Source organism: Azolla caroliniana, unplaced genomic scaffold (assembly GCF_043228905.1).
Source record: "Azolla caroliniana isolate FFs.n. ecotype wild unplaced genomic scaffold, voAzoCaro1.0.p SCAF_10, whole genome shotgun sequence".
In the NCBI taxonomy this organism is placed as follows: domain Eukaryota; kingdom Viridiplantae; phylum Streptophyta; class Polypodiopsida; order Salviniales; family Salviniaceae; genus Azolla; species Azolla caroliniana.
Genome location: NW_028230445.1, coordinates 17,346,924 through 17,417,710, shown reverse-complemented (window position 1 = coordinate 17,417,710; position 70,787 = coordinate 17,346,924). Strand labels below are relative to the sequence as shown.

The 70,787-nt window shown below is 38.3% G+C and overlaps 6 protein-coding genes and 1 long non-coding RNA gene across 10 annotated transcripts; 5 read left to right on the top strand and 2 right to left on the bottom strand.

Moving 5' to 3' along the window:
• Nucleotides 1-1,292: 1,292 nt before the first annotated feature.
• Nucleotides 1,293-8,875, bottom strand: LOC147859271 (kinesin-like protein KIN-5D). Its single transcript, XM_087325563.1, has 23 exons — nucleotides 8,681-8,875; nucleotides 7,571-7,700; nucleotides 7,334-7,492; nucleotides 6,685-7,022; nucleotides 5,876-6,014; nucleotides 5,668-5,765; nucleotides 5,428-5,584; nucleotides 5,251-5,320; nucleotides 5,097-5,173; nucleotides 4,916-4,969; nucleotides 4,737-4,817; nucleotides 4,539-4,650; nucleotides 4,372-4,458; nucleotides 4,087-4,262; nucleotides 3,559-3,720; nucleotides 3,359-3,466; nucleotides 3,109-3,267; nucleotides 2,949-3,032; nucleotides 2,648-2,853; nucleotides 2,451-2,552; nucleotides 2,254-2,363; nucleotides 2,020-2,171; nucleotides 1,293-1,927 (listed from the first exon to the last, which is right to left on the bottom strand). Exons 1-23 carry the CDS (start codon nucleotides 8,803-8,805, stop codon nucleotides 1,619-1,621), a joined length of 3,195 nt encoding a protein of 1,064 aa, XP_087181689.1. The 5' UTR covers nucleotides 8,806-8,875; the 3' UTR covers nucleotides 1,293-1,618.
• A 23,484-nt stretch (nucleotides 8,876-32,359) lies between these two features.
• LOC147859270 (uncharacterized) lies at nucleotides 32,360-38,768 on the top strand. Its single transcript, XM_087326300.1, has 15 exons — nucleotides 32,360-32,460; nucleotides 32,689-32,809; nucleotides 32,977-33,041; nucleotides 33,427-33,517; nucleotides 34,102-34,241; nucleotides 34,494-34,600; nucleotides 35,099-35,170; nucleotides 35,274-35,414; nucleotides 35,946-36,141; nucleotides 36,244-36,344; nucleotides 36,423-36,993; nucleotides 37,454-37,661; nucleotides 38,041-38,220; nucleotides 38,344-38,449; nucleotides 38,549-38,768. Exons 1-15 carry the CDS (start codon nucleotides 32,364-32,366, stop codon nucleotides 38,699-38,701), a joined length of 2,349 nt encoding a protein of 782 aa, XP_087182426.1. The 5' UTR covers nucleotides 32,360-32,363; the 3' UTR covers nucleotides 38,702-38,768.
• A 525-nt stretch (nucleotides 38,769-39,293) lies between these two features.
• LOC147859269 (uncharacterized) lies at nucleotides 39,294-40,305 on the top strand. Its single transcript, XM_087326093.1, has 3 exons — nucleotides 39,294-39,447; nucleotides 39,546-39,941; nucleotides 40,162-40,305. Exons 1-3 carry the CDS (start codon nucleotides 39,307-39,309, stop codon nucleotides 40,165-40,167), a joined length of 543 nt encoding a protein of 180 aa, XP_087182219.1. The 5' UTR covers nucleotides 39,294-39,306; the 3' UTR covers nucleotides 40,168-40,305.
• A 7,406-nt stretch (nucleotides 40,306-47,711) lies between these two features.
• LOC147859268 (uncharacterized) lies at nucleotides 47,712-51,407 on the top strand. Of its 3 annotated transcripts, XR_015530406.1 has the most exons (7): nucleotides 47,713-48,287; nucleotides 49,562-49,681; nucleotides 49,813-50,064; nucleotides 50,183-50,290; nucleotides 50,540-50,698; nucleotides 50,771-50,937; nucleotides 51,095-51,407. XR_015530406.1 is itself a non-coding variant. In XM_087326559.1 (6 exons), exons 1-6 carry the CDS (start codon nucleotides 47,739-47,741, stop codon nucleotides 50,870-50,872), a joined length of 1,290 nt encoding a protein of 429 aa, XP_087182685.1. In that variant the 5' UTR covers nucleotides 47,713-47,738; the 3' UTR covers nucleotides 50,873-51,407. The 3 variants fall into 3 exon arrangements, 2 of the variants coding, with proteins under 2 accessions (XP_087182686.1, XP_087182685.1); XM_087326559.1 differs by having other exon boundaries at nucleotides 50,771-51,407; XM_087326560.1 differs by lacking the exons at nucleotides 50,771-50,937; nucleotides 51,095-51,407 and having other exon boundaries at nucleotides 47,712-48,287; nucleotides 50,183-50,258; nucleotides 50,540-50,667.
• A 3,083-nt stretch (nucleotides 51,408-54,490) lies between these two features.
• Nucleotides 54,491-58,960, top strand: LOC147859267 (uncharacterized). 2 transcript variants are annotated; one of them, XM_087325540.1, is made up of 8 exons: nucleotides 54,491-54,706; nucleotides 56,874-56,954; nucleotides 57,090-57,178; nucleotides 57,259-57,333; nucleotides 57,414-57,475; nucleotides 57,555-57,647; nucleotides 57,722-57,901; nucleotides 58,597-58,960. In XM_087325540.1, exons 1-8 carry the CDS (start codon nucleotides 54,575-54,577, stop codon nucleotides 58,662-58,664), a joined length of 780 nt encoding a protein of 259 aa, XP_087181666.1. In that variant the 5' UTR covers nucleotides 54,491-54,574; the 3' UTR covers nucleotides 58,665-58,960. The 2 variants fall into 2 exon arrangements, with proteins under 2 accessions (XP_087181666.1, XP_087181665.1); XM_087325539.1 differs by having other exon boundaries at nucleotides 54,492-54,706; nucleotides 57,552-57,647.
• Nucleotides 58,961-60,967: 2,007 nt separating this feature from the next.
• THX (thioredoxin X) lies at nucleotides 60,968-63,743 on the top strand. The gene is made up of 2 exons (XM_087325541.1): nucleotides 60,968-61,357; nucleotides 63,445-63,743. The coding sequence occupies exons 1-2, from the start codon at nucleotides 60,983-60,985 to the stop codon at nucleotides 63,640-63,642; spliced, it is 573 nt and encodes a 190-aa protein (XP_087181667.1). The 5' UTR covers nucleotides 60,968-60,982; the 3' UTR covers nucleotides 63,643-63,743.
• Nucleotides 63,744-68,031: 4,288 nt separating this feature from the next.
• LOC147859265 (uncharacterized) lies at nucleotides 68,032-69,028 on the bottom strand. The gene is made up of 2 exons (XR_015530404.1): nucleotides 68,870-69,028; nucleotides 68,032-68,250 (listed from the first exon to the last, which is right to left on the bottom strand). It is a non-coding gene; the product is annotated as an uncharacterized LOC147859265 (long non-coding RNA).
• Nucleotides 69,029-70,787: the final 1,759 nt, after the last annotated feature.

The following is a 70,787-nucleotide window of genomic DNA, read 5'->3' as shown; positions in this document are numbered from 1 at the left end:
GCTTCTTCTCTCTTTATGCTTCTTCTTCGTTATTCAGCTGGTTCTACATCTGGTCTTCCTCTCACTTCTTTACCTTCTGCAGCTGTTTCTTCTTCCGCCGGAGAAAAAGAACGTTACGAGCATTAGGAAGGAAGAAGAAGAAGAAGAAGCTCTGGCGATGGCAGCAGCAGGTCTGAGTAGCATTATCCAAACAGATAATAGTTTGGCATAATTTCAGATATAGCCCCCCAAATAAAACACACATATAGGATCCCTAACGAGGAAAGAAAATCATTCCCCTTTTGGGCGATTTCCATTTTTTCATGTTTGTTGGTGTGGATATTTCCAATTAGTAGTGACACTACAATTAGTACACATTCTAGGGTTTGTTCTTTTTCCACTGTTCTTGAGAATCCCATTCACTTCTAATTTCCCTAGATAAAACTAGAAGGAGATTTTTACCCAACTTCACGAGCCAATTCTTCTCCGAGACAAATATGAATCCAAACACAACTTTTGTCGAAAAGCCAAAATGCTTAACCCTATCACCCATGATGTAAATCCATTTCATGCAATCAATTTGTCGAAACACTTGCCCTCAATTGCATCTTCATACATGTGATTCACTAAGACTCTAGCCATGTCGTCATGCAGCATGAGTACAACCTATGTTCCAACAAAACCCAAAATGCCTAACCTATTACCCAAGATGTAAATCCATTACATGCAATCAATTTATTGAAACACTTGCCCTCAATTGCATCCTCATACATGTGATTCACTAAGACTCTAGCCATGCCGTCACACAGCATGAGTACAATCTATGTTCCAGCAAAACCTTGGCTCATGTACAAAAACAGATTGCCCTAAGGCATCCATCCAAGGGCATGTTTCCGAAATTTTTCTTATGAATTTACTCTCTTACAATTATTATTCTCTTAAAACAATGGGAGATATTTGACATCTGCCTTGAGAACCTTTCAGATCTTAAAGAAAATGTTTTTGTTCGTATCTCCGATTTGTTAAACCCTAAACCCTTCAGCAATGAATGTTTTGTGTATTTTCCATGGATTTCCACTTCACATTGATTTTTGCCACAAATAGTATATGTATTCCCATGATGAATATTGAACAGTAGAGCTTCTATTCTATGATGTTTCAAGAGATCATCATCAAATCAAATCAGCAAATTTCGTTAATTCAATATGAATCAGCAGTAGAGACATTGACACAACATAACACTCTCCATATGACACAAACACCGGCAGGAAAGATTATATAACGAGGACAGTCAATCTACATCACAAAGTATATGCAAAAGCAAGTAAGCTGTTTTTTAATAAGATCCTCACAGGCAGTGAGTGAGCAATGTAATGTCGATCACAATTCAAGCAACAGTAACAATAAGGCAGAGTATATACAGGGATATAGTTCATTGAAATGAAAACCAATCAGTTCCGATCTCTGTCTGTCTCTGTCTCTCTCTCTCCATATGCAATTGGCTTATGGTTCCTGCCTGCTTACATACAAAGAAAGTAAGCAGGAACTTGAGAAGTTCAGATGTCTTTCTATGAACTCATGAAGCCAATAACAAGATAATAATGTTTCCGCCTGTAAATAACAAGGCATGTTGTATAGATCAGTTTACATTTGCAAGAGGTAATCGAGTATCTTTGAGCAATGAGGAATCGGGAGGGATAGGGATTTTGGAGTCCTTCACAGTCCGTTGTGTGCCCTGTGAGACACGCTTCTCAATATCATTGTTTTCTGGACAACTGAATTCCTCTTCTTCGCTGTTACAAGATTCTTCTAGAGATGAGGTTTTGGCTGTACCCCTGAATTCCTCTAATAGCTTCTCAATTTCAGGTGCTCGTAGAGCTTTGATTGATTCTTCACTAGCTACATCTACTGTTCTCTTTGTCGGTGTCAATCCTGTTGGCTCATCTTCCTGAAATACATACATATGGGAGGAATATATGAATTAACCGTTGTATACAATTTCTGTAAATAGACATCCCTGACCACAACAAGGTTACATACCATATACTCTTTCTTCAGACATGAGTCTGCCTCAGATTGTATACCATTTGTTCCATTGCTATGAGAAACTTCAAGTTCCATGAGGGTTTCTCCTTGTGAGGTAAGTGTTGTTTGCATACTTGTGGTTGCTTCCATATCAACATCAACACAATCTAACCAAAACACCAAGATGAGGAACAGACGAAAACTGTGTATGATGCACCAAGAAATTAGAAACATTTAGTGATATCATACCATCTATTGATTTTAGAAGAGCAATGTTGCCATCTTGAAGCTGAGATTCCATTGAAGTGTTCATCTCTTCGAGGTTTGTGAGTAAAAGACCATTACCATAAACTCCTTCCCTGCAAACAATGAAGAGGATTTCTCACTTTCATAAACCTTTAATAAAAGACGCCACTTAAATCCCACCAAAATAAAACATTTTATACTTGACAACTAGATCGACAGCAAGATGATTGTTCCTCTCTAGAAGTTGAAGAGATTCTTGGGCCTTTTTCCATCCTCCTGTGGCTTCTGCTGTTTGTTTAACACTAAAATCAAATTGACATGAAAAAGATCAGCAGTTAAATCAGATTTCATTATATCTTGATATACAAAACGAAAAACTATATTGGAAACAATGTACCAGTGCCCAGCAATTTCTTTTAAGCAGGTTTCATTAGAATTTAAGTTATCACAGACTTGGTGGAAGTGATTTTCTGCTTCCTTCATGTAGTTCAGCCATTGACTTTGGGACTCTGATCTTGCCTCACAGATTTTTAGAACGTCTTGTTCAATATTATTAGAATTCCTTGCAACCAAGTTCCTAAGGATACTTATCCTTGAGTTGACCTGTAAAATCAGCATGTATAGGTCTACATTATGCTTGCTCTTATTGCATAGAAAGCAATAGACACTTTTTTGCAAATTGGCAAAATAGCACTCACAATTTCAGATTTTCGTGCTGATGCAGCAACTAACATCTCTGAGATCTTCTCCATAAGTTTACTTTCCTCTTGCTTTGCTACTTCCTGAAACAAGCACTTATTGTCATTCATTGAGCCAAGTAATGAGAAAATAAAGACAATATATGTACTAGGGGATCACCTCATAAACTCTTTCAAGATCAACAAGAGTTTTCTGTACATTTTCATGACTCTCTACAACAGACCCTTTGATGCTTAAGGTGTGTTCTTCTTCAAGTTCATAGAACGCTTCTAACTTCTTTGATATTTCCTTTGCAGCATCTAGATTCTGCAGTGCTTTCTGTAAACATTTTATAACAATAGGGTGATAAGTGATAACATTTGGTGGAGCTTTAAACTATTACTATGCAAAAGCAGAAAGAAGTGAATACCTCTTGCTGCTGGGAAACAAAAGAAACTATAACTTCTTGTTGTCTCAGCAATGCGTTTGAAGTATCATTGAATAACATTTCAGCTTCATAAATAGACGATGTGAGGAGCTGTTTGCAATGAACATGGACATGGACATGGACATGATTAAAAAGATTTTTAAAGGATGCAAAGCTAAATCACAGGACCAGAGTATTTGTACCTCTTGCAGGGAACTACTATGAGCAGAAATAGCTGAGTTTACTTTCTCAAATGTCAATGTGGATTCTTTCTCATGTGACTGTGCTAAACCATTAATCTGCCTCAATCCAGATAGAAAGATTTCTTTCACCCTATCTGTATTCTGACGAAGAACTTCTGTTACCTGGAATAGTACAGTAATCACAAGTGCTTAGAACAGGAATTATCCGAAATTATTCTTCATCTATGTAAATCAAATTAATTACTTTTACACATTTTGGATCTATATAGCATTTGCATACTGAACATGACATATTTCTTATTAGAACCTAATAATGCTTTGTTTATAGTCAATTATAATTTGACATTTATATCATTTATAATTTGACCTAAACTCTCAGAAACTAATTAATTTCTAGCATTTCATGTATTTTGTTAACATGAATAACATTTCAGAAAATAAACTAAACTAGACTGACATTTCAATCCTTTGCCCATAATTGATCATCAAATTAGTGTGTGATTAAGTACCCAGAGATAGTCCCAATACCTCATTCTTGCTATCTGTGAAGCATTTAATATGGTCTTGCATCTGTTGGATCTGTTTTTGCTGATGGCCAACAGAGGATACAACAGATCCATGTAGTGCCTTCAATTGTACACCCAGGTCACCATGAAATGACTGCAAAGTTTTCTGATTGTTGACTTCTACTTTACTCTTTCGTTCTACACATCACAAGGCAATACACAATCACACTTTTGAACATTTACTTTAGTCACACTGATCATGTTTGAAGAATAATATATTAAACAATTTGTTTCATAAAATGCTGACCAATTTTTGAATGAAGCCCTGTTATCTCTGCAATACAAGCCTCCAGCTGAGAACGAAGGTTTTCAGCTTGTTTAACAAGACCATCCTCTGAAACATAAAGACATAAGATTTAGCCATTAATAGACACGATTACACATTCAGGGAGAAATAATGAGAAAGCCATATACCTGACTGTTGAAATTTCGATATAATAAAATCTCGTTCTTTAATAGAGTATTGAGCTTGACTAATTTCCTTTTTGGCTTCATCCAGTGCCTCCTCAGTAAAACGCAGTCTTTTCTGTAGGAGTATGGATTCTACTGTTCAGGATTTCCTTTTTTGTATATTATGATATGCATTCTTCAAGTGCTTTTCAGCAAAATTACCTGGCTTCTTTCAAGTTTCTCATTCAAATCTTCACAATGGCTACGTTCTGAATCCAGTTCCTCTTGAATGGTATCCAGCCTCTGTATATTAGAAACACCTCAAGTTATGAATAAGTATTTAAATACACATGTTTATATCACAGGATTGACAGACAAAAAACACTCAAAAAAATACTTGCCTTGTTCTTGACTTCAATGTCAAACTCTATTTGTTCGATCCTCTCTGACATTGCCTATAATGGTGATGTAAAAATGTTGAATTTAGAAAGGTGATTTAACTTATAACTTGGTCAAACTATAAATGGTATGCAAGTATCTCGACAGATTTCAATCAAGAAAAGAGAATGGGATCAGGACTACCTTCTTTTCAGCTTCCTCTTGTAGAAAGCGCTCCCTAGGAAGATATACTCCGTTCTTTTCGCGAGCAGCATTAACCTCTATTAGAGTTAATGTTATCAGTAACATCTAAACATTTTAATTCTTAATAGCTGCTAAGAACTTGCAAGAGGAGTACCTGCTTTTAATTTCTCCATCTCACTGTAAAGATCTTTAATTAATGCAGATTTCATCATCTTTTGATTTACCTAAACAAAATGAAAATTGACTTTAACACCTTATATAATCATTGTAAATGAAACGATTCAATGCTAGCCTGGAAATATGATGGGCATATGGTGAACAACTATTACACCTCTGGCTTATTTTTAATGTTCTTTGCTCGGTGTGCATAATCGAGAGTACTCAGAGTTTCTTCCAAGCAATGGACAGATGGTGAAACAGTTGCAATTATACATGTCTTAGTTTTTCCACCCAAGGAATCCCTTAAAAGCCTTGTAAGCTTGCTATCTCTGCTTATATCAAGAAGGTAAGTGAATAAATTTTCATTCTCAAGTCTCTAGATTAATAGATATAGAAATATATGAGAACCCACCTGTAAGGTATATGCCCTAGGTGCTCAACAAGTGCTGTAATCACACGGCCTAAGGTCAACAAACTTTTGTTTATTTCACCTGCCTCCCTTGCTCTCCCCTGAATATAACAAAGTTTTATGGGGGAAAATCAAAAGCATAACAAAAAAGCTGTGCAACATGCAATAAAACTGAAATTGTAAACTGAAAACTAATTAAAAGAGAACATACATCTCTGGCACCTGAACGAGAGATGTTTTCTGAACCAGCCAAATCTACTAAGTTCAACTTGCCACATTTCATTAGTTCCTCACCCTCTGGGGTAGCCTCCTTGATATGGATAGTGATTGAGAATATGGAATGCGAACGACTTCATTTTCTCAAACAAAAACAGAGATTGGAAGTTAGGCATCACAGTCTTGATCTAATGCAAACGTATTCTTCACATATGACAACAAATTACTACTTTAGCATCTCCATCCGGCCGTAGGTTTTTATTATTGCCACAAGGCCCTCAGACAAACGTAAAAGAAGAGACAAAGGAGATGAATCAAACACATAATTGCCCAAATGAAACATACAATAGAGAAGGCGATAAACTGACCATACAGCTGAACAAAGATCACAAATATTGCTCTGTTAGGAGTTGACACAGGGCATTTTGGAAAATAACAAGGACTTGGGGTAATTTCAGAAACACCCCATAGCAGATACAATCGAGAAGAAGCGGGTGAATTGACCATATATAGTTGCTCAAAGATCATATATGATTGCTCTGTCACCAGTTGACAAAGAGCATTCAGGAAATAACAAAAGAATGACATTTTTGAAAACCCCCTCTAGAATGAGGGGAAAAGGTGATGGCATAATTTCTCCGAAAGCACATACAATTAAAACAAAAAGTGAGTGAATGATCAGACCACGTATGCCAGCCTCTGATAAAGGGCATTAGCAGACAAAAACAATATAGGGTCATGTGGGGAGATAAACCAAGTCTCAAGAAGCATTTTTCACAGATGATTCCCACAACTTAATTCTACCTGCTCTGCTTGTTCAACAATGTCTCCGCAGTTCGGCGTTTAGCAGACCCTCGTTCGAGAAGATTGTAAATTTCATTGGCACTGTAAACCACCTCTTCTTCTAACCCTCGCACAAGTACACCTCCTTTCCCATCCTCCATAAGAGCCAAAGGTTTTTTTTGTTTATCATCTAGAGGGCGTGAGATGTCCTCAGGAGCCAACAAATCTGTAATTTCTTCATTGTATAGTTCAAGAAATGTAACTTTCATGCTGTATTCAGCATTCTGGTTTTCCAATGTATCCACGATTTGTTGTACAGCACGAGGTATAACACCGGCATCAACTGGCATGCCTCTATCCTACAAGACAAACATGAGCATAGTTGTTAGGCGTGTGTAGAAAAAATATCTATTTTTATATTTCATAGATGAGCACAGTTGTTAAGACAATGTAGAACGACATTCATTCTCATTCATTAAAGGACATAGAGAACCACAACAGTCCAGAAAGTACAAGACATTTCTTATGCATCATACGGACAGATATGAGTGTAGTTTACATTGCATATTTGAACATAATGTCAAGGCAGCAGAGCATAGATTACCTTAGTTACAAAGATAGTACAGATCTTCATTCTCAAGTATTACACAAAAAGCATACACATGTATACCTTTGTTTTCCTTCCATTTCCTTCCATGGTAAATGTTTTCCCAGTCCCTGTTTGACCGTAGGCAAAGATTGTGCAATTGAAGCCTTCCAGTACTTCATTGACAATGGGGATTATCGCTTGATCGTAAAGGTCTTGCTGCTGTGTTTGAGGACCAAACACCTGAAGCAATGGATGTGAGCATGAGAAACGAAAAAGGTAAAAGAGAAAAGAAACAATGGATGAGGGACAGGCATATACCTTGTCGAAAGTGAATGTTCGATCAATTTGCTTTGATGCAATGTTCAAGTTAACTGTGACTTCTCTCCGCAGGTCATTGCAGGAGATAACTTGAGGTGCACAAGTTCTGACCTCCTCCTCGTTGAGTGGCCTGTTGATGAGAAGAAAATGTAAAGAGAAGAAATGCAGAAAATTCTCTTGTAGAAAACAGTGGATTGAAGTGCAAACAGAGAACATGGAACACGAACTTGTAAATCAATTCAGGAAACAAGAAAACAGAGATATGTGTGATCAGATAACCAAGCAAGGAGAGACATTGGGTGCTTTATTATTCGTAGAACAAGAAACAAACAACAGAATGAATAGAGGAAGGTTATTTTATCTTTCACAAACAGAAATTTTAGATATATACAAATTTCACTATTAGCAAAAAAAAAGAAACAGAGAAGAAAATGAGCAAAAATGATGTTGTTTACCTTCAGCAGAGTAGAAAGTAGAACAGAAAAAAGGTTATTCATCATCCGCACAGAAGAAATCAAAGGTTACAACTTTAAGTGATGAAGAGAATTTATAAAAGAAAGAGGAACATATACTCTCAATTCACAAGGATTAGAGAACAGAATGAACAGGGAGAAGGTTTTCTACATTCGGCAAAGAATAAACATAGCGCAGAACCAAATAGATCGTAAGTAATTTCATCTTCAGCAAAGAAGTAACGGTGAACAGAACCAAACAGAAAGTAAGACATTTTAAGAAGATGAAACTCAGAGGACGATGAAAAAGAAAATCTGGTCCTTTGCCTTCATCCAACAACAGACAACGAATAGAAAGTCGGGCATTTAACCTTCACCGTGCGGAGAACAGTAAAACAGAAAATCCGGTTTTTAACCTTCAGAGAATAAGAAACGAAGAAGAGAAACAATGTTACTTCAGTTTTAGATAGCAAGAAAAAAAAGTAGAGCAACGAAGGCCGTAACTTAACCTTTAGAGGCTAACAAAGAAGTTCATGGATTAACCTTCAGGGAAAAAACACAGGGAATACAAAGAAGGATCTAGCTAAAGTTTCAGAGAAAACGAATCAGAGAAGGCAAACATAAAAAGGAGAGAAGTTCCATCTTTCATTTTCTTTACCTGCAGCGAACAAGAACCTGCACATTGACGCCTTTCTCTTTGTCTCTAAAGTCGGGGGTGGATCGAGGTCCCAGTGAAGAGGCAGGACTGGTAGGGAAGAGAACGACCTGAGATGGAGGAGCCATGGCGATGGCGAGGAAAACAGGATTCGGAGAGGAAGCACCTGGAAGATAGCTGTACCACAGGAAACTTGTGATTTGGCGAGACGGAGGATGGATCTCTGAGACTCTAACTCCCTATCTCTGATCTTCGGTGTGCCGTAGCTATGTCATAAGATGCAGATCGCAATGACTTCCCTGTCTCGACCGGTGCTTCTGCCGAGCCTGTACGTTCTCTGTCTCCTAGATCGAAGGCGCTTTCCCGATCTGTGGCGTCTATGATCTGTAGCGTCTCTAGGCTGTAGCTCCCACAGCGTCTATGGCTTCTCTGTGAGAGCTCGTGTTCTATGGATCTGAGGCCCTCCCTCTCTTCTGAGTGTGGCGTCGGCCGCAACTTCAGAGGATGGATGGAATGATCTCTGTGTGTGTCTGTGTCTGTGTCTGTGTGTTCAGGCTGCCCTAGCTATGGCTTCTTTCTGCAGAGTCTGCACAGAGAGAGAGAGAGAGAGAGAGAGAGAGAGAGAGAGAGGGTTGGGGGGGGAGAGGCTTCAAATTTTGAGACCGTTTGATTTTTGCTCGCATTCCCGCGCGCGTCACACGTTTCTTTTTTTGGAGAGTTTTGCTTTCTGCTTTCTGCTTTCTGCTTTCTGCTTTCCACCTCTGCTTTCTGCTTTCGCCTTTCCACCTCGATAGTTTCTGTTGGGTATCCTCTCTCTTTTTTTCCCTCTTATCTTTGGTAGAAGCACACACACACAATTATACATAATTGTGTGCTTTTTGCAGAATTTTGCTTTCCGCTTTCTGCTTTCCGCCTCGATAGTTCCTGTTGTCCGTCTCCTTTTTTTTCTCTTCTTATCCTCTCTCCACTCTCTCTTTTCTTTTTCTCTCGTGAAAATTAATTATGTGCTTTTGGAAAACTTTGCTTTCCGCTTTCTTCTTTAGTCTCCTCTACCTATCTATCTATCTTATTGCCTATCTAGGGAGAGCGACGTCCTGTAATGCCATTAGAAAACTTGAATATGCATTTGAGGAAATGATCCCCACATGCTCTAACATCCACAAATTCCACATAAGAATACCTTTCAACTTCTTCATATAGGCTTTCACCCCATGTTTACTATCAAACATGAAAGCATTATGCATTTTCCAATTGTGTTGTAGCCCCAGTAACGTAAAGATTGGAACAATATCTCCATTTCGTCATTTGAACCATTTTGAAGATACTGCGAAAAATTCATAGTTGAGGTCTCAAATAACAATGGGTGAAAACTTCTCAAACGTTCAACTTCCAAATGGTACACATTATAGGACATTTAATGAACCTATGTGTACTATCCTCCAATGGAATGGTGCAAAAGAAACAAGTGTTGTACCCTCGTCCTCGTCTCTTTAAGGTTGAACCTACTGGGAGCCCACCAATCATGACTCTTCATATGAATACCTTTGCATGAAATGGCAAATGGGAATACCAGCCATGTTGTAATATTTTCCACCACCTTGCATTCAACTTACATACATTCCATACATTTTTTGCTTTAGGTGATAGCCAAGATACTAATGTCATTGCATGAGGATACAATATATTTGTAGTGGGTTGTAACAAACGTGTATCGTCTTGTAACCGTCAATCCACCCAAGGTGCAACATTTGTTTTCAATGGCAAATCTCTCTCTCTCTCTCTCTCTCTCTCTCTCTCTCTCTCTCTCTCTCTTGGTGTGAACGGATTTTTTCGATAGCACTATTGGTGTGAAGCAAGGATGCCCACTCGCACCAACTCTATTTGGTTTATGCATTGATGAATTGGAAAAAATGGTTGCTGAGTTTATAAAGGAAGAATGTGTTGAAGAAGTTGTAATTGGGAATGATGTCATTATGCTTTTGCCATGGATATGGATGATGTAGTGCATTTTGCAAATACTTTAGGATATGCGCAAAAGCTTATGAAGGCATTGGAAAAAATTGTATGCATACGAGATTAAGTGTTAATGGCTCTAAAACAAAGATCATGCTTGTGAAGAGCCAAAAAAGAGATAAGCCATGCATTGTGTACAATAATGAGCCACTCGAATGTGTGGAAAGCTTCAAATATATTGGCCTTGAAGTTCTTTCAAATCATATATGGAATGAATGTGCTAGACGCCGCTTCGAGGCAGAAAAGTGAGCATATTACGCATTTGAGAACACATGCAATCATGGAGATATTAAGTGTTGGGTTCTCAAGAAATACCTTTTCGACACTTTGGTGACACCCTATGCTTCTCTACGGGGTGGAAGTATGGGGTGGTAGCATCCCTAAATCTACTTGGAAAGAGTTTGAAAATGTCCAAAAACATTTTCTTACAAAGTTTCTACAAGTTAAGAAACAAATGCCATACATCCTCCTCCTCCTTGAGACGAGATCACTTCCCATTGAGAGCTTGGCCATGGAAAGGGTTGTTGTATACGTGCTTAAGGTTCGAAAAGTACCTCGCATCGACTTCCAATTCTTAGAATCACATGGGAAACAAGCAAAAAGATCCAAAAGACGCATAAAAGACAAAATTTGTGTTCCGATTGGATGTAAAATATGAAAAAGTGGTTCGGTAGATGGGATGTGACACATTTGCTTCATGATGCATCACTAGATTCCGTTGTAAATGAGGCCTTTTTGCAATGCCAATGTATCATGACATGGGAAAAATGTGGAGGTCACGCTTCATACATTATACTATACATGTTGCGCCTAACTACAAAACCATATTCTTCGTGGAATGGGGAAACTGTACACATCAATACATGTTAGAGCCCATTCTGTTTGCTTTTATGTGACTTAGCTCACATGCATTGCGATGTGAGACAAGACGTTGGGGCACAAGTGATGAGAGTGGTCGACTATGCACACTTTGCCCTAAACAAGTTCGAGAGTCAGTGTATCACACTTTGATACAATGCTCTGCCTTTGATCATATTTGACCATGCATTCCACACATCTTCGACCAAGCCCAATCCTTGCACGAATTTCTCGCACAACCACGATATGCACTCTCGATTACATCATTCATTGGTAAAGTTCTTAAACATCAAGAGTCATTACTCACTTCCACACATCATGTGAAATGTAATTTTTTGGGTCAGTCATATTTGACCTCCGAAAATGATAATATAATCTCTCTCTCTCTCTCTCTCTCTCTCTCGTAAAAGCACACATTTATATTATAATTGTATTGAAAATCCACTTGTTACAACTTCCTAGTCTCTTCTACCTACTACATATGTAAGGACAAGGATGTCCTGTAAAGTCTTTAGAAAACATGAATATGCACTTGAGGAAATGATCCCCACATGCTCTTATGTCTAGAAATTCCACAAAAGAATGTTGTTCAATTTCTTCATATAGGGTTTCATCCCATGTCCAATATCGAACATGCTTGTATCATTATTGAGGCCTCAAATAACAATGGGTTAAAACTTGCTAGATATCCAATAAGTACTTCAAAATGATATGCACTATAGGACATTTAATGAACCTATGTGTATTGTCCTCCAACCGAATGGTGCAAAAGAAGCACGTACTTGACCCTAGTCTTAGTCTTTTTAAGGATGAACCTAATGGAAGTCCACCAATCACAACTCTCCATACGAATACCTTTGCATGAAATGGCAAATGAGAATGCCAATCAGATTGCAAAATTTGTCATCACCTTGCGTTTGACATACAAGCATTCCACGCATTTTATGTTTTAGGTGATATCCATGATAATGATGTAATTGAATGATGATACAATATATTTTGTGGTGACCTATAACAAGCATGTACCATCCTTTAACCACCAATCCACCCAAGGCGCACAATTTGTTTTCATTGACAAATATTCATGCAATTATGCTATATCTTGTAATTTCTCCCAAATAAATCTATAAATTAGAGGAATACATAACCATCATTTGGCATCTTCAAATTCTGACAACCTTTGAAATTCATTATTAACGACATCTCCTAAATCTACAACTCCCAATCAAAATAAATGATTGAATTGAAATATCAACTTCTCTTTTGTATATCAATGTAACAATCAAGAAGAAACGAACAATTCATTTTGTAATGAATTACAAAGTTCTTGATCGCTTGATGTATAACTCCCCTTTGAGATAATCATTGTGGAAAGGGTTGTCGAGCAAACCGTTGAGGTTCAAAAAAATGCCTCACCATCAACTTCTCATTATTGCATGGAAGCAAATAAAAACACTTAAATGACATAAAATAAAGAAGCAAAAACTTAAGTTTTGTAGGTATGGATATATGATTAAATTGGTTTCAAAGATGTAGGGATGGTATCTTCATTAGCTTCATGATGGCCTGATAAATTCCTTGATGAATGAAGTTTTTTTGCAATGTCAATATATTATTGGTTGGGAGGATGTGGATGCTCACATTGCACACATTACATCAATATGCTACACAAAACTACAAATACATGCCCTGGAATCGACGGCCTCACCCCGCACTTTTTCACATGCCTTTGGGACACTATTAAAGAATACCTCCTCCAGGCATATGAGGAGATCATCACCTCTGGAAGCATGTTAGAGGAATTTGGACAGGGGATGATACATCTCATTCCTAAAAGTGGTGGGAATGCCAACGACGTTAGCAAGTGGCGGCGCATAACTCTTCTAAATATTGTCTATAAGTTGCTCGAAAAAATCGTGGCATGCCATTTAACACCACTTCTCCCTCAACTCATTCATCCATCCTAGACAACCTCTTCTCATTCTAGGAAGCAATAGCCCTTGCCAAGTGTACCAACAAAAAGGTAGCAGTGGTGCTACTAGATTTTGAGAAAGCATATGACAGGGTATGCTAGAACTTTCTAGAAAGTGTGATGGGGAAACTCGGCTTTGAAGAGACATGGGTCAAAGGCATTGCAAGACTTTATAAGAATGGCAGTGTCAAACCACACGACGAGTCACAAGGAGTGGTTCTCTTTGTTGGAGAAACCAGATCAACCAGGAGTAGTCGAAACCGGAGACGACACTCCTCACCCAATTGTGCATGTCGGAGAAGTCCCTTTGAGCCACGTTGGATAGAAGGGGAAGTTGATGAACATGTTACACGTTCTGACAATCACGAAGAACCTGGTGTCGGTCGGACAGATCGTCAACCAGGGGATGGAGGTGCGGTTTACACACCTTGGGTGCTTCATTGAGGATTAGGGCGAAGTTATTGCGCAAGGGCGTAGAGACGGGAGGATGTTTATCCTCAACACCAATGACGTCGGCACCACTCTATTCGCAAAAGGACAGAAGGTCGAGTTGGACATCGACTTGTGACACAAGCGGATAGGCCACGTCAATTACCGGAGGCTTCAAGACCTGCAAACAAAACAAGTTGTTTTCGGTTTACCGAAGTTTAGCGTCCGGAGAGCCCAAGTATGTGAAGCATGCCAACTTGGGAAACAACACCGGCTTCCATTCCCCACCGAATGAAACCGGAGCCGTAACAAGCTCGACCTTATCCATTCGGATGTCTGGGGACCGACACAGAATGCTAGTCTTGGCGGGAGTCGATATTTCGTCTCCCTCATTGACGACTATACACGGCACACATGGATCTACCTCATTGACTGGAAGAGTGAAGTCTTCAAATGTTTCCGGAGCCTCTAGAAGATGGTGGAACGGGAATTGGAGAGGAAGATCAAATGCCTGCGGTCGGATGGCGGAAAAGAATATTTTTCTTGCCAATTCAACAACTATCTGCAGCAAAAAGGAATTCGGCACGAGTACAACTGCAGATACACACCGCAACAGAACGGTGTCGCCGAAAGGAAGAATCGGTCGCTTATTGATGCGGCAAGGGCAATGCTGGAGGAGAAGAGCATGCCCAAATTCTATTGGGCGAAGGCGGTCCAGACGGCCGTCTACATTCAAAACCAGATCGGTGACAAGGTGTCAGCTCACGAGCTGTATTTCGGGCGCAAGCCAAACTTAAGACACCTTAGGATATTCGGTAGCATTGCATATATGCATGTGCCGGATGAGAAGCGAAGGAAGCTGGATGCAAAATTAGAAAAATGCATCCTCGTCGACTATACTCAAGAGCAAAAGGGTTATAAGTGTTATAACCCCTGAACAAAGCAGGTCCGAGTTAGACGAGATGTCGAGTTCGATGAATCGGCATCATGGTATTCCTTACCGACTCTGACTTCCGATCTCGTCCCGATGCCGGAGGATGAGGCTAGTGAGCCAGAACCGGCCCAGGTAGAGGATGATGAAGCGTGGACTCAAGTTGAGAGTCCAGAATCGTTTCGGTTGAGCGGACCGAACGAGAGACTGAGTCAATCTGACCAGTCCGATGAGGAACCGACGAGTAGTGGAGACTCTGCCGTGCTCTCCCCGCGCAAGGAACCGAGGAGACGGCTCACACGCAAAGAGAAAGGGAAAAAAAAGATGCCAGAATCCGAAACCGGCAATGATGAGTCGGATCGGTGTGCATCCGACTCCGGCAAGGAGAAAGGCGAATATTCGGCAACGAAGTGTGGACCGGCCAAGAAGGGCCTCAATACGGGCAACGGTGAATTACGTCGGTCCACCCGCCAGAAGGATCCCGTCAAGCGGTACGGGTACAATGGGTACATGGCGCATCACTATGCGTACATGACTAAGGTGGCGGAAGTGCGTGAGCCGGAGAGCTACGCAGAAGCGGCAAAGGACGCAAATTGGCGTGCCGCTATGGAGGAAGAAATGCAGGCACTGGATGCCAACGAGACATGGGACCTGGTTGACCCTCCCTGTCACTGCAAACCGATCGGATGCAAGTGGGTGTACAAGGTAAAGTACAACATCGACAGTTCAGTCAACCGGTACAAGGCCCGATTAGTGGCAAAGGGGTACGCGTAGACCCATGGAATTGATTACGACGAGACCTTCGTGTGGTGCTGGCAGTTGCTGCGGCAAGGGGGTGGCATCTCTCACTAGATGGATGTGAAGAATGCCTTCCTTCAAGGAGATCTTGAAGAACAGGTCTATATGATCCAACCCCCTGGTTTCCAATCAGAGATGAACAAGTCGGCGGTATGTAGACTAAAGAAGTCACTTTACGGCTTGAAGCAAGCCCCCCGAGCTTGGAATGCGAAAATCACACACCGGTTGTGTAAGATGGGATTCGCGGCCTCCAAGTCAGACTCTTCATTGTTCATTCGGAAAGGCTCAGACGGTCCGGTATGTTGATGATTTAGTCATCACCGGACCGGGCCTTTCTGAAATCGACCGCGTCAAGTCCCAGTTGTCGGACACATTTGAGATGAAGGACCTGGGGGACCTTCATTACTTCCTCGGGATCGAGATGATCCACACCCCCGATGACATATTGCACTCACAACGACATTACGCGTTGAATATGTTGTACAAGTTCGGCATGACAGAATGTCGACCTGTCTCCACACCCTTGGACCGGAACCAGAAGCTCCGTCCCAACTCCGGACCGGCCTGCAATGAGAAACGGTTCTGACAAATCGTTGGAAGCCTTATATATTTGACCATCACCCGACCCGACATCAGCTATCCGATCGGAGTGATAAGCCAATTCATGCAAAAACCAACTGTGGAGCACCTTCAGTGCGCACAACGAATATTGCGATATATAAGCAGCACGAAGAACTGGGGACTGTTATACCGGCGAAGTATAATTGAAGAGTTGGTCGGCTACACGGATGCCGACTGGGTCGGTGATGCGTCAGATCGCCGATTGACTTCCGGATTTATGTTTTCTCTTGGGAGCGTCGACTATTGCGTGGAGCAGCAAAAAGCAGCCATCAGTGGCTCTGTCTAGCACTGAGGCTGAGTACCGGGGCGCGACTGTGGCTACCTGCGAAGCCATTTGGCTTCGGCGACTGTTGCGAGACTTGCGGATCGAGGTACCGACCCCGATCCCTATTTATTGTGATAACATCAACAACATGCATGTTACGGGCATGACCATTTAATATCCCGTGGTGAGAATTTACCGTTGTATTCTATACACGTGGATAAGTGTGAGGGTTAAACGAGAGTGTAAAGAAGGGGAAGATTACTTTTAATCCTCGGGATTGAGACAACCCATTAGGTCAAGTGTGAACTTGCCTAGGGGCCTTGAGTATCGCTATAAATAAGAGGCCTAACTACCCTCATTTGGTCATCTTTTGACTACATCGAGACTCTACTCTTGTGGTGGGTCAACTCTTGTAACGAGCGCGCCAACACCAAGTACGACTCGACGCCACGACGGTGGTATGGGACGCCAATCAAGGCTCGAGTCCGTCTCGATCCCTTCGCTCGGGGGTGGTCGGGTGGATCATCACCCTTCTTTCTCTTTCTCCTTTCTATCTATCATTAGTTTATCCTTATCTTAAGCTTACTTTAGTACCTAGATCTCTAATATTTGGTTTCAGAGCTATGTACTAATGTTTCTTTGTTTGTCTTTTGTCTTTTGATTGATGGTGATTGATCGATGTTCGGTTGGCCTTGATCCAGACAACGATCAACAAAGAACTTCGGTAACTCTTTCCGTAATTTTTTTAATTTTTTTTTCTATTCTCTCTTCTCCCATCTAATCATGTGTTTAGTTTATATGTCTTTTTTTTTCATTAAGTCAATGATGTTGTAGTGGTCTTTAATTGATTATCTAAAACGTTTACATATGTGCACGAGGTCAATACCTCGTTTGACATATAAATAATATGTGATGAGTGTCGTATGCGGACGAGGTTAATACCTCAATTACATATTACGTTCACGAACATATGTTACGTTTGCGTACGAGTTTAATACCTTGATTTGTTGTAAAGGATATGCGTTTGGTCTCGTATGCGTAAGAGGTCAATACCTCAATTGCGTATTACAATAATCTCTTATTTCTGGATGTTTCGTGTGCGTAGAGGTATATACCTCGATTACATATCTCGATCACATCATTTGTGGCTATTTAATATAACGATATGTTTAATATAGGCATATGTGGTCACGTATATACGTATTTGATTGTATATATGTGATAAGTAAACATATGTGTATATTCGTTATTACGTGATTATATCGAAAGTTGTCCTTGTCGGGAAAAGGATGTTGGTGGCCGTCCTCACATTTTTGTGAGAATGGCGTTGTCACCATCCCTTTTTCAACAATTTTTTATTGTTGACAACCTCGTTGATGACCTCGATTTCGTTACGTAAAGAAACGCCTATAGCCATAATGATGTTGAGTACGTAGGGCTTGACCCACTTCAAGTGAGGTCGCTCCAATGACACACGTATCCAACATCCCTCCCTCGTTACATGGATACGATGCCACCATGAGCTCATTCTTACGAAAGGCATTCGTAATGACGTGACCATGTGATGGGCCACGTGGGCCTACTACGAAACGAGGGCTAATTTGTCTTGACCATTAGGTTGCACTTTGGCGTATGCCATCGTAATTACGAGACTTGAGGTAAGGTAACGTACCAACATAGTTTTGGTAAATGAGGGCGAAATAAGGACCCTTGACATATATGTTCTTTTAAAAAAAAAACATATATGATCAAATGCCTCGCATATCTCTTATACGCATCAAACATTAAGCATTCGAGAAGAGCAACTTACTTGGTTGGCTCAAGTGTTTAATGTATTTGTTCTCGAGGTCTCGAGTTCAAATATGACCAAGACCATAGAACATCCTTGATACATATGACTATAACACATGTTTAGACTAAGGTCTAAGTGCACCTCGGGGTCCTCATAATAGGACTTAAAGAGCCGAAACCACATATGTGGGCAAAGAAACATAATTTATTGTTAACATTTTTTTCGTGTATAAACTACTCATGACGTGAACATACATGGTTGAGCCTCGGGGAGCCGCCATGAAAAAATCGATATAGAGATTAGGGAAAGACATTAAATTGTCACCCCCATGGTTTTTAAAACACCTTTGTGTTACCATAATAACCTGATCTTGAACCTCATCTCATATGTCTAGAGGGGTATTGATGTGAGATCATGATATCGATTAATGTTTGCCCATGATATGTTTACATCACGACATGATGTTATGACTATCTCTCTGACCTTATCCTATTTCTTTTCCAGAAATAATCTTTAATGGCTCAAATTAACGACCCGATGTCATCCGCTCAAGCGGAAGGAACTCAAGGGAATCCTCCTGGACAAATGTCCATTGAGATGTATTTGGCACAAATAACCCAATACCTTAGTTTCACCTTTCAACAGATGACCGAACTTTGGCAATCTCGGAGTGCTCTTGAGGCACTTGTCATTAGTCTACAACGTGAGACTAATAGTCCTGATGAGCGACAAGGTGAACCATCATTTGTCGTTAAGCCATTTACGGGAGATAAAAAGGAAAGAACCGAAGAAGCAATATGCACATGGCTGGGACGATGGGAGTCTCATTTTGAGCTCTATCCCACGCCAGATAGTACGAAGATTGCATATGTCGGCCGAGAACTCGGGGGTAAGGCCGCCGCCTGGTGGCGTGGGCTCCGTACTATGGGGAAATTGCTCGATACTTGGACAGATTTTGTCACGGGTTTTAAGGGCCAATTTCTGCAACCTCCCTCTCGAACCGAGGCAACACAAGCTTTAATGAACCTCTCTAGCAGGAAATTTTCCTCGCTAGAAGACTATGTTCACCATGCTAGAACCCAAATCCAAAAATCGGGTCTAGAAGGGGACAATTGGTTGATAGCTTGTTTTGTCAATGGCATCCCCAATTAGGACCATCACTGGATAGTGCACGATAAGGATCCAAAATCCTTCGAAGAGGCCGTTGAAATAGTTCTTCGCTTTCAACGCACTTCGAAGAAGGACCGCAACAAACCCAATGAAGCGCCTGGGACTAAGCAGTCGCAATTTGTTGGGAAACGCAAGACACCCAACGAATTCATGGATCACAATGGTAAGCGACAACATCCTTTTTGCGTTTCCCGCAAAAAGAAGGTTCATACAAAAGATCAATGTCGAAAGCTCCAACGGAAAGAGCACGACAACAAAGCACCAAATCATTTAAGTAATTGTCAATGTTCTTTCCCTCACTATGTATTGGGTCCCAATGATTTACTACGTGCAAACGGGTATATCAATGGATCTCCCGTACAATTTTTATTTGATTCAGGAAGCTCACACAATTTTATGAATGATCGTTTGGTTCAGATATGGGGAATCCAACCCACAATAAGTGATCACACCTACACGGTGCACTTGGCTGATGGAAGAGTACAATACATCAACGAGGCGATTCATTCATTAGGAATTTCTATTGATACTTATATAGAGGAAGTAGACTTCCATGTAATGAATCTTTGTACCACCGATGTAATACTGGGTTATCCCTGGTTTTATAATAAAAACTCTTCTTTATCTATTGATTGGGTTCATCATTCAATTACATTTGTACTGAACGATTGTACTCATTTTATTCAATGTGTAAAAAAACAATCCCTCTCGATTGTTTCCTCGTGTCCATCAATATCTGAGTTGTCTTGTTCTACTCTATTTTATTGTGTACTTGATCCGGACATTCACGTTTATAATATCGATAATGTCTCGATTCAATTAACATTTTTTGAACAACAACAACTTGATGAAATCTTAAATGATTTTCGTGATGTTTTTCCGAGTGAACCACCAGATGGCTTACCTCCTAAACGTAATATAGACCATCGTATAGATATTGTACCTGGTGTTGCACCAATAAGTATACCTCCTTATCGCTTAAATTGATCCGAAGAGGATGAGGTATCTAAGCAACTCAAGGACTATTTACGAATGGGTTATATACGTTATAGTAAATCTCCATGGGGTGCACCAGTTCTCTTGGTTAAAAAGAAAGAAGGCACGTGGCGTATGTGTATTAATTACTGACGCTTGAATAAAGTGACGATCAAGAATTCATATCCATTGCCCCGGGCTGACGATCTAATTGACCGTCTCCAGGGAGCTCGGTATTTTACGAAACTTGATCTCTGTACTAGCTACCATCAAATACGAATAAGTGAGGACGATGTTCCTAAAACGACATTTCGTACGCGTTATGGCCATTACGAGTTTTTGGTTATGCCTTTTGGTTTGACCAATGCTCCGGCTACTTTTCAACAAGAAATGAATGACATTTTCCGAGAACAACTTGGAAAATTTGTCGTTATTTTCTTGGATGATATTTTAGTTTATAGCTGTACATTAAAAGAACATGCTAGACATGTCTGCTTTGTTTTACAAACATTGCGTGACAAACAATTTTATGTGAAGATCTCAAAATGTGAGTTCTTCAAGAAATCAATTACTTATCTAGGACATCTCATAACCGAACGAGGAGTTAAAATTGATCCTTCTCGCATTGAGAAAATCAAGCTTTGGCCCACTCTTCAGAATATTCGAGAAGTTCGATCATTCCTTGGTTTTGTCGGGTTTTTGCGAAAGTCTCTTCGTAATTACTCCCAATTGACGACACCGTTTACTGATCTTTTAAAAGGTCAAACGTGTAAGTCTACAAAACCTATTGTGTGGAATGCTACACTAGACCTCGCCTTTAAGGAACTCAAGGACCTGGTTTGCAAGGCTCCTTCACTTCTTTTACCTGATCCTTCAAAACCTTTTTAGGTTGAAATTGATGCAAGCGATTATGTTATAGGTGCAGTCTTGTATCAAGATGGTAAACCAATAGCATTCGAGAGTAAGAAACTTGATTCTGCTCAATGTCGGTATACCGTTCAAGAAAAGGAATTATTTGCAGTTATACATGCGCTCAAAACATGGCGCCATTATCTTTATGGAAATTGCTTTGTGGTAACTACGGACCACGAGTCCTTGAAATATTTTTGTGACCAACAAGACCTGAAAGGTCGTAAGGCACGATGGGCTGATCTCATCCAGGACTTTGATTTTTCCATACGATATCGTAAAGGTTCCATGAACACTGTTTCTGATGCACTAAGTCGTATCCGTGAAGTTAACATGCTTAGCTTCACTGAAATAACATCATATCTTTATGATCACCTTCGAGGAAAGTATCCTGATGACAGTTATTTTGCAAAATACTGGGCAAGAGTTGAGTCTAGAACAGACACCACCACATCCTCGAAGGAATACTTCCACATTGCTAACGGTTTGCTCTACTGTAATGGGAAGGTTTGTGTTCCAGATTTACCTGAGGTCAAAAAGAGGATTCTTTTTGAATGCCATGATGCACCCTCAGCAGGGAACCCTTGAATACATCGTACACTTGTTGTCATCTCCACTCAATTTTATTGGCCTAAGATGCGTCCTGACATACATAGTTATGTGACTAAATGTCACCAGTGTCAGGTTAACAAAGTCGAGCGACTTAAAGCCACAAGACTTTTACATCCCTTGGACATTCCCAATAATAAGTGGGAAAGTATATCCATGGATTTTATTGTTAGCCTTCCTCGCACCCAAAAAGGTCATGATGCCATTTGGGTTGTCGTTGATCGACTAACTAAAATGGCCAAATTTATTGCTACTAAAACCACAGTAACAGCTCCTGAATTGGCTTACCAATTCGTTGACGAATTATTTCATTTTTATGGGTTACCGATGGATATCGTGAGTGATCGAGATCCAAAGTTTATTAGTGACTTCTGGACGCAAGTCTTTAAGAAGTTAGAAACTACGTTGAGCATGAGCTCCACGGATCATCCTCAATCCGATGGATAGACAGAACGAGTAAATCAAATTATTGAGGACATGCTTCGAGCATACGTTGGTGCAAAACCAACAAAATGGGAACGTTATCTCCAAATTTTTGAGTTTGCTTATAACAACTCCAAGCATACGTCGACGAGATATAGTCCTTTTATGTTGATGTATGGTTTCCAACCACGAGCCCCGATTGATGTTAATATACATCATGATGAGTTGCGAAGTACGCAAAACTTTCTTCGGGATATGCAAGATATGTTGCATATTGCACGAGATAATATAAAAACAGCTCAAGATAGAGCATGTTTTTATGCCGACCATCATAGGCAACCTCGTGTATTCAACCCTGGACAGAAGGTATTTTTACGTGTACCTCACAATTCTAAGACATTGTCTACGGGTAAGTGCGCTAAGTTAGCCCCACGGTTTTGTGGACCTTTTACAGTCCTCAAACGCATTGGGTCATCAGCCTATCGTCTCGCTCTTCCCGATGGTGTTGGAATTCATCCAGTCTTCCATGTGAGTCGTCTAAAAGAACTTCTAGGTTTTGGCGACAACACAGTTACAACTGAAACTCTGGTTACTTCTGAAGAATTATCCTCTAAACCACATGTACCAGAAAGAATTCTCGATGTTAAAACAAAAAAATTACGTACTAAACAAATCCGAGAATTAAAAATAAAATGGATGGATAAATCAATAAAAGATGTCACACGAGAACGCGAAAATACTCTCAGAACTAATTTCCCTAACTTTCCATTGCAAGAGTGCAATGTTTTAAAGAGGGGGAGTATTTTACGGGCATGACCATTTAATATCCCGTGGTGAGAATTTACCGTAGTATTCTATACACGTGGATAAGTGTGAGGGTTAAACGAGAGTGTAAAGAAGGGGAAGATTACTTTTAATCCTCGGGATTGAGACAACCCATTAGGTCAAGTGTGAACTTGCCTGGGGGGCCTTGAGTATCGCTATAAATAAGAGGCCTAGCTACCCCCATTTGATCATCTTTTGACTACATCGAGACTCTACTCTTGTGGTGGGTCAACTATTGTAGCGAGCGCGCCAGCACCAGGTACGACTCGACGCTACGACGGTGGTATGGGACGCTGATCGAGCCTTGAGTCCGCCTCGATCCCTTCACTCGGGGGTGGTCAGCACCCTTCTTTCTCTTTCTCCTTTCTATCTATCATTAGTTTATCCTTATCTTAAGCTTACTTTAGTACCTAGCTCTCTAATAATGCAGCTCGCCAAGAACCCTGTGTTCCATGCTTGCACGAAGCACATAGAAGTGCATTATCATTTTGTGCGTGAGCGGGTCCTGAGCGGTGAAGTTGAACTTCGGTATGTTCACATGGATCGGCAAGTTGCCGACATCTTCACCAAGCCGCTCCGATATGACAAGTTGCAGCACTTTACCGACATGCTTGGTGTTCAACATCTCGACGTGCCGCACTTGAGGGGGAGAAGCAAGGGCAAAGACATTACCGAAACGGGCAAAGGCAAAGAAACTATTGAACCCGTCGGTAAGAGAAGAATTGGAAGAAGGGGAGACAAGAAGAAGAAAGAAGCTGAGCCGACGAAGGAAGTCGACATATCCGAACAAGTCGGAGCAAGCGGCTATGGTGGCAGAGTCAAGAAGGACCAAGCCAACCGGAAGGAAGAAGAAGTGTGCACTCAGGAAGAGAAGTGCATGATGTGCGGAGGTCATCACGGTGGTAATGACCATGATGCGGAGTCGAATGAAGAATTTGATTTCGGTGAACCGGCTGAAGAAGCCGAGGGAAGCACGGAGAAGGCCAAGACCCGGACATGGTCTGATGTGGTGAAAGGCCTAATGTCGGAAGTCGAATCGGAGGATACCGATTCGGACAAGAGAGTGAACGAGTCGGAGACAGCCGATTCGCATCAAGAGTTGGATCCGGATGAGTCGAATCAACCAAAGGCCAAGGAGACACGGACGCAGTGGAAGTCAATGCCATCGCGGAGGAACCGACGGATCGGCAAACGCCGGAGTCATAGAAGCGAAGGAGCTGAGATGGGCTTGATGAGCAGACATGTCGACCGAGAAGGTCAAGGTGCGCAGAACCAGAGGGGTCGCGGCAAACGGAACCGGGCCGGATGAGGAGCGCGAGCAAAGCGGAGCGACGCCAGGAGAAGCTGGTTGAAAGAACCGGTCGCCACAGAGAATGACACTACAACCCGACCTCGAGTTGAGCTTGAGGGGGAGTGTTGAGCGGCAAGCTCAACTGGAGCCGAATCGGCTGAAAAGCCTGAGCCGGTAAGTGAGATAGATCGGTATGCCGGTGTGCAACCTAGTCGGCAAGCTACAGAGTCAGTGAGCAGAGAGCCGGTTAGCCGGATGCAACAGTAACCGGAAGCCTAGTAATAAGTTAGATTACTAGGTAGTTATAGTCTCGGAGTTAGTGTCAGATGCTCGTGTGAGCATTGAAGTACACAATACTTCTATTAGTCCGCGTAGGACTTGTATAAATAGTGCTACTTAGCACAGAGTATGTACAGAGTGTTTACTATTATTTTGAATATAACTTTTACGTTCTGCTCTCTCTGTCTCCCCCCGCGTACTCTCTGCATATTTTCTGTTTTCTTTGCTTCTCTAATGCTTCCGCAAGCAATCGTTTGCATTTCTCAACTCGCGACATCTCAATCTATGTGGTCTTCCCATACCTCATTATCACCAAAGCATCCTGGATATAGAATTTGCAGATGACACAATGGTCTACTTGCAAGGGGACTTGGAAAACCTCCAAAAGCTAGAAAGTGGGCTAGTCGTATTTTGCAAGAGATCCAATGTCATGATCAATTGGCACAAATCTTGCGCAATATGGCTCTCTCAGGAAACACATCCGGCATGGCACCCACATCCAGCTTTCAAATGGATCAATCAAGGAGCAAGCACCAAATATTTGGGTTTCCAAATTGGTTTCAACATATCATCGAAGACTATGATTGCACCCATTATCCATTCCATTCAACAAAAGTTGATACATTGGAGCTCAAAAGAACTATCGCTATCGAGTCACATCATAGTGGCAAATCAGGTACTACTCACAACAACATGGTACAGTCTATCATGCTAGACAATCTCCAAGGAAGTATACATTAGATTCAACGACTGGTCCACAACTACATTTGGTCTGGTAAGGAAGACCATGTAGCTCGCGGCAAGGTGGTGTGACCTATACTCACAGCGCCTAAGTCGAGAGGGGGATTGGGTCTTATTGATCCCCTTTCACAATCGAAAGCCTTACTTGCCAATTTTGTGGTGCGAGGACTCCAACCAAGAAATGACCGTTGGAAAATGCTAATGCAGTTATGTTTCGCTTACTTTAGGCCACGAAAAGGGGTCAATTGGGGCCCCCAAACGGGATGGATTCTAAACATGGATCTCAAACCTAGTTTCTCCCGCCAATTGGAGGATAGTTTCAGTGCATCCATGTGGAAGGCATGGTGTGACATTCGTCGAGGGCTCAAGTGTGATCAACCGAGATCCGAACCTGCTTGGCTCAGTCAACATATCCTATGGAACCCATGTATCAAGGATGAATCTAATCAACTACTAGGATCACATAAGGGGTTGTCATGGGGATACATTGCAGAAGGTCCAGGAAAAGTATAGAATGTTGGCGATGGTTTATGTCACTACCACTACAAGATCAGCCCAACATACTCCATGGAATCAGGGGCGGATGGACTATGAGATCGGAAATCATTAACGCTCTACTGATTAGGGAATCTGCTACTCAAAGGATGACAATGGAGAAATGGATAGACCACGAGGAGGAGGGATCTTTGATCCCGAGAGGTAGGGAACCACCAGATAGGCTCAAAGGCTTTGAATTGCGAGACACTTAGACACCAACACATAATAACACAATTTGAGTACTCGCGTATATTGGTCATAAATGGATTGTAGATCCTGATCCGATCAAAGTACAACCCGATTGGCACATATATACTCATGAAAACACATGGCTACGTAAGGTCAGTTGGGACCCTTTGTAATGGACATGGCGTGATCCCTACGCGGGGCAATGAAGCAAACCCATCATTTTCTTCCAATTCACAACTAGATTGGGTCGCCACATTCTAGCTACTCAAACCACCCAAGAGTTGACTACTGCGAAAGGTCTAGCACACATTTCAAGTTACTCCCACAATAATCACCAAGTTTTGGCAGAAAATCTGGAAACAACAACACATGAGGCGAATTACCACGTTTCAATGGCTATTAATACATAAGTTCCTACCGGTGGGAGCATGGTAACGTGGGAACCTTAACTCTCCTAATTGTGTAGAGTGCCCACATGCAGTAGAATCAACACAGCACGCTCTGTGGGACTGCTGAACGTCCCATCGAATATGGCAGGGGGTTGGCCGCTTGTTGCAATTATGCCAGGTGCAAGGCTCAATCAAGTGGGGAAATATATGTTGGTTATCATGGCAGACCGTAGTTGGCAGATACGAGCATCAAGAAGAGGGGATGACTTTGGTGATAAAAGCACAAGAGGTCTTTTTCTCCTCCAGCGGCAATGTCCACTCCACTCCTCTTAATGACAAATCTCAAGAGGTGTTGGAATTGGTCAACCCAATAACTCTATGGATTCTATGGAAACAACGACGTAGGCGAGTCTTCTCCAACCAAACCGGACATCCAACAAGGTTACTACAAGAGATATGGAGTGAAATTGTAAAGAGCCAATATGATGGCCTCAAGCGCGGCTCTGATGGAGTTGAAAGACAATGAATAGCCTTCATCCAACAATGGTCGTCCTCTCCCTTTCTTGAGTGAGTGGGCATCCACATAAGATGGAACTATCGCGTCCCTATAGGGATTTGTACATATCTCATTTGTAAATTTATATAACTAATGGAAGGAGGTTTTTTTTGGGAAAAAAAACTCTACAAATACATATTCAAGTATGCACAAGAAAACCACACTTGCACATATATATTAGAGCCCATATGTTTGTTCACCATTGCTTCCAAATGAATGTTATAGGCATAACCCTATGGACTAAGTTTATATAATATAGGTAATTTTAATGGGCTAAGGGTAGGATAGTTGAGAAATAAGTTATCATACAAACTAGAAAGGCCCATAAGACCTATGACATGTGGGAACATATGGTGAACACCAACCCTTACATGTAATCTATATAAAGGGAACTAGCTACACTCTTCATTGTGAAATTTTGAGATCCATACTCCGATAGTGAAGCTAACCTCCCTTCATCATAATCAAGGTATAACACAAAGGTAATATTTGGTGATATGGGATATCAATGGTATTTCATATTTGTCTCATGCCCTTTGCTCGGGGGTGGTCGATGTGGATAAATACCCTTAATCCATTGATCTCCATAATCCATTATTCTTTTGCTCATCATTATTAAGGTCCATAATAATGACCCCACCTTCTCTAATGTCACTATTATCGTGTTAGCTCATAACTTTGACAGGTCTTAATGATCATGCCTTGAATTCAAATTAAGAGTCTATTATGTTGTTAAACTCTAATCTCTTTATTATTTTGTTAGCTCATAACTTTGACATGTCTTAATGATCATGTTTTGAATTCAAATTAAGAGTCGATTATGTTGTTAAACTCTAATCTCTCTATTATCGTGTTAGCTCATAACTTTGTCAGGTCTTAATGATCATGCCTTGAATTCAAATTAAGAGTATATGTAAATGTAAGGTTTTAATGTTGAGTCATTAGTTAGATATGATGACATACATATAATGAAATAACAACTATCCATCACATTTGAGCTTCGTTACTCCATACAAACCAATCTTTACACACGTTTCTCTCTTAGTCATAATTTGCATTTGCAATTGCTATGTACATCAAGGATCACATGGGTAGGTTATATTTAACACATTATATGTTTCATTGTAGTCCCACAAGTCATATATATTTTTTCTTGGAAAATATCCTTTCATTAATTATAAACAATCATTATAAGAACGTTGACCTACTGTCAAGCTACCCTTAGTATGTTGCACTCTTCCTTGGGTTCCCAACCCTAAAGGATAAATAATATCAGCACTCCACCACTCCATAACCTAGTTATGTGATTGGTGGTGTGAACAACCATACTGATGGTGCTAAGCACCACATGGGTCTTGCATTTCGTAGTGTGAGAAAAGGGGCCTTCTTCCAATAGGCGATAAATTTGAGGTGTTCAACATTGCAACATTTGTCTCACCTTTAATTTCATCACACCGCCCTTTCAAGGTATGCACCATATGCATCTAGAGATTCCGTACACTTTCCACTAGATGAATAGTAGTATTATCAAACCCCTTAGAACATCTAGCAGTCCAAATAAACCACTTTGTGGTGGTGCATAACAACTCCCATACCTCTTGCATTGCCTTTAACATATAAGGAGCTTCCATATGACTTCGTTGCACCATCATTATCCTTCTTCTTTGAATTCTAATAATCGTATCATTTGGACACCCCTCGTATGGCCACATCATTTGTTCTACCGTAGCCCATACTACCATGCCCCACAAGTCATATTTTATCGAGGACAACGATAAGAAATGTTACACATATATCTATATCTCAAAGTAAACATACTTAGGATGTAGCCTCTCTTTCTATTAATCAGCAAATGCGCAATGCATAAAACCTTGTATTGCCACCAGGATTTCCTTTCGTGGATCAATCTACTTAGTATTATCCAACCTCGACACTTGACTTACATATGGTTCAACAATTACTTGCTCTTAACAATGATGCAATGTTTGCACTTATATTGTTCGTTTTTTATGCCCACAAGCTTCCTCCTTCTTTTTTAAGTGCATTGACCTATAGTTTTGGCGTGGCAAGTTGTCTATTGTAATGTTGATGCAAGAGTCTAGTTGCTTTCTTCTCATTCTATAGGTGTTGGTTTTGATTCTCTTATTTTCATAAAGTTGCATTGGAAGAATTAACATTCACCTCAACCATTTGAGTTTCATTCTTCTTATAAACCTTGAGTTGGTTGGTGGAGAGAGTAATTCAAACCCAAAAGGCTCAAACAAACACGAGTATAATACAATGATTAGCAATGATATGCTCTTAAGGATTTAGTAGCAATGATTTATGCCAACCAACTCAATGTCTATAAGAAGAATGACACTCATGCAACATTATTTGGTTATGCATATAGCAATGATGGACATATGTTGTTGTAATGTTGGCTTCGTGGCGATGGGAAAACTCATCTCACTAATCCTTTGTGTTGCTTCTACATGCATGGACTTCAGATTCTATCAAGCTCCTCTAACACTTTATGTCTTTGGCCCATCAAGGTTGTTTGTGGACAATAACACCATCATTGATTCACTACAATATCTCCCTCACACATTCATCTCCTTCTTCCTAATTTCGGTGTGCTTCTTAAGGGATGTTTTGCACAAATATTGTTCTTGGAGTGATATTAGAACCTTTATCTCACATTGGTAGTTGCTTCTCCAACAGGTAAACAACGGTTCACGTGTTTGAAGGGCAACTGGTGGTCGTGATGTTGTTTCCCTCTTCTATTCTTATTTTTATGTGCGATTAAGCACGAGGTGTAAATGTTTTCAAAGTGTTGATCATGATGGATCTAACCGTACGAGATGTACAAGGAGTTGAGTGAGGGTGAAGAAACTTAATGTTGTTGTATGTATGTGTAATGTATACCATTATAAGTGTAATTGTGAGTGTGAGTAGATATGCATGTGAACTCATGCACACATGTGTGCATGTGGACAGATAAGAAGAGGTGCGAGTGAGTGATTAGTGTGAATGACCAAGGGGTTTTCCCATTACCAATTAATCTTCATTATTAAATCATTACCAATTCATCAATGACCCTAAACCTACAACAATGGATGGGTTTTCCTTCCACATTGGACTTTTCTTCACCGGTGGGGCTTCCATAATCACACCTTCATCCAAGTTTGGTACTCTAAAGGCGAAAGCTTGCAAGTGGGCATGCATAATGCCATTTTGCCACCACACTTCTCTAATATTGACCATGTAGATCTCGCCTTCATCACCGCGTCGTAGAGCCTCATGAAATTCAATCGTTTATCTTGCTCAATTTCCTAATTTAATGTCGATGCCTCATCCCAGACAAACCACCCTCGCTCTCTATTAATACCTTGCGGATCGTAGACATTGAATTGCAACCACACATGATCAAGAGACCTATTCAAAATTATTTCCCCTCAAGAAGAGAATAGATGCAGAGACCCTTGATTAGAGAAGGAAATACAACAACATTAAAACACTTCGAAGTGAAATTGTTGAACAAGTTTAAATGAACCTCGTGGCTCACTCAATGAATACGAATCTATGGATTAACCCCTCCCCCTTCACCTTAAAAAACACAACTCATCAATCATATAGTGCAATGGTACACAAGAAGAAGAAGAAGGAGATGATGATGAAAAGAACGAACAAACCAACGGGGGAATTATGAAGTGTAATTGGGCTTCATTATGAAATGGAATGGAATGCACTACCATCACCATCATCAATTGGCAACCATTCGTTTGTGCTTAACTGGTTTTGGGAGTTTTCAAACTTGGACCGAACCGGTTCCTAAACCGGTTTGGCCAGAATGATTAAGCCATAACCGGTTTGGCCCAAATCGACTCGGTTGGGCTTAAGCATTGCTAGACCGAGCCGAAGCCGGTCAAGGAAGCTGAAGCCTGAACCGGATCCAACCGAACCGCGAAACTGTTTATAAACAGTTTAACGGCTTGAGCCGAGGGACACCTAATCATCATTACCATTACCATCACCATCACCATCGCCATCGCCATTACCATCACGACCATCATCACCATCACCATCACCATCACCATCACCATCATCACCATTCATCATTCATCGTCGTCTTCCTGCTCCTGCTCCTCCATCATCAATCATCACCATCATGGAGAGTTAGTTAGCACACACACATCTTTAATGGCGTCTTCTTCAATGGTTTCTCTTCGAAGCTTCTGCTAAATAAAAAACACGCGCAGACACAATCACACACACACACACACACACACACACACATTCTCTCCCTATATGATTTAATATATTCCCATTTCGCTCTTCTTTTTCGTCTTCAAATCTTCATCTCCCAATGGTTTCTGCTCTGCCGCGCTTGAGCTAGTTCTGCAATCACTATATGATTTCCCCATGCTCAAGTTCCAGCTTCGGTTCTTGAAAGTACCGTTCCTCTAATTACCTCCTCTGCTTAAAAGCATGGTTTTCTTGATTTCCTCAAGAGGATTAATTTCAGATTCATCAGTACCACATCATAAACGGTTGCTTACAAAAATCATATGATTTGGTCACATTATAATACGATTCTCTTGTGCTATTTAATTAAATTCTCTTGCGATGTCTTATATATGTTGTGATTTTCAGTCTAACTCGTTAAAGATCCACTCTTTTATGAGAGAGAGATCCTGCCATTCACACTTTGTCTTTATTCCTACTGGACAAAATATATTGTTTTCTGGAGCCTTAATTCCCTTGCTCTTTATATTACTATAACGACATCCCGCAATAATGCATATGATCTGTGAGATTAATGATTCTCACCTCGCCATGGTCTGCTTTGGACGCTTAATTTCCCTTATTAAAACGATCCTGAATTATTGTCTGCACCGGCCCATAGTTGATTCTCTTTCCTCTTACATTTGTATATACTATTCCTACATGTACACTTTACATCGGCTCTGAGTACTTGTTTTAACCTCACCTCACATGGCTTTTATTTCCTGAATCGAGTACTGCCATTACTTACCATATATGAGTTTTTCAACATGTATGTTTGCTAAATATATTGCAGGTTTTAACTGCGCAGCAGGAAATTAAAAGAATATAAATTACATAAATATACCATGAAAACCAAGTGGTTAAGCCCTCAAATAGAAGAGATTAGAGGGAGAAAGGTGTTCTGTGCGTGCCGGATTGTCTCCGGAGAATGTGTTTCAACAGGTAAATAATTATAAAATGTTCACTCCGTCAGGAATCTGATCATGCTAGTTGATACGGTCATAATTATTCTACATTCATCTCAAATGAATCGATCTTCTCGTCATAGACATATGAAAGAAAATGAAAGAAATTTAATATAATTCTTTGTAATTTGTCTGTCAAAATTTAGACATCAAAATGTATAAGATCTGATCTAATTAATTGGCTTCAAAACCAAATTAACCTCAGGCGACTATGTTCATCTTCTTCCATCCAAAGTACCTCGCAGTAAATCAGACCTTTACATAGCCAGGGTTGAGAGTATGTATGAAGATGCCGACAATGCCTTGAAATGGATTCAAGTTCGCTGGTAACCAAACAAATTTCTTCTTTTCATACCTTGAACTTCTTTTATCTTGATTAATTTTCATTTTAGTCGCCTGTAGATGTTCTCTGCAAACTAACGAATGAATAAATGCAGTGTGTGTGTAACTAACGAATTAATTAATGCTAGTTTCTGATTGATATTCAATCCAGGTTCTATCGTCCAAATGATCTTCAACACGATCCGCCATTGCAACCTCTTCAAAATGAAGTTTACCGTATCTCTATTAACTTGAAACTAATTAAAAATGGTCAATTTTTACGCCGAGATATTTTCAATATTAGAAGAACTAGAGTTTTCAGTAGTAACGGACGGATCATATTTTTTGCCCATGAATCGGATGGTGATGATGTTGCCTTAACGAATGAATGAACTATTAATTTAACGAATCTACAGGAATTAGCGTCCAATATTTACCACTAAATGTCCTCATTAGAAGAGGAAGAAGAAGGAACATTTTTAATTTTTAATGAGATGATAATGTTGTTGAAGAAGAAACCGAAAGAATTTTCATTCTTATTATGCGCTCATGAATCAGACGATGAGAATGAATGAAACAAATTAATTTACAAGAATATGTGACATATTTTTTGATTTAACAGACACGCAGTATTACGACTCTCAGCTGGTTGAGTCGATAGTAGGGAGATGCAACGTTATGTGGAGAGACGACTACTTGAGAGTGAGAACAAGGCATGATCTATGAGTACCTTCACATGAGTCAATTCATCTATCTTATTCTATTCTGTTCTATGCTATTCTATTATTATCTTTATTTAGTTATATCCCACCTCATTGCTGAGAAATCGTCTCTTGATTACATACAAGCAGTCTACATTACTGGAGAACACATACGCTGAATAAACAAAATCGGCTATCAATAGCTGACCCTAATTTGCAGAGAGAAGTTGATAAAGAAGTCCATTAAAAGGGAATAAAAAACTTGATACGTCTTCTATATTGTTTCAACCATGGATTAGGTTATAGATGAGGTGATTAATTATGAACATAATGAATTGAAATAGATACTGAAAATTACTAATGAAATTGACTATAAATCAGATCCTAATTTGTTAAGAGATAAGTTTTTTTAATGATGTGGATTGTGAACATATTATATGAAGTACAGCAATTTGTATATATGACAACGTTTGATGGGGATGCATGAAATATTTATATTCGTTACAAACGAAGATGATTTGAGGCTGAAAACCTTATAATAATGTTTTCTGAGCTGTCATCATTTAATTGCTTACAATCGCGAGCTGGATGAACAGAAATAATGCAGGTGGCCACGCCAAAATAATTAGCCAAGACATATTATATGCCTGTGGATATTCTTACTCTATTACAAGTGCTGATTCTAGTGTTATGATTAATGGAAATTTTGCCACAATCCAGGAGGACGATCTTGCAGGTATGGCGATCAATGATGTAATGTTGTCTTATAATTTATATAAGTGGAATGAATTAATATTAACAAGAGCAGCTTCTTAATTAAGCTTATGAAAATGAACCAAGCTTATGAATCATCATGAAATTGATTACACACGCCACTCACACATAACAATGTATGGATATGTATATATTCATGACCTTCTGTGTTTCATATATATATATATGTATGTATGTATGTATGTATGTATGTATGTATGTATGTATGTATTAGGGCATGTAGCAGGTTTGCCATATCTAGACATGCATGATATTGAAGATGGAAAACATGGTGATCGCATCAGCCACGAAGGCATCGTCATTGCCAAAGACCTTGCCAATGTAAAACCTTTTTCTCCTTTTCTGTGGATTTAAGACAATTTCTGTTTCTACTTTATCTCTTTATAATGCTAGCAAAAGGTAAAAAAAGATTAGGTTCAAACATTGTTCTCTCGTTAAAGGTTAGATGAATATTCATACAATGTCCCGTAGATAAAGATTTAATGTTTCATACAAATACTTGATTCAAAACAATGATCTCTCTTTAGTTAAAGAGAGAGCATACACTGATTTGTGGTTAAAGATTTAATGTTTCATACAAAGACCTAATTCAGTATACAATGCTCTCTAGTTGAAGACTTAATAATCATATAATGCCATCTGTTAAAGGCTTGATTCAATATACAATAGTCTCTCATAAAGTTGCAATGATTCAAAGGATGGCATCTCTTTAAATTTGTAATGATTCCCATGATGATCTCTTGTTAAAGTTGTAATGATTCACACAATGGTCTCAAGTTTATAAAAGATTTGATTCATACAATGATCATGTAATTACAGCGTCTTCTGAATGTTGAACGAAATGTACCTCTAGAAGTAACACGAGCAGAGTGGTCACTGGCCAAAAGACTGGTATATTTTTAGCGTTCCTTGCCGTTAGTGTTAATTCAATCATGTCCATGATATAATTCTCTGTGAGATCTGACATTGAAATATGTATACTATGTTTCTTCAGCCTTGGGTTCTCAAAGCAAAAAACACAATGACTTTAGAGGATCTAAAACAACTTCTAATTGAAGTGGAGAATGGCTTGCAAGTCTTCAAAGATCAAATTAAGTGGCAAAAGAGAGTTGATTCAATAACATCATTTTCACTCGTGAGTATTCTTAATAAAAATTCCAGATGGCCATTCGGAAGCTTTAAAATATCACTGCATATTTTAAATTTCTTCGAGGAAAAATGGAAGTATTTAAACCAGAAAGAAACCAAAACACATTATTTTTTACTTGTATGTTAATATGATTATAAATAAAATGCCCGTATTTTGTTTCTTTATTTCCTCAGCCGCGTGCATGTGTGAGCAACTATATATTAGCTGAGTTCATCCCATCTTTCTCAATGATTCGTGCTATTGTTCCCTAAACCCCCATCCCCCCCAAAAAAATTTTACCCTTGTGGAATCGCCGCCCTAAATTGTTTGGAGTGAGTCCCCTGGAATCCGCAGCCAATTCGAGAATAGTAAAATAGCAAGGGCTGCTAGACCAAAGGGGAATTTGGATAAATAAAGAAAATTTAGGGTTATTCTGGAATTGGTAAAGGAAATTCAAGGTTTTCTAGGAGATTTTCCATATGAGTAATGGTTGGGAAACGTAAATTCAAATATCATAGTGTGTGATTCATAATGCAGTTCAATAATCACCTACGGTATTTGAAGCAAAATATACAAAGAAAAGTGGATAATGCATTCCTGAAACCTACAAAGGTGAATGCTCCTCCAAGTCACAAGGAATCCCACGAGCAAATTATGAAAAAGAAACGAAAAGATTTTGCAACGGAATCAAATACAACAGAAAAGACTCCCTTAAAGAGAAAGGCAACCGAAGGTTATATAATAGTTTCAAATATACACAAGTTAAAATCAAGCACCAAGTCATACAAGTTTTTCTCTTTAGCTATATCTGAGATTGATTGCACTGATTTGACAGAACCTGTCATAAAGATCAGTGCTGGTAATGCATATGAAATAGAGCACAAGCATTTGCCTCCAAGTGCTCCAAGAGGCCTTAGGTTGCTTCGAGTTGCAATGGTAAGGAGGTATACCACTGGAAGGCATTACAGTTGGTGAGTCAGATAATAATGCATTCATTTTGTTGGTGAACACTAGGTGAGCAAATCATCGAAGGATAAAGTCACCATCACATATCCAAGAATGTCATCTTTAAACATTAAGCATTTCCAACGACTGCAATATAACTGTTTGACCCCAGATAATAAATCAGCAGAGAAGAAAAGGTCAGGAAATACAATTTACAACAACTTGGTGAGGAGATCAAGGCCAGTTATACATCTAGATGGATGCTTTGTCATGTTGCAAAATGTAGCAGAAAAGGTTCTGAAGCGTCAGATATCTCGCAGTGAATATTTCGATCGTCACCATCTTGAAACATTTTGGTTAATGTGTCCTAACGTGGATCATTGTAGAAAAGACAATGAAAACCAATTCAAGTGTAGTATTGATGGGAATGTTACTAAATGTCTTCTGAAGAAACCTAGTTTAGCTCATCCTGAATCACTGCAGAAGGACGAAATGCAGGTATCACCAGAACACCAAATTGCTACTATAATTACCTATAGTGAAACAGGAACAGCGAGTCCTCAATTGTTCAGAAGGAAGCTCAAAAAATCCAGCATAATGATAGAACACGATTATAAAGATAACTATTCACCAAATGAAGGTACTTTTTTTACTTCTCTCCTCACAACTGACCACGCGTAAAGTTTTGAGGAAAACACTCCAAATATACCCTTCAGTCTTTCCAGTATCTCCCCAAATGCCCAAATGCCCACAAGGTTTTGTTATCTCCGCAAATGTCCATGAATTTCCGTTATCTCCCCAAATGCCCTTGGTCAACCCCTGAAAGAGGAATTACAATCGGATACCTTTCATCACTTATATTTTGGTCAATTCATCCCCTTCCCGAAAATTCCATGTGCCATCTGAGCTATCAAACTGTGAGATTTTTTTCTCTTTGAAAGCGGTTGATCAAGAGCATTCCCTGAATAATAAAAACTTAGGGGTATCTCAGGAAATAAAGAAGGCTGCACTGGTATCTTTAGAGAGTTTTTTTGGCCCCTAGAAATGTAAATATTTTGATTGTTTTCATCTAAAACTAACATCATTTATGAAACTTTTAGATGGCTATCGTTTGCCAACACGATGGGGCACAAGGAAAAGGATTGTTTATCAAACCCCCCAGGCCAATATTAATTCAAGTAGTAAAGATTTTGGGTATAGAAAACATACAAATTCAGAGGAATGTGATATTGATCAAGCAAATCAGTCAAGACCAGGGTTGCAAGAAAATTCTCCAATAATACTGTTGGAGAAAGAAGGCAATGAAAGGTCGGTACCCTATGAACCCTTTGTATTTTTAGTATCTGTGTAGACATCGTATTGATCGAATAGGAATTTTTAAAGTCAAAAGAAGTACCCCCCCACTTTATATTCCGCCAAAAGAAGTACCCCCCCAGAGAGAAATAATGCTATTAAATGTTGTTATCTATATAAAAATTGTGTAAGCATTTCCTGCTCCTTTATATTAAGCCTATGTGGTATGGTAAGGCTAGAGTTTAAACAAGGGCAGTGTTTTGTTTTAATTCATTATGCTGCTAAAGCTTATTGGAAAGTTTTCTAAATCTACATGGTATGCGAGACTAGAAGTTTAGTATTTTTTTCCATTCATAGTGCCACCTTATCTTAGTTTATCATCTTGTGGAATCAGGTCAACTTCGAGAACTTCGTTAGATGAAGCAGCAAAGAAGTCTAGTGAGTACACAGGACTAGTCTCAAATCAGCTTCCCCTCAAGCTGCAAGTGTCTGAAACCACCCAGATAACCTTAACAGTTGAGGAAGACAAAGTTATATGTCATCGTCTCAAAGAAGATTTCATGAATCTGAAGAGGTAAACCCAGTATTTCCACTCTTTGAATTTCACTGTCATGCAGAATAGTCGGGATGTTCATGGACATATCATGATAATAATTTGAAACAACTCTGTTGATCAATGTGATATTCTAAACTGCAGCCAAATGCAATCCCTAGCACGTCAAATAAAAGGGAGCCATGACACAGACTCTGAGTTTTCGCCAACCTTCAAAACTTTTAAGGAAAACATCACAAAACAATCAGAGGTAACAAAGATTGTTTAGAAGTAAAACCAAAACAAAAACAAAAAACACAGATTTTAATCCATGGAATCTCTTAACAGAGACTATTCAATGATGTTGTAGGAGATGATAAAGACATTATTGGAGATAAAAGAACGTCTTCGGATTAGATGGACAGCTGGAAACCTAGCAGCTAGGATGCATTCATTCATTCATTGTTATAAATTTGTATCAACCCATGGAAGATGGTGTTTCACCTTCATGGATGATGTATAATGCTTATATAAATTTATGTCTAATTCTTTGATCAGTTAATGCAGATTATTGATGAACATTATAGAATGGAAACAGCGAAAAACTCAGATTATATAGTGACAAGGAGAAAGTAAGTTGATAAATTATGTCATATAACGTAAATGGTATTCCACCAGTAGATGGATTTCTTTATATATCTCAATAGATTCTAATCCACATTGCAATCTTTCTACTTATTATCCATCTTTACATTATTATAAATAGATGAGATATTACAAATGAAGCTGTATGTTTTTTCATAAATCCACATGATCAAATTTAACATATAATGAAACTGTATGTTTTTTCATAAATCCGCATGATCAACTTTAACATATATAATTTCTCGACATAGTATTTGATCAATCCAATGATGTATTCTATATCCTCTTCATTTCACATTTAGTTTTTTTCGCAAGACATTTTATTCATCAATTCAGATTGACTTCCTTTAGAATCTGGGATCTTAACGGTAACAACCTTATCTGTAAAATAGGGATCTTGGTTGCACATGGGACCATTTATTGAAAAGCATACAACTTGTTGAGGTAAAAGCCAACTTATGGATTAGATCAAAAGAAACGAAAATGCTTTTAAAATTGAAACTGGTCATAAAAATATCTTGGTTTCCCCAGGATGCAAGTTATGGATACATTAAACTTTCAAATGAAAAGACGAGGACTAAAGAACAATTGGATGAACTTTGGAGAACTAATGAAAAAATTCAGGTTGGGAACTTTAATTTCTGATTATGTATTCTCTTATAAGGGTTGTATTGCCAGAAGTTCAGAAGATCCTGTACATTTGCCCTCTTCCATTCCCGCAGAAAGGCTTATCTGCAATCTTATATACCTTGGAGCTTTGTCAGCAAATGCATGTAGGTTGTATGAAAAGCTCTGAACTACTCTTCGAGGGAAAACGACAAGAATCAGAAGTCTCTCAGAAATATGGTAAAACTGATGCCATAACAACAAAGGCACAAAATGTCCTTCTCTTTCAGATCGCTTCAGGGCTTAATATTTCTCCTAATAGAAATGATCCGCTAGCAAATTCTGGATGTTCCTCTTCCATGGCTATTAACTCAGCTATATCACCTCTTTTTGCTGGAAAGAACAGAATCTCTGCCAGAAAAGGTCAATCCACCGGATTTAGAGTATGGAAACCTGAACATTCTAGTGCAGAGGTCGAGCTTGCACCCTCGAGAACCGGCATCAATACACAGGTTTTCTCGCTATCTATCTAATATGCAGTCAAGGCTAATTTTTCTGAACATAGATATGACACTTCCAATTATCAAAGCTAAATTTGGTCTTCTATGGATAAATTGGGTTTGAAATCATGAAGGCCAAATATAATTTTCTGGATTTAGTTAAAGTAAAGATTTATGAAACACGCCCAAGAACGACAAATTTATACATAAGCAATTTACCTTTTATACACAGGTCTAAAACTTGATCGAAAGCCATTTTGGGCTTCAATTGGGCATTTGGATTGGAAATAGAGTGTGGCCCATACAACATTGTCCAAGGTTTCCTACCTATGTACAAATTTACGGTTGCAGAAATGAAAATATAAGGAATTAGTTATATATTCATATATAGTATGTATGTGTGTGTGTGTGTGTGTATAAACAATTTAGGGAAATTATGTTGCGGATTTGAATTATAATTCAAATGTTTGAAATAACATCTGCCAAAGATAGTGCACTGAAATACTCACTACGTTGGGCTTTATTAAATTGAAGGCATAGTGAAGTGTTTCAAGTGTTTTACTATCTATATAAACGGTTGATGGCTTGCATGTGGGAGACTAATATCACACCTATCTTCTAAAGAGGATGGTCCGAGATTATATTCTCAATCCATAATCACAAAGACTGAGTTGTTGTGTATCGAGCAATGCATGCGGATAATGAAATGCTGAGTGCTTTAGTGCATCCATACGCATTAGTTAGGTAGAAAAAACGTTTCTTATACATCTTAACTAGAAAAAAGGGCCCATTAATATACATTCCATGGGGCTGAGTTATACCCATAATGCATGCCACCATTGCGAGAAGCTTCATGTGTGGTGTCACAACCGAGGATAGTCGACACTAGCAATGCCTCATCTACATGTTTCGCAAGCTAATTGATTGATTCCAAATCAAATTGATGTTGAATGAATTTGTTTCATGTTGATATATTGTGGATTAAGTTAAGTAATCATGGTTGGCAAACCGTTTCTTGTTTTTTCATGGGTAAATGTGATCAAGTTTTTTGCTTAGTGATTGTGAACACCCTTTCATTTCGTCCAAGTTTCACAAATTGGTTGATGTAATGTATCCCACTATAGAATTATAACATTGATATGTAGGTAGGGAGTTGGTCCAATACATGCCCTTTATCTTTCTCAAGTAAAATGTTGACGAGTTTTTTGCTCTGAGGTATGACTCCCCAAATTTGTCAATGTAATTCACCCTTAGCGGAATTATCATGCATTGCTATATGGGTAGGTAGGTACACAAAGCTAAGTTTTTAACGCAAATGTGGTCCAAGTTTCTTTTAAGGGTACAATGAGCTAAAAATGCTTCGAAACTATTTTCTTAAATGACCTACCTTTGATTTTACCAGATTTTCTTCCAAGGTACATTGGAGGACCTAATCATTTTTAAATTGTTGACACGGGCTAAAATTGTGACGAGTACGATTTTCCTTCAAATGGAATCTCAAGTATACGTTTTTAGATAATACATTGTGAAACCTTGTAGTTTAAATGATATTGATATTGCCCTTGTTCAACCTCCCTCTTGTGAAATTACATGTGCCACTTGAGCAATTTACGAGTACATGTGTTGCTTGAGCAATTAAATGATTTGTTTGACATTTGTACTCTCTCTCTCTCTCTCTCTCTCTCTTTCTCTCACACACACACACACACACACACACACACACACACACACACACAAATCCAATCCTTGCACGAATTTCTCTTACAACCACAATGTGCACTCTCTCGATTGCAACATTCATTGGTAAACGTGAAACATTGAGAGTCACTACTCCACATTCCCATGTATTACATGAAATGTAATAATTTTGGTTGCATAGGTCATATTTGAGCTCCGAAGACAATAAAAAAATCCATCCATCCATCCATCTCTTTTAGAGGAGGGAATATGACCATGGACATTGGAAGGATAAAATCCTGGCATTGGGATGGGGTGGGTGGGTAGAGGGGCATTCACAAAATAGCGGAAAACCCACGTGAGGGAAATAGGAGAAACTATGTGCCATATATATATATATGTCTTTATATGTGTAGATGAAACAAGGCTTCTGACTGCTCGTGTCTATTGTGCATCAAATCATAAAGAGGGATGGCGAGGGAATCGCGGCCACAGACGGTGCAGGTCGCTTAAAGGAAGGCGTGTGCGATCTACACCGTCAGATTTCGATAAGGAAGAATGCGCGAAAAAAAAAGTTGTTAGAGGTCGCCCAACTCTGACTGTTGCAAGTCGCCCAACCATTTTAGGTCACCCAACCCTGACATTTGCAGGTTGCCCAACCAAATGTATCGTTTCGACCAAAATCTTCAAATAAGCTTGTTCATTACCCTTAAAACTTACAATAACATATCAAACAGTCACAAAATCCAACCTTAAATTATTCAAAATCGACGATCTTTACCATACTTATGTTAAAACAAATAATCATATTAAAACATAAAAGTTAAAAGTTAAAAAACATAAAACTTAAAACAGAGAACGTAAATCCACTTTAAACACCGTAAACCCAAATCAAAGGATGACATACTTGAAACAGGAAACTTAAAACATAAATCAACATATGACATACTCCCAAATGCACTCATAAATCAACATAAATCTACTTGAAACATTGTAAACCCAAATGCATCGGTCCGCAAAACCACTCAAGCTATGTTTATGGCTCATCCAGAGATGATGGCAAGATGCGACCACAATTCTTGCAACAATCAACATTTGAGTCCCGTGGTCTAAAGGTCAAGGCATCGCAATGCAAACATCACATCTTCTCTATTGCACATATTGGCAACCACATCCTAGCTCGACTTGTGCCTCTTTGCATTTTTCCTGTGTGTGCCTTGGAAGTGTTTGGGGAGCTGCTAATAAGATCTTGTGAAATGTTGATTGATGCTCCCCTTTTTGCACCAATTGCTTGCTTACACCCTATGGATCCACGGTCTTCTTTATTGGTTGGTTTTAGTGCACCTAGGTGATACACTAGCGTCTGACCTATTTCTTCAATGGACTCCATACATGCCAAAATTGTTGCACGGTCGAGGGATTGTAACCCTTGCCTAAGACATTGAATAGCCCCCTCAACCGTTTGTATTTTCGACTCCCATTCCTCCATTTGTGATGTTATAGGGTTTGTCTCCTCGACTAGTTCTACCTCTGTCTCCACTTCCGTCTCTGTGAAATGGTCATTACGCATATCGGTTGCATGATCTATAAAAGGCAACGACCCACATATATGTGGCACGTGCCTCTCAATAATCATCCTGATGCCAAGTATATGCTTACATTTACTCGTAGGGTCTTGGCCATCACAATATGAACATTGGAGCGATACATTATACCATACATTCAGTTTTGTCAAGCTCAATATTTTAAACCAATATCGGGGCTCGTCCACAATATGCATTGTCACATCATTAGTTTCATACTTCTCTAGTAGCCTTTCGGCCTCTTTAAAGTCTTGTTGTTTGATGCCTACAATTTGCACGTGGTGCAAATCTACCACTCTCACATATTTCTTGTCGTTGCTTGTACCATTCAATGACAGTACCCCAGATGCAAGTGCCAGTTTGACTGTCCCCGATTAAAACATGCACAAGATCGGTAATTGATCGATTTATCCTCCCTCTTAAGGCAGTATATTTGATAAACTGCCAATGTCTCTCCACAAGATTGGTAGTGTCAACATGTCCGTAGTTGAACATTCTACCAAATTTGGGCCACAGTTTCCTCCACACACATGTCAAGCCACACCATCCTCCTTCTATATATTCCCAAACACTTGGCTTGTTTGCATATTCTACCTTTAACTCCTCACATTGGGCATTGAATGTGGATTCCGTAATGCATTGCATGAGTTGGCACATTCAATTATAAAGATGGTTTCTCTCAGTTGCACTTACCTTTGGCAACAAGTTGTCCAACCATGATTTTTTTGCGTGGAAGTGACACAACAAAAGTCGACAATGTGTTTGCGACCTTTGCCCATTTGTAACTATCCAAGATAATCGTTCTGTTGCAACCACATTACTTATGGCGTTATATGATGTCCAACTTTTATCGATGACTATGGCATTTGGCCTCACATTGGGCATCCGTGCGAATATGACTCTCAAGCAAGTTTCTAAAGCTACTTGCTCATGGTTAGACCCCTTATCAGAACTACATATCATGTACCATAATGGGATACCAACTCCCATGGCATTTGGGGCCACAACTGCATATAATGGCAAGCCAAATTGGTTTGTTTTCTGCCCTGGATTATGGTTAGGTGACCATATTAAAGGAGGTTGGGGAACCTGGATTATGAGGTTTGGGCAACCTGGTTGGGTGACCATATCAAAAGAGAATTAATTTTAAGAGGTTTGGGCAACTTGGTTTATTACCATTGATGTTTTTTACAAGGGTTGGGAGATAGATTGGTTTAAAACAACTTTTTTAAATCAGCTCTTTCGAAGATATTAGCTTTTTCGCGAATCAATTGGTTTACATTTGAGATTGGTTTAAAACAACAAACCAACTTGAGATAAACAACTTGAGATTGGTTAAAACATCAAATCTATTGGAGATCACAACTTGCGAAACTTTTAAAACAACAAATCAACTTTAGATCACAACTTAGATTGGTTTAAAACAACAAATCAACTTTAGATCACAACTTTAGATTGGTTTAAAACAACAAATCAACTTGAGATAAACACTTGTTGTAAACAACATTTCCATTAATAAGTAATCGCGATATACAATGAGTCGATTTTCGCTATACAAAATTTGTGTGGATTCCAAAATATAGTTACAACATCAGCTCTATAGCAAAATCTGTGTTGAAAACAACATTCACAAAATTTACAATATGGAGCCACCGGTCGTAGGTGCAAATCCTAGTACCCTTCGTGCCCACTCGCCCACATGAATCTGAAGTGAATCCACTTCGCGTTTGGTGAACCATATCTCTGTGCCCTGTCACCAAATATGTATAAGAACACATCTATACACAATCCGCATGAATAAGGCATTGCAATTACACTTACAAAAGTCGGAGATATCCATCCTTGCAAGAACTCCCCCACAAGCAGGAATAGAGTTGTACCTCGAAACAACCCTAACCTTCAACTTTTGGATATATGTTTGCCGATTTCTGTTGTATTGATTTCGGGGTCCATGAATCTTCTGAGTGATCTCTGACGCTCATAACTATTAAAGCATGCCCCCGGAATACCCTCCTCCTCTATACGCATCCCTTGTGGTAGGACTATGTCTATTCCATGTTCCCTACGTAAATGTGATTCCATGTCACTTTTTTTGCGATACCACCTTGGCGAAAGGCGGCAATACTGAGTATAGATACACGCACGGGCCTTGTTTCCATTTGCATCTCTTCCAACCTTATACAACGAGTCTGGGCGAGGAGCATCTGTTCCTTCTGTATGTGTTACATATTTAAGATTGACATATTGCAACGACACCAAATCCACATATCATTTGGAGGAGCATCTTGGTCGAATGTTGCCATGGCATGTATGGGCTCGATTTGAGGCGCATGTGTCTGATCCATTTTGTCCCCACTCGTACACATGTCGGCTGACGAACTTCGCCAATGTCTTCTAATGAAGACCCTTTAACAAATCACGAGTCAACATACATGCATTAAACCCTAAACCAGTATTAGGGGAGATTGGTTTGTGACATACCTCACTTGAGTAGGATATATGTCACTGTTATCGAAATCCCACCAATCTTTGTACTTGGACTTGGAAGCCATCTACCACCATTCAAGTAATCAAACATTTTTTGAATTTAATACTCAAACACACACAATATTAAGTTTAAGCAAGCAAATCATTAAATCCTAAACCCGAAACCCTAATCCCTCACTTCCAAATCTCCCCATATGTTATATCTTACTTATCGTGTTGCAATAATTAGATTAAGCAAGAATGAGACTCAAATCCCAATGTCCTATAAAATGAGTGCTTTTTACATGATTAAGTTTATGTAGGATGAGGCCCTAGTCCCTAAAGATGAATAGTTTAACATTAATTCGAATTGCAACATTTGTCTAAGTTGTAACAATGTCGAATGAAACCCAAAATCCCCCCAAAAATGGTTAGTATTTTTCTATAATTTCAGCTATAACCCAAGTTTCTAGCAATGCAAACTGAATCCCAAAAAACAAGCAAAAATCATCATCATAGCCAAAATCAGAACCTTACTATGTTGATCAAGAAAAACCCATTTACATTACTCTTGTCTACCATCTTCACACTTCACTAACCTCATTCGCCATATCTTATACACAAAATATCACAAATTGTGATCTTAATCACACCAACATTTGATATTTGTTTGTAATCGATTATTTGTTGCCATGCCTCGACTAATCATGATTCACAACATCTACCCACCCCATCAAGCAACCCTATTATATATGCAACATGCTATAACATTTACAAAACAGGCTAGAAATGGCAATATGCCACATTCTGCTTTGTGATATGTAATTTCGAATTGAAGTTGCCTACACTACTATTGCACTTCATAGTAAATATATGTTATACACTACAGTTACATTTCATAGGAAAGCATGCTTTATTAAATAAATATACTTCTAAAGCACAAAATAATGAGGGAGCTTAGACAAAATGAAGGCAACATTGCTCCACTCTACGTATTCTGAACAGATCTCAAAGAAGCCAGACTTTGTAATGTCCTTTCATCCATGAAACGCAGTCTACAAGTGAACTTTGTGAAACACCCCAACGTGGAAAAAGAGAGATGATTGAATAAACTTTTATTGAGTTGCATCTTTTATTGAGTCGGTTGGGTGACCAACTCAACCTACTTATCCTTGTAATCCCTCAACTACTCCAAACCCTAATCCCTCAACTATTCCTACCACATGTAAAAAAAATAGAAAAAGTGATGTGATAGGGTTTAGTACATACCTGGGAATAGTGATGGAGGAGATTGATTGTTGTGTATGTCGTGATGGAGGAGATTGTGTATGTTGATTGCAGGCCGCCTGACGCCCAACTCTTTCCCGGCAAAAGGAACATGTCAATCTCGTTTGAAAAAATGAGAGATAATGACAGGTTACAGGCTTTTATAGTCATCGGTTGGGCAACCTACATCTTTATATTGGGTTGGTTGGGTGACCAACTCAATATAAACCCTAAAGCAGTTGGGCAACTTGCTTAAACTGGTCACCCAACCGCTTTAAAAATAAACGGTTGGGCAACCTGCATCTTTTATTGAGTTGGTTGGGTGACCAACTCAATATAAACCTTAAAGCAGTTGGGCAACCTGCTTAAAATGGTCACCCAACGGTTGGGCGACCTCCGACAGGGTTGAGCGACCTCTGCATAGCTTTATTTTTCGTGCCTTCGTCCTTATCGCACGCGCCTTCTCTGAGCAACCTGCACCATCTGTGGCCGCGATTCCCTCACCAACCCTCTTTATGATTTGTGTCATAATAGACACGTCACTTCTGACTATACATACATACATACATACATACATACATATTTATACATATGTAAAGAAGAAACAGCGGTTATAAACTTATATATGTCATTTTTTCCTTCTTTTCTCCCTTTTGGGCTGAATGAATATGTATGTATCCGAGAGATGGCAACGATTCCTTTTCAAATCTCCTGCATTCAATTGATTCCTCTCCACGAGTTCATCAATTTAATTAATAATAAGAGAAAAGACAGAGAATGAATTCTTCTTTGCGAGGATGCCACCTCCTCCTTTCAAATGAGCCCCAACGCCATGGATGCAGAGGAGACCAAAGAAACACCACTTAATCCTCCTCTCCTCATTTCTTCCTCTCCTTCTCCTTCTCCTTCTCCTTCTCCCAAGATCGATGTACAAGATGCTTCACAAAGTCGCGCCCTTAACAACAGCAGTAAGAACAGCAGTAATAACAGTAGAGTCATCGACATTGCCAAACCTCCTTCGGCTTTCCACCTCGACATCGAACCCCCCTCCCTCGTTCGCCTGCAGAGCGCTCTCAGAGCCCATGTGGATGCCACCAGCACTTCACGAACTAAAACGAAGCGGAATCGGCATGGGCAGCACGGATTCTCCTCATCTTCTTCCTTTAGAGATGAATGTGGCCGTTTCATTATCGGTGGCAGCTCGGGAGGTTTCTATGTGGGCGATTTGATTGGTGGTTTGCCCCATGGATTTGGACAACATCATATTCCCGTCCCAGATTCGAAGGATTCTCATTTGCTCTATGATGGGCAATGGTTCCATGGTAGCAAGACTGGCTCTGGCTCTATCTTCTATGTCAATGGAGAGGTAGTAAATCAATACAATTGGCTCTTTGTTTTTTTTTTTTGGATAGGAAATCTATATATGCAAATAAAATATGAGGTTGCCCCTTTTTTTAATTGGTTATTGTTGTGTAAATATTTCACTTTTGTATATACCGAAAATCATGAAACCGCTTCTCCTCATTTTGTTTCTTTGTCAGTAATTGTATTTATAAAAATAATGTGATTGTTCCTTTTCTCTTGTTTTTTGCTCACTAAAATTGTACATGCATTTCCAACAAAAGAATAGTAAATCTGTACATACATACATACATTTCCAGCCTAAAAATTCTATGTTTTCAATATCAGTGTTGAAGTAATGGTATTCCCTGTTTTGAAATTTCTTTGGTTTTATATCAATCACAAGGTATCAAAAGTCCCTTCGTGTTTTTTGGGAAGTAATTTTTACATTTGGCATATACATTTTCTACAAAGAAAGGCTTTGTATTTATACCAATGCAAGGTAATGTAAGGAGTATTTCTCGTGGATTTTTCCCTAGTCAGTTTCTACATTTGCTTGTACATCTTTGACAAGCAAAGATCTGGTTCTGCTTAGTAAATTGAACTTTTTCTATTAAGTGGGAGATTCAATTGATGGATTACCCTATGGCTTTGTGCAATATAATACAGTTATTTATTGATGGGGAAGTAATTGATTGATTGCCTCCTATTGGTCATGTTTTTCGGTTTGCAAATTTGTACATCTATACTTACAAAAGATCATGACATTTCCCCTTTATTCTTGTTGGTTTTTGGCTAGTGAAATCTTGTGCATTTATATGCTTATGCTGTACATTTGCATATACATCTCCCCTTTCTTGTGGGTTATTGTTTTGCAATGCATTGCTTGCATATACATCTCTCCTTTTGGTTAGTAAGTTCTGTATGTTTGTTTAAACATCCCCCCCTTTTTCTTGTTTATTGCTTAGTAATTTGTACATTTTTTTCAAGAAATTTGAGATCATTTAAGTAAAATGAATAGAACATTACTCAGAGGAAGTGCTCAACTTCTCTTATGTTTGAGATCCAAATCTGAAGGAATAGAACACTTGAAGGAAACACATATTGGAAAGAAATTTGACATCCAAATGCACGCCTTTTTTATCACAAATAGCTGCAACTTGATTACAATTTGTGCATGTGTACATCATTTGCACATCTGACACATCAAGGATACGTATGCAATAAGGAATGTTTAACAGAGATATGTAGTGCCCAAAAAACTAAAATATCTATGTTCCCAAATTGTGCTTTGATCAGGAATATGAAGGTGATTTGAGAGACAACCAGCGATGGGGACGTGGGTGGATGAAATATAAGGACGGCTCTTTCTATTCTGGAGACTGGTTAAGAGGCAGAAGACATGGCATTGGTTTACGAGTAAAATCTTCTCAATTTTCATTATCTGCATTCTGAAGTGGAAGGAAAAGGAAACTCATCAAAGCTTTCATCGTTTCCGATTCCAAAGGAATGGGAGACAGATTGTGTACTTACATGTGTGATGTGAATAGGTGTTAGAGAATGGGAATTGCTATCATGGTGCATTTTTCAAGGACTCACAAGATGGCTGGGGGACTTTCTATTGGATTTCGGCTGGACGTAAGTTTGAAGGAGAATGGTTGAGAAGTCAACCTTACAGTGGTCAGTATTCCAAAATCGATGTCGACGATCTCAAGCTATTCGGGAAAGTACTCCTTGAATACTGCCCAAATTTGTTTGCGCAAGGAATTCTCGATGAAGCATCTGCCATTTCCCATCCTGAGGTTAGCATTTTAATGAAGACTTATTTTTTGAGGTTAGCATTGAACTAGATTTATTTAAAAGAAAATGAAACATGGAGGAAACCAGTTCTTATGGTGGACATTGACTTTTTGGTTGTAGATGGTGGAATTGAAGTTGCAAAATCCTGTTTTGACGATATTTGATGTTATATTGGCACTTAGAACTACAAGCACAGGTGATCAAAAGTCCAAAGTGCTGTTCAAGACTGTAAGTTTGTAGATTTATAAATCATTTGCATGGACAATAGTTTTTTGTGTCGTATTGAGTTTTGAATACATAAAGGACCTCATAGAAAATAGTAAGGTGCCCTTTCAAGAATTTCAATGGACAATCGACATATGTTAGTTTTTGAATCTATAGAAAGAACCCCATGTAGTTTGAAGTTGCAAAATATATAGTATGCTAGCTCTACAAAAGAGAATATTGTATATATGTATGAATTTGAGCAATTTGCAGCAAGTTGAAAGGAAGGAGAATTTAACTGCCGAACAGTTGCAATTATTGAAGAAAGTGTTTGAAGTGATATCTCCAATGGTTGATAACAATGGTAAACTGCATGTGGTCCACATTCGAAGGATGCTAATCCTTGCAAGGATAAATCCTGATATTGGCCAGGTTCGTTCCATCCGTTCATATAAGTTAATTAACCATTCCACACAAGTATATGATGGATAATTATCCTTTCAGGGGGAGAAATTACTTGCACATCTCAAAGCAAAGGCCATTGGAAAAACTACGATAGGATTGGATGACCTATTGCTTTACATCTTGCAATATCACCATCCATAACATGATCATGAGTGCAGAACATCTCTCAACTTTCAGCATGATCTATATCAATGGTTGCGTTTTTGGTATGATGGGTTTTTTGTGTACATGGAATTACACATAAACATGTAGATAATAGATGTATGCATATGCGTGCATGCCATATATGTGGGCCTTTGTTTGTTACCTTTGCTTTATCTTTATCCTTGGTAAAATGAACATGTACAAATGTTCTGTTTGTAGTTAATGCTTTTCTAAAGCAAGATAAAGCAGATCCAATCCAAGCAACAGAGATGCTGATCATTAAGCTAGAGTTGGTGAACTATGCCGGCCAATAAAGGGTGTATTTTTATTCATCCTTGGCTTGTATGGGTTGTGTTCATTGGATTTAATATATAGGGCTGATTTATACATTCAAGTACTTCTTATGATCCCTACATGTTCTGTGTGAATGGTGAACTCAAATACTCTTATATACTTGCCATTGTTAAACTTCTGTGCAAGCAAAAGAAAATGCAAAATAAGTTCCAATTATTCACAAGATGATTAAGAGTAATATTCTAACTGCAGTTTTACATTTGAATAAAATTTTGTTTTTTCTTGACTCGATGGATCTTCCCCCCTTGGAGCATTCCCAATATTGGCATAATGCTTTGTAGATAGATCTATTAGTAATGTAAGAGAAGTTTTGTAGCGGAAAATCATCATGATAAGAAATTGTGCCATGTACACTTTCACAATATTTGATGGAGGTAACATGTTGTGAATGTTACGTAATGCTTTGCAAAACAATTTATATTGCAACTCTCATGATGAGAACAATCTTGTTTGAAGATAAAGTTGGTGAGAGTTGAGATGCTAATTGACAATGCCTATTTTCTCCAATAAACACGATTTTGGGCACTTTGGACCATTTGGACAGCCCGCAATAATAAGGTCTTAGATTGAAACCAATTACATGAAGGTAGCTTCTTTAAGAAATCCCTTAGGCAATCTCTATTTGATGTCTGCAACTTAGAGACATCACACTCCAAATTTACAACCTTTACTTTGAGTGCTTTAAAGCTCTTTAGTGTCTAATCGACACTTGTATATTTTTCTTTATTCTTTGTCGGTTTTCACCTCACTTTGAGGTTTCCCACTAGTAATAAAAGTGTTACTAAAAAAAAAAAAGAGTTGAGATGCTTTATGAATTGAGCACAAGGAATTTAAGAAGATATGTGTGATGAGGTCATGGATGTGGATATATGTTGGGCTTTGCCTCTGAATGAGGTTTAATTTTGATTTTGGGGCAGATGTTAGAAGAAGGATGAAGGGGATCACATGTTTCTTGAAGACTAACTTTGGATTGGAGTCAAGGTAGATGGTGGCTACGGTGTGGATGAGTATGGGCATGTGCATTTGTAGGCAATGGTTTATTACTTTCGGATCTTGGGGACTTTTCAAACAAGCATAGATCTCAAAATTTCTAATTGAAGCATGCACATAGAGGTTTGTTCAACTTGGTTGGGGTCCTGTTATACACTTGTGTGTTGCCGAACTACAAACTCCACTCACCCAGAAGTACAATACTAGAGTTTGTCCCCTTATTAGCCTTGGTGCACATTCTTGTGTTAGGGGGTTTGAAGCACCAAGGCTGAGACTTGTTGAATGCTGCGTGTTCTCCCTTGAACAAGTTCGTGAGGATCTCTCCATCTTCAACAATGCTTTCAACCTTGAACTATTCTTACACATACTTCACTCTTAGTGTTGCATTCTCAATTGGAAACATTCATTTGTAACATTGAGAATCACTTTCTAACTCAAAGACATTACAAGAAAATGTTTCACTTTGGTTCCATAGGTCATATTTGACCTCCAATTTGGTTGATATTGCATCCTATATGTCTACACAAGCCCATTTTAATTTTCATAATCATCTACTCCCCCCCCCCCCCCCACCTTACTGTATCATATTATAAGCACTTGTAAATCATGATAATGACCCCAATTCCTCTCATTGTTGTAATGGTTTCATTTAAAGGTTGACAAGAAGAACATTGATTTCTTTTTTTATAACGATAGATCATGAGCGTTTCTTGAGAGTTAGATGAGTTCTTGACCTCTCCATCAATCTATAAATGAGTAAGAAGACTATGCATCATGTTATACTCTACACATGATTCTTGTTACACACAATATCTCAATATTTAAAAGGTAATAAAGAAATGGCACGTAGTATCACGATACTTCTGTTAGAAGGTCTATTGCATTATTTCAAGGATAAGAAGTTAAATAATCAATAGGGATTATGTTTTTTGGATTTCAAATAGGAAAGTATTGGGGAGGAGGCAAATTCAGTAATCTCATAATGCATTAATGGGGATTTGGGTAAGTCTTTTTTATAACAACATTATTAAGACGGTAAAAATTTTGATTGCCCTTGAGCTTTCCTTATTTCCTTGGCCAATCCCATTAAAGGATAGAAAAGAACCACGGAGATGCTCAAAGATCACACTACTTTTTAAAAAGGGGAATGAATTGTCCATATGATTGATATGGTCCAAACTCGTGTAGTGGGAAAAAACAAAAGTAAGGGTCATTTACAAAAATAAAGAAAAATCATATGTCCATGTTTTCCTCTATAATAAAATCAAGCCAAGTTACCCAAACATCACTTACAATCACAAGGTAATTGATCAACAAGTTCATTTCCAATATGCACGACAATTAGTACTTAAGTTCATCGTTTATACACTGAAGAAATACATCATGCAAGAGTTGGTGCAACTAGGAATGAATTAGTTGGTTGGGTAAAATCGTATGAATGACAAAGGGTATGGTGTGTAAATTCTGATAATGGTAGGGGTATCAATCGTCATGCGCGATTATGTGGTCAGTAGTAGAGTTTATTACAAATAGAGACATAGTAGAGGTGGCCAAAGGAAAAGTTGATGCAAAACATGAATGTTGTCCCAACACATGATTCATGCGACCCACCATATGGTTTTGGGCAAAAGGGTAGACGTTGTGATTTGCATGTAGGCGCACGTGTGTGAATGATGTCTGTGCATGTTGGGCATGCTCTTGCACCACTTCCGGATTTGGTTGGGCAAAAACCGAGAGTCGCGAGAAGTCATTGAGAACCAAACGCTAAACCCTAAACCCTATCTTAACCCCTAAACCTAAACTCTAAACCACCCTAAATCCTAAACCCTAAACCCAACATTTAGAAATTAGCCCCTCCCAACCCCGAGGGGTATTGATTGGAAATAATAGGAAAGTAGTAATAGTATTTACTATGTAATAACAATGGTCATAATACATATGTACATATGCACGCATGGATTAAAAAAATAAAAACAAAAAACAAGTAGAAAATAAATAGATAGCATAAATAAACAAATAACATAAATAACATAAAATAAATAAATAAATAATATAAATAAATATGTAAATAGCATAAATAAATAAGTAAATAAGTAAATAATATAAATAAATAGCATAAATAAATAATAGAAATAAATAGCATAAATAACATATAGAAATAAATAAGGAAAGAAAGAAAAAATAACTAAAAAAAAAGTAAAGGGAGAGTGAGTATGTATGTTAATGTATGAAAAGGAAGAGAGACAGACGGACTGACGAAGGAACGAGACAGACAAAGACAGGCAGAGACAGAGACAGAGAGAGAGAGAGAGAGAGAGAGAGAGAGAGAGAGAGAGAGAGAGGCGAAGAATTTCCATGGATCGTTACCAGAGGGTGGAGAAGCCTCGCGATGCCTCTTCTGCTCCAGCCATGGAGCAGAACGAGGTCAGGATCACTAGCGTCGGAAGGATGAGGAACTACATCACCTATGCAACCTCCTTGTTCCAGGTACCTCCTCCTCCTCCTCCTCCTCCTCCTCCTCCGTTTCCTTGAATTTACGACTTCTTGAGGTTTCGTGTGATTTTTCAAAAAATATATATTCGTCCTGGTTTCTTGTTGCGGTTCCCCTTAGAATGTGATGTTTTTCTATAACGGAAGAATGTGGAAAGTTGGTTATCAGTGGAGAAAATCATCCTTTTTTATTTTTTTTGCGGATTTTTACAAATGATTCTTCTTGAAGGAAGAGTGTGGAAATCAGGTTAAGGTGGAAATTTAGCATTGTTTTGTGGTTTCTTATGTCAAACAATTCTTCTGCAAGTCACGTCAAAATGTTTTTTCTGAAAGGAAGAGTATGGAAAACAGGTTAAGGTGGAAAATTAGGATTGTTTTGTGGCTTCTTACAAACAATTCTTCTGTAAGTAGAGTGTCGCAAATCACGTCAAAATTTAGGCCAAAATTTGTATTTTCTCCCTATATTCTTTTTTCTATTTGCGTTGTAAAAAAATGATCCCATTTTTAGCATAGAATTCTCCTGAAAGAGGAAGAATTTTGCAAATATTTTGGTCAGAAATTTGTTCAATCCTTTTAACTTCTGTTTCCAAGAGACTCTTTTCTTAATCTTAGGCACTATCTGGTTAGGCTATGTATGGTCTCCATTGATCGTCATATTTTTCTGTTAGAGATACTTATCCTGAAAGAAATGTGTAAATTAAGTCAAGTGTTGCCATCTGTGTGTGTAATTGTTTTCCCTCTTTCTTTTCTGTTCTTGGAAAGGATTCCTAGTTGTTTCCTAGGTTAGGGATTCTAATCGTCGTGTACACATGATTCTTCTCATAGATTGCCAGAATCCAACAATATTATAGGTGTTCTCAAAATATTCATTCAGAAAGTTTGATTCAGTTGTTTCAGAGCAGATTACAGGATGCATCATTTTTGCAACTTTTGAAATTGCTTTTACATAAAGACACAGAATTATCGCTTAAAACAATATTATAAAAACAAGGGAAGGAAAACTATTGCCAGTCTAGACACCTCGAATTTCTGTGTCTATGAGATGGATAAAAAACTATTGCTTCTAAAGAACCAGATGCATGAACCACAGCTGAGACCCTTTATCTGTATGGATTGGTCTAGCGGAAGGATATGCAGTCTGGTTGGCATGAATGCTGGTTGCATTTGTTAACATGACATCTTGTCTGAGTTGGTTTTTTGTGTTTTCATCATGTAAGGTATAAGAATCACAATATCTTGGCTTTTCAGGAACTAAATAGTTTGCAATAAAGGAAATCTATTTTGTTTCAATACCCCCGGAATCTCATCCATTAATTCTTATGTTGAATCCAATCAAGTTTTATTGGAAAAGCTGTTCAAAGATTGCTTTTCATTCTTGGTCCATAATCTAGATTTTTAGTCAGTAGCAAGGAGAGTTTGTGTTGGCGATTCAGGAGGACCATATTTCAGTCTTTTCTTGACCAACATTAGCATGGCATATGCCTCCGATTATGGATTAGATCAGGACAGTGTGTAGAAATTAGGTCAAATACTTGGCGACAAATTTGACTGTGGATAAAATTCTTGCAGTGAAGACGGTGTAATTAATCAAGATCTGTAGCTTGTATCATATGATGGGAGATCTTTTAAAAACTGGGCTTCTCTTTTGCTCTTTTGGTAACAATTTGTGTTCGATGGAATAAAGGTTCAAAAAAATGAGTAGTTTGGTGTGATTTCAATGCATTATGCTTAGATATTTAGTCCCATTTTAGCTGAGGTAAGTTTGTCTCTAAGTTCTACTGGAATGTTACTGGGAAACTTTCAGATTTCCTGACTTTACATATTGTCTAGTCTCTTCAAGATGGCTGTTCCATCATCCATGAACATTGTACTTGACATTTCTTATATGAATTGATATTTGGTTTTATGTTTACCTTAATTCAAATCAAAATTAAAATACTGAATATGAGCTATTTTTGTTGAGTAATGTTATATAATAATATAATATTCTAAGGTAAGCTTCTATATAAAAATTGTGAAGTTTCGTGATTACCTATGGGATAGGCTTTCTTGCCTTGTTAAATAAGACCTGCCTTTCTTTTAGGCAATGCAATCTACCTCAACTTGAAAGAGTGATTTTATTACGTAGCTTATATAGATTATATTGTATCATGGAATTTCTCAGGAAAACGGAACATCAGAGATTGTGCTTAAAGCTATGGGCCGTGCAATAAACAAAGCTGTGACAATAGCTGAGATCATCAAGGTAAAAATTGAGAGTATCACTTAGATGGACTTGAATACTTGAGACAGCGGATTTTTAGCTATTTATGCATCCGTAGTCCCTATGGATGTCAACAGGATGCTGAAGTTCATATATATACCGTTTTTCTCATGGCAGAGAAGAGTTGCAGGGCTTCATCAGATTACTGTAGTTGGATCAAGTGACATAGTTGATGTCTGGGAGCCATTAGAAGAAGGATTACTACCGTATGTGCCAGAATATATAAACAATTATTGTGTTACACATACTCTGAATTTTTATCTAGGAGAAATCTATTCTATTGCAGGTTGGAACAAACTCGTCACGTGTCCATGATCTCTATCACACTTTCTATCAAAGAATTGGATACAACCTCCAGTGGGTAGGTTTTTTATACCTTCTGTTGTTTCATCGGATGTATGAATAAATGGAACGCTTGAATAGCGAAGCGATTGATAGCAGATACCAGCCACCTATTCCCACAGAACTTGTGAAACCATTGGCAGAATTTGAAAATGATGGAGGTAATGGATGTGTAAAGGTTCATTGACATAGTTTTAGCATGCTTTCTATCTTCTTATATTGTTTCATGGCTCTCAGGAGTTTCACCAAAAGGAGGGAGAGGCAGGGGACGAGGACGAGGAAGATTTAGAGGTCGAGGTCGGGGTCAAGGAGGAGGAAGAGGAAGAGGAAGTGGTAAGTTTGTCACTAATGTTTAAAGAGTGCTTTGTTCATGCAATGGCTCATGGATTAACAAGTGAACTATGCAGATTATTACAATGATGAGGGTGATTGGGCTCCTGCTCGTGAACAAGGTAGAGGACGTGGGAGGGGTTTTGGATCAAGGGGTCGTGGCGGGGGTTATTCACGTACAGTTGATACTTTCCAAGACATTGGTAGCTATGAGGATTCAAATATCGTGCAAGAGGATGGTTTTGTTAGAGGTCGAGGTATATTTTGGCTTTTCATATCTAAAAAGCACATGTTTTGTTTTTGAAAGGCTGATTTTGAAAGTATTTTGAAAGGTGTAAAGCCTGCACTTCCAAGATTAAAAGATGTCCACTTTTTTATATTTTAAAAAATAGGGAAATTGACCATAATACCATTATTAGTCAAGTAAATTCTGGAAAAGCCACTGGTACATCGGTAATTTTTCCTAAATCATTACGTGTTATATGAACATAGGTAAGTTGAGGAGAGGCAGTGTGCACCACATTGTGCTTTGCCTATCTCATACCAAAACCATCTGAAATTTTTAAAAATTACTTAAGGATGTCCACTTTTTTATATTTTAAAAAATAGGGAAATTGACCATAATACCATTATTAGTCAAGTAAATTCTGGAAAAGCCACTGGTACATCGGTAATTTTTCCTAAATCATTACGTGTTATATGAACATAGGTAAGTTGAGGAGAGGCAGTGTGCACCACATTGTGCTTTGCCTATCTCATACCAAAACCATCTGAAATTTTTAAAAATTACTTAAGTGCCATTGGGCTATTGATGCTCTTTGTGAAATACCCCCAAATAATGTGGTATATTAGTGCTTCTATGTTTAAAAGTACTCATGTTGGTAAACATAGTATTAATGCATGCAATGTCATCTGCAAATATCCTTTTTACAACTCTACACTTGTTTCACAGGCCGTGGACGTGGTAGAGGAAGAGGGCGCGGCAGGGCCAGAGGTCGTGGCTTTCAGCAAGAAGCCTAATCTGTAGTGAATGTGTAATGCATTAAAAAACTGGCTCAGGTATAGATTGGAACTGTGAGTACTACAAGGGGTTTAGATTTTGTTGCTTTGTTTTGAGCCAATAGTTCTAAAGAGTAAAAAAGTTTTCTTCTGCGCTGAATGAAGTTGTGTCTTTTGTAGCTTGTCTTCAAATATCATTTTTTCCCATTCTTTTGAAAGTCTTTATAAAAAGTGTAAACTGTATACACTGTTTGAATCTGAAGATCTTGTAAATTCAAATATTGTATTTAAATTGACCTGTGATGATGTTAGCCCGACGATGTTTCCTCAACAATGTGCAAGTCATTGGTTTTCATGTTTCCTGGACGATGGCAAGATGGAGGTGTTGTAACCTGTATTATATGAAATGCATTGTCACCCCTTTTAACATGCAAATGCTTTGTGGCACTTCAAGATATGAGACATTGGAATCTATATGAAAGTGGTAATGACATTTAGAGTGTTGTTGATACAAGATGATGGTTTAATAATGCTCGTTGATGTGAAGAAATGATGAAATACCATTCCTACACTTAAGAGCATGTTGTATGGTCACATCATTATATTAGAATTTGGATATGGCCCTCCAATGCATGATGAAAGTGATTGATTGTGTTCTCCCTAATGGCTCTCATTTCATTGTATAGGCCTTGGTTTTGTGGAATGAGTGACCTATTCCCCTGTTCATGAGCATAACTCTCATCCTTCACTAGGAATATTTAGTGAGTTCCGAAAATCCTTGAAATTTTTATTTTTTTCATAGTTAAATGCATTACAATTTATTTGAGGTGGAAATCCAAAAGAATAAAGAGAAATGTACTAGTATTGATTAGACACATTTGCAGAAGCACCCAAAGTAAAAGTAAAAGTTTGAACCAAAGACCATACTATTGTAGGCCATCTACATGGTTCAATGTACCATATATCTTGTCCATTGGAAGAAATAGGCAATTATGGAGATGCAACTCAAAATATGTCCATATTGATATACCAAGCATGTTTTCCTATCGGGGTTGTCAATTGTGTAAGTGCCACAAAGCATTTGAATGCTTTTGAAACCATGAAAGTTATACATTTGAAGTAGCAAATTTTGTTACTCACATTTTGTATGTCTCAATTATAGGGTCGAAGACAATAATTGAAATTGAAGCTAGTGAATAAACCATGATTAGTCCATGTGCAAATAAGTCATGGAATTAAGCTATTCACGCAGAGGGGTCATATTGCACTTACTATAGTTCGATATGAAATTCAATAATTTATCTTTACAATTTTAAATCCGTCATTATTACTCAAGATTTGGATACTTTTGTGAAACCATGAAGTTAGAGACAAAATACCTTGTCAATAATGCATTTTGGAAGCACCTAAAATGATTGCCCATGTATAATAACAATGGATAGTTGTAGTTGCATATAAAATGCACTTTTATGACAACCTCTATGAATTTGACAATTCACCACAAATTATGCATGAAGAAGTGTTTGACTTATAATGTTAGCCAAATATTCGAGACACAATTATGCTAAATCATGCCTTGACAATTGCCGGTTGGAAAAAAATTCTTTTTGGGTATCAAATGGCTAAATCTTCTTTCCATCATACATGCATTATTAGTGCTACCATGCTTTATTTTCTATGTACAATATTACATCCTTGACATCATCCCTGAATTCTATATTAAGTTTGATAGGATTTGCATCATAACATGGAGCTCTCCCTTTTTGTGCTAGTTAATTTATCACCAAAAAATTCTAGAAAATCCAAATTAGTAAATTTATTCTTCTTTGTCTTTGTCATCCTAAACCACTTTGGCACATGCTCTTTCTTAGCACATGATGTTTTTGTAGGGTTTCTTCTTGGATTTGTGGTTTCAAGTGTTCTTAAATATCACAGATATATCGTGGGTGCATTGTTTCATTTATCAGGCTAGAAATATACAATGATTTGTTAACAAGTTTAAGTATAGATGCATTATGCTACATATATCTAGTGAATAAAATGATTATTTCACAAAATGAATAAAATGTAGCGCCAGGGTAAGCTAATTACAATATAAGAGAGAGAGAGAGAGAGAGAGAGAGAGAGAGAGAGCATATCTATCCATCCAATGAATCTAATATGTATGTATGTACATATATTTGCATAATATGCAGTATATATATTTCTTTTGATAATTTGTGAGAATATGAATGTATGTATGTATTTATAAGGTTATAAAAGAAGAGATGGGTGATCTTATCTTTTGGTTTTAAACTTCGTCTGTCTCTGTTTCTGTTTCTGTGTCTCCACCATAAATAATGCCCACGTCTCTGCTTACTCCTGTCCCTGCTACTGCCCATCGCCATCGCCATAGCCATAGCCATGGACGCCTTTCCCTCTTACCCTCCTCTGCAACCTCAACCACATCTTCCCTCTCCTTCTCATCGTTACCCCAACCCAATGCCAAGAGCAAGTCAAAGCTCCTCCCGAAGCTGAAGCTCCCCCTCCTCCCTTTCTCTTCGCGCTCCCATCGCTCCTGTGCCATGGATACATCCTGCAAGGTGCAGATCATCACACAGGAGAGATTCTCGGAGGACGTCCTTTCCTCGGATCTCCCTGTCCTCGTCGGCTTCTGCGCTGATTGGTGTGGCCCTTGCAAGCTCATCGGTCCCATCCTTGACACCGTCTCAAAGGTTGGTCTTCCTGTCTCTTTTTCGCTTGTCAATTCTTCCTTTTGGTTCTCTGGTTTGTTCCAGATTTGAATGTAGATCGATTTCTTTGGTTTTCCCCCCATTATGACATATAGGCACTCATGTCATAGACATGGTGTTGTATGACATTTCACTGACATGTGCCATTTGGCCTTTTCATAGACATATATCGTATAGCATTTCATGGAAAGGGGTTGTCTGTCACTGACATATGACAGGGTTTATGCTGGCATATGATATGCACATTCTAGGTATATATAATGTCACATATAGAAGTTGTATGCCATATATTCATATGCTGTACCTAATAACTATGTATGCTTTTCTGATCGGGATGCAATTGCATTGTGAAAGCAAAATACTAACGAAACATTTAAAATTTATGGGTTTTACATATCATTGAATCAATTTAGTGGAAAGATGGTGGTGGTGGTGTTGATATTTTCATGTCATTGGGAGGCTAGGAACATGGCCTATGCAACCCAAAAACAGAAATACAAGAGAGTATCCTTTGTTGATGGTAAAGGGTCACACAATATGGCAAAGGTATTTCTTCTGAAGTTTTGGAGGGGGTGAAGGTATGGGGCATAACAAAGGATAAAGACAAAGACAAGAGACATTTTTTATCAATGAAAGAGAGAGTTCAAAGCTACAAAACAATAGTCTTTTATTGGCTTTTGGAAAACCATTTTTTTATCAATGTAATAGAGAACTCGAAGCTACAAGTCACGACGGGATGAGACATCTAGAGCCTTGACTATTTTAAAATCGTTCTATAGATTCCAACTACATTGGTAGCTAAGGACCTCATAGCTCCATAATGCTCCAACTCCACTAGGCAACTTGATTGGACGGATAACAAGAACTACCTTTGTGCTCAAGTAGAGACACGTGTGCGTGCCTAAGAGACGGGAGCTAATGTGTGCTCTAGCATGTATGGTGAGGGCAGTTTGTACCTAGAAAAGGTGATGTTTTTGGTTTCATCTCTTTGGTGGTGTTATGTGAGGGTTACAAAAAAGCCTTATTTATCATGGAATCTTTTGATGCATCTTCAAAGGATCTCAACATTTTGCTTTTGTGTGTCTTTTGAACTTTTTTATTTGTTTGTCATGAAATTTTAAGAAATCAATGTATGTTGTTTTCTGAACCTTAAGTGTGTAGTCCCAATCCTCTCCATGCTCATATTCTTGATGGGAAGTGATGTTGCCTCAAGAATTAGGGTAACTTCAGGGCATTATATTTATACTTCAATAAACGTCATAAAAAACATTTCTGGACATTTCCAACCTCTTTCTATTAGAGAGAGAGAGAGAGAGAACTATGGAGATGGTTGTAGCTCACTTGATAAAGTAGTGCTGCAGAGACAAAAAAGAGGGATGCATTCACCTCTACATTTCGCAATGGTATCTAGTTATTAGGAAGGTTGGTACCTGGATGGGATGGATTAGTCAATATTTGGATTATCTCTAGGGTAAAGATCTAATATGCAAAAAAAAGAGAAACCAATGAATTACAGATATTATAAAAATATTTTGAAGCCAAATGTCATGAGATATGTTTTGGTTAACGTATGTATATATGATTAACTATTTTTTTCATTCTGTAAACAAGAAAATCTTTTACTACACATTTTACATGCCACTAGTAATTTGGAAATTCTTTTAAAATTTAGCGAGTCCGTCGCGAACAGAGCTTCTTAAATTATCCATGAATGATTGAAATTTTAGTCTTATGATTATGAAAGGTATTTGAACTCATGGGCAAAGCTCTCAAATTTTTTGTATTGTTTGTTTTCTAGTAAAAGCCTATTAGTAAATTGTTTGTGGTTTGGATGAAATGTTTGAAAATATTTGTGAAGGCTCCCCAAAATTTTCCATCTTTATGTAAATTGTGTCAGTTTTTTAAAACATTATATGTATATCATATTGAATATTGGTCAAAAAAGTTTCGATATTTCCGTTACATACATTCATGTAACGTTTTGCCTTGGAATGAAAACATTAAATTGTGCTTTGAAATTGTTAAAGATATTATGCATGGTTTAAACCCATTCTTCTTTCTTTATACAGCAATTTGACGGATCAATGAAAACTTTGAAGATTGATACGGATGCTAGTCCAGATCTTGTGAAAGAATATGATGTGTATGGGTTACCAACACTTATTCTGTTCAAAGATGGTAAGGAAGTGCCAAACAGTCGTAGGGAAGGTACAATCAATGCGAAGAAATTGAAGGAATTGTTGGATGAGCTTCTTACCACCTCATAACATTTGTTTTTGTAACATGGCATAATCATGATTTATTGTTGTGTACCATTGTATTGTATAATTGCCCCTTATCTTGGAATATAAAGATTTTGTTGTATTGGCTTAGGTTTTACAATATTGGCTTGCCTACATTATACCCACTAACATAGATTAACATACTGGTGATTTGGAGATGGTTGCCCGAGAATTCCATCCATGATCATTATCCTTGAGCTGTATCCCAAAGTTCCATCCATGTAGTGGAGTGATTTGGGAGATGATTTACACGCATGAATAAATTCACAATGGTCTAAAGTTTTCATCAAGTCTGATGTAATTGCAGGAATGTTTAATTAGGTTTGCCCCTTATTAGAATCGTGTAATCCCAGTCTAGTTCAATCTTCTGAGTTTTATTAAACATTTGTAAGAGTCTGTTATATTTCAGTTCCAATGTATTTCAATCTTCTTAGATCAAAGATCCTATAGAAGGTAAGCAAATGACTGTTAAAGGAAAGACAAGAAAGGGGTTGACATGCCTCCCTAGCTCCACAGGAGTATATAAGTTTGGATGTGTAGAGCATATAAGCTAATCTGTGAAGAGCGATTACTTCTCAGATCAAAGATCCTAAAAGGTAAGCAAATTAATGAACAAAGGAAAGATACAAACTGTTGCTTCTCTTCATCTTTCAATTCAAAAAATTGGAAAGATGGGTAGTAAAGGCATGGGGAAGGGGGCCTTTCTGGCTGCTCACTTCTTCCCCCACCCTTGCCAAATCTGAATCAGTCGAAAGGATAATATCCCCAATCTATGTTAATTCTGAGTTCACATAATCTATGTTGGGAGTAAGGATGGGATGTTCAACCATGGGCTATTCTGAAATACTCCCCCCTCGGGAATCTATACATTCCTTATCAATGTGTGGATGGCTATCTCTTGAGCAAAAGCTGATGAATTTCGGGCTAGATGTGAGAGACAGCGCAGCTGATAAAGCATATTCAGGGACCAGGAACCAGGGGATCACCCTCATCATTTGACGGGTCTTAGAGCATGCTGTCTACTGAAGCAGCTCACAGCCACAAGCTATCTACAGTGTGATAGATATTCTGCATTGCGGGAGGGACTCCCATGTAGTTTGTCTCCTTGTGGAAAAGGTTTTTGCATATAGCAGTTAAGACTTTGTTGAAGACCTACAACCCGATTTAGCTTTTGTTTCTGTGGTGAGGATATTCCTGCATTGGGTGGTCTTCACATTGCATCGAATTAAACCACATTGTCCACTATTTGTACAGAATATCTATCTACAGAATGATAGATATTCTGCATTGCGGGAGGGACTCCCAGGTAGTTTGTCTCCTTGTGGAAAAGGTTTTTGGGTTTTTGCATATAGCAGTTAAGACTTTGTTGAAGGCCTACAACCCGATTTAGCTTTTTTTACTGTGGAGAGGATATTCCTGCATTGGGTGGTCTTCGCATTGCATCAAATTAAACCACATTGTCCACTGTTTGTACAGGCACCCGTCAATTCCTCTGAGTTTCTCTTGTGAATGTATTCCTCTGAGTTTCTCTTGTGAATGTATTCCGCAGTGCGGATTCTTCATACGTTAGCTACAGCACTGCACGACTCAATAGGTGCAGCACTTAGTATCCATTGTTTACAGCAAGGACTACTGGGGTATCTATTCCCATTTTCTCCCTAAAGAGATTGACATGCCTCCCTAGGCCAACAGGAGGACATTAGTTTGGATGTACACTCTCAAATCAAAGATCCTAAAAGGTAAGCAAATGAGTGTATAAAGGAAATACAATAGAGACATTGCCATGCTTACCTAATCCAAATGTTACAGTTACATAGATCAAATGCATGATCCTAACATATTCAGTGCAAAGAACCTGACGCTCATGTGATCACTGTTTTATATAGAAAAATGAAAAGTGATACACAGTTTACTGTAATACAATGTCTATTTTAGACATCTAAATCAACCAATGATAATATACACACCTTATAGCTATGACTCAAACTGAGTTACAGTCAAATCATAAACGTACTGTAAAAAACTAGATAGAGCAATTCTTGAGACTAATTTTCCATGTTACAAAAAATACTATATTAGAGAAATTTTTGAGACTTACAGAATCATATTTACAAATTTTCCATTCCACAAAATCCTACATCTTAGATACCCGCAATGAGGCAGAGACATCTGTCTGTCGCCATGAACAAAATCTTATTTTGTTGTGTATTATAACAAAACGAGAAATCCATGGAATGAGGGATATACCCCCAAACCAATCAATTCAAACAATTGGTCAATTACAAGCATTCCATGAATATTCTTCGGAAACAAAATATTCACCAATGGTTGTAGTCTCGTGACCAAACCATTACCTTTCTTCCTGTTTGTTCAATGGGATAAACCTTTGTTGACCATCAAGTAGCAACCATCAAGTTGCCATAGGTTATGAAACGCCACTGCTTGTTTATACTTTCCATCAATAGACATTGCTCAACTCTTCATCGCATGGTGGCCTTCACAATGACACTATCACCCAGACACTGAACATTAATGTTTTGCAATATCTTTACTGTGTTCTATAAAGCTATAGACGTTTAATTACCTATTGCATGTGTTTCCAATTACTAATGATTAGGGCATGTTAGATTAAAACATTGCAAAAGAAAGTTTCTTGGACAATTCAAAGGATACTTTTATACATTCAAACCCATCAATGAGAGAAACAATTGACAGCTTTTATAATGTTCATACTCATAATCCTTTGCAATATGTATGTAGTGTGCAAGTTTCAAAACACTACCCTACAGCAAAAGCATCATTTGTAAACAAAAATATAATGATCGGATATGTTAAGAACAAAGAAAATACACTCTTTGAAGGCAAATGTGCTTATACAACGATGATACTGTTTCAAGGACGTGGTGAAAGATGAGCGCCTATGCCTGAGAAAGTACTCCGAGAAATGGCCATACATAAAAAGAAGGTTAACCTTTAATTAATAAGATTAATCTTATCAAAAAAAGAATTCCCAGATCTTCAACGTTACCATAAATTTGCTGTTCAAATGATCTTCTCAAACCATTTCCAAAAGTATCTCAAATCTCAAATAGCATTACAATTTTAACCCTTGGAACTCTATTGCATATTACACTGTTAGTATTGTTTACAAAATCTAGAAGACTGTCAACCCGTCTTACAGCACATATCTTAAACCAGAGTTATATTTCTTATTGACATGCTCAAAAGACTTGCGTGTATTTTAAAACACATGCCTTGCTTACCATGATACCAACATGAACCCAACCTGGAGATACATTCTGCACAATCCCAACTGGAGAACGCATTCTGATCTATCTGTTATTAATATAGAAATTTGATAATAGAAGTTTGTTCAAAAGGCTCATCACACAATTAAAGACATAAAACAAATATTCAGGTTTAAGACTAGGGGTTTGGTTTATTACACTTGATAATTAGATCGGCAATGTATTTGTATTAAATTACATAAAGCAGAACTTACATTAAATAAACACAAATTCTAACATACTAGCATCTCATTATATTGAATGTTATCTCAGACGCTAATATTCCCAAATGACAAAACAACAAAATCAGAAGATAAATGAAATGAGTGCATGTTTTTAAATACATTTTGACTAACCACTAGTACACTGAATCTGACCTACTGTTTCCCTGTGTTAGTCGATTAGTTTTAGTTCAGCAAAGTTTTAGTTCAGCAAATTCTATAACAAAAGATTTTGCGTTACAGTGATCAGTCAATGAATTTTATGACTTGAATCACCATTTGATGGGCAATATCGATAACCATTCTCCACAATGGTAAGGAATAAGCAGAGCAACACATTCTTCAATACATGCATGAAATCAATGGCATTTGCCAAAATTACTGGACGTGCCCTCACTCTTAATATTCAGCTAGCGCTTAAATAACATCCTCTCCTCCAAATTAGGTTTTTCATCTCCAATTAATTAATACTAATATTATGTCATTTCAGTTTCATTTCAGAATGTTAAACGTTCTTGTTTACTTGGTTCAGTCTTTGACATTCATTTACTTTCAGTCACCAGTTAGATCCCGTTGCCTTGTTAATTACTTTTCGTTTGTCGTCTATGTTAGGTTTACAACCATGTTCATCAGTAAATTGCATGCAATATCCCCTGATGCTCCCCCTTGACTTATAATCGGCAAAAATTATTGATCGTCCTCCATTGTCGGTCCCATTTTTGTTTTACGTCCACATATGAGTTAGTTGTTCGTGGCAGTTAGTTATCCCACATGTTTAGGTTATGGTTAGTAACGATTTGTTTTTTTCACTACTATACTAATAAAATTCAATGACACCCACAGCATGCACTCGAGTAAACAGAGACAACCCACGGGGAGAAGGTAGATCCCCTCTCCCCAAAAGAAAAATAGTTACTCTTTTTATTGCTTGGTGATCCACCCCGTGAGCGCACCCATAGGGGAAGGATCATATCATCACCTATAGACTGAGGAGAAAGGTCAAACTTGAAGACATCCACAAGGAATTGAATTCCTTACTACATCAGGCAGAAGAGAGCACTTGCAGCCATGCCTTTCAATCAGACCTGCAACAAATTCACATATAAGAATATTTCATCATAATGACACAGCAAAGTACAATTTGGACACTACGAGAAGGTAATGCCTGGAACATTAGAGAGGACAAAAAAGACAAACTAAGAATGGAAAGAGATTCACAATTCATTTATTCATTTCCAGGTGATTATTGACTCAAGGGAACTGTGTCAAGACTAAGTGGAATATTAATCTTTTTAATCTGAACAAAAGTTACAAAAATGAATGATGCTTTCAAGACTATGGTGGTGTATAAAAAAATACCCCACCAACAAACATTATCATCAAAAACATGAACAATTTCATAAAAAAATGTTGTGCGAGTGTCCATGACTATACGGCTAACAAGCACTAAGCAATGGCTGCAGATATATGTCGTAAGCGATAAATCTAAATGATCTCGATGGAAACTAGGACTTCGCTACAAATATAGACTGAGAATTGACACAAAAAAAAAGCACAGCCGACACAGAAAGAAAAAGGAGAGGAGAGGAGAGGAGAGGAGAGGGAAAAAAGGAAGCAATTAAGGAAGGGGGGTTAGAAAAGACGAGATCTGATACTTACAAAAAGGAAGTCATGGAAGAAAAATTTCAGGGAAGAAATCCTTACCTCGAAAAGAAAAGAAAACCGAGCGTGAGATCTGAGGAGGAATTATGGAAGCCTCGCTTAGCTTCGTTACGTCTGCAGAAGCCATGGAACCATCATCGACACGAGAAACGCAGACAGACAGACAGACAGTCAGAGAGAAAGTATATATATGAATGTATAGTAACTTGGGGCTTGGATAACCGCCTTTAAAAATGGGCGGTTTCACACTTGGGCGGCCGCCCATAGTAAGGTCGGCTTCACCTTCCTTATAACTGGTTTGAGCTCGGTTCGGCAATTGCTCAAGCCGAACCGACCCGGTTTGGGTATCGGTTCGGTTCAAGTTTGAAAACCCCCGGTTCGGTTAAGGTTTAACCAGTTTCATTTGGACAAGGCCAAACCGGGTCATCTTATTAGTAAATCGGCTTGGGTTAACCCTTCCCGATCACGATATTTTGAATAGATTTGGACACATTTGGATGATCCTCTTTGTTGTTTTTTTTTTAAAAAGCCGAAACCGAACCGTTGCCAAATCCTTGTATCCACGCTCCACTCTTCGCATACGTTGGATTCCTCAACTGACACACAAGAGGCCATCTGGGGAGACAATGAGCCACTACAAACCTTAAACCCTTTATTTTGCACCTTCTTTTTACGCTTTGGGCTCTCCCGGTATATGTATAGTCAACAAAATTGAAAATTGTGGTTTTTTCTCCCTAGTATAAAATGAGAGTATTAAAAAGCAATACTTCAATTTTCCTCCTCTAACTCAAATTAACAATTACAAGCCTATGTTTACTCTATATTAAATTTCTAATGTTTCAAAGATTGTATGATTATCGCATGTAATGGGGTATTGAACTTATAATGCTTCAAATTAAACCATGTGATCTTTAGTGTGCCCAATTCATATATCCCACATTAAAGTATGTGAGTAGTCCCTAATTATTCTATTTCATTTCTATGCAATTAAGCATGATTTTAAAACTAATAACTTGGTCGTGCCAATAAATGTTTAAAGCAAAGTTTCAAACCAGACAATGCACCCTTCTAAAAGATGAGTGGTTTGAATAGAAATGGATGAGGTTTTCTTCAATTCTTTACACATAGATTTCCATTCCTTTAATGTGTACATGAGTGAAGCCAACAAACTTTCTTGTAATTATTTAGGCATATTCCTTGAATATGCTTACTAGTACGCAGTGTTGAAATGTCAATATTTCTTATTATCTACATATAAAGACAAACACACACAAAGGAGACTCACCAATCAATTTGAAAAAGATTCCTAGTGGCTTAAGTAATCGTATTGCATATTGTTTTATCTAGATGAGACTAACGACTTCTTATTCTTTAAATAAATCTTCTTCTCATCAAATGTCCCTACATACTGTCTCTTAAGGAAGTCATGATCATGACATGGTAGGTCGCTTCCGGGTATAATTCGTATGCTTATTCAAGCCTTAATTGAAAGCGTCACACAATGTTAGTTTCTACAATATAAACAGAACCAAGACACCAAAAAGTAATTTCAATTTTATGTATTTGCAATATTATTTTTGGCTTCAGCCTTAATAATTTGAACTAGAATACCTTTTATTCAAGGAATCTTCTCGAAAATTCTAATAGTTATGACATTTGTTAGCCAACAAGAAACATGTGAGTTATATTAAAATGAGTGTGTTGAGAATTAAAGCCAAAACAATACTAGATTAATGAAGTAAAATAACTCAAATGAATTCCATTATAGATAAGAAGAACAAGAGGCACAAGATTATGTCAACGATTGCATTGAATTTGAATGGTTTGATGTCATTAAGATATTCCATGTATATAGTACTCCTAGTCATATGCATGTTCACCACCTAGTTGTTGATGCACACTTACCACTTAATGATCATGTGTAGCTATCACATAATGTGTAATGATAATTAATAATGTA

Coding starts and splice junctions, on each gene's coding strand:
- LOC147859268 (XM_087326559.1), top strand. CDS start 47,739: ATGAGCCCCAACGCCATGGATGCAGAGGAGACCAAAGAAACACCACTT. Junction 50,065..50,182: donor CTGCCATTTCCCATCCTGAG/GTTAGCATTTTA, acceptor TTTTGGTTGTAG/ATGGTGGAATTGAAGTTGCA. Junction 50,699..50,770: donor TAAATCCTGATATTGGCCAG/GTTCGTTCCATC, acceptor TTATCCTTTCAG/GGGGAGAAATTACTTGCACA.
- LOC147859271 (XM_087325563.1), bottom strand. CDS start 8,805: ATGGCTCCTCCATCTCAGGTCGTTCTCTTCCCTACCAGTCCTGCCTCT. Junction 3,268..3,358: donor TTGTTTCCCAGCAGCAAGAG/GTATTCACTTCT, acceptor AAATGTTTACAG/AAAGCACTGCAGAATCTAGA. Junction 2,172..2,253: donor TCTTCTAAAATCAATAGATG/GTATGATATCAC, acceptor TGTTTTGGTTAG/ATTGTGTTGATGTTGATATG.
- LOC147859267 (XM_087325539.1), top strand. CDS start 54,575: ATGGATCGTTACCAGAGGGTGGAGAAGCCTCGCGATGCCTCTTCTGCT. Junction 56,955..57,089: donor CAATAGCTGAGATCATCAAG/GTAAAAATTGAG, acceptor TTCTCATGGCAG/AGAAGAGTTGCAGGGCTTCA. Junction 57,648..57,721: donor AGGAAGAGGAAGAGGAAGTG/GTAAGTTTGTCA, acceptor TGAACTATGCAG/ATTATTACAATGATGAGGGT.
- THX (XM_087325541.1), top strand. CDS start 60,983: ATGCCCACGTCTCTGCTTACTCCTGTCCCTGCTACTGCCCATCGCCAT. Junction 61,358..63,444: donor TCCTTGACACCGTCTCAAAG/GTTGGTCTTCCT, acceptor TTCTTTATACAG/CAATTTGACGGATCAATGAA.
- LOC147859270 (XM_087326300.1), top strand. CDS start 32,364: ATGAAAACCAAGTGGTTAAGCCCTCAAATAGAAGAGATTAGAGGGAGA. Junction 32,461..32,688: donor CGGAGAATGTGTTTCAACAG/GTAAATAATTAT, acceptor AATTAACCTCAG/GCGACTATGTTCATCTTCTT. Junction 33,042..33,426: donor TCTTCAAAATGAAGTTTACC/GTATCTCTATTA, acceptor TTGATTTAACAG/ACACGCAGTATTACGACTCT.
- LOC147859269 (XM_087326093.1), top strand. CDS start 39,307: ATGCTTTTAAAATTGAAACTGGTCATAAAAATATCTTGGTTTCCCCAG. Junction 39,448..39,545: donor GAACTAATGAAAAAATTCAG/GTTGGGAACTTT, acceptor CCATTCCCGCAG/AAAGGCTTATCTGCAATCTT.